Source organism: Symphalangus syndactylus, chromosome 9 (assembly GCF_028878055.3).
Source record: "Symphalangus syndactylus isolate Jambi chromosome 9, NHGRI_mSymSyn1-v2.1_pri, whole genome shotgun sequence".
Classification (NCBI taxonomy): domain Eukaryota; kingdom Metazoa; phylum Chordata; class Mammalia; order Primates; family Hylobatidae; genus Symphalangus; species Symphalangus syndactylus.
The window spans coordinates 19,825,030-19,897,118 of record NC_072431.2 but is presented as its reverse complement, the minus strand read 5'-3'; the positions used below and the strand labels follow the sequence as shown (position 1 = coordinate 19,897,118).

The window sequence follows — 72,089 nt, the reverse complement described above, 5'->3', positions numbered from 1 at the left end:
TGCTAGATGTTTGTTTGTTTGTTTGTTTGTCTGTTTGTCTGTCTTTAGAGATTTGGTAAGGAGGCGGGGGTCTCCCTATGTTACCCATGCTGGACTTGAACTCCTGGACTCAAAGAATTCTCCTGCCTCAGCCTCCCAAGTAGGTGGGACTACAGGTGAACACCACTATGCCTGGCTTTTTAGATTTTTTAAATCTAAGCACATGTGGTTTCATTTATTTTATTGTGATTTTTTTGAACTTGTATTTTAGGTTCAGGGGTACATGTGCAGGTTTGTTATATAGGTCAACTGCATGTCACCAGGGTTTGGTGTACAGATAATTTTGTCACCCAGGTAATAAGCATAGTAGCCGATAGGTATTTTATCTGGTCCTCTCCCCACTTCTACCCTCCACCCTCAAGTCAGCTGCAGTGTCTGTTGCTCCCCTCCTAGCGTCTATGCGTTCTTCTTGTTATAAGCTCCCACTTATAAGTGAGAATATGTGGTATTTGGTTTTCTGTTCCTGCATTAGGTTGCCTAGGATAATGGCCTCCAGCTCCATCCATGTTGCTGCAAAGGACATGATCGCATTTTTTATGGCTGCATAGTATTCCATGGTGTATATGCACCACATTTTCTTTATCCAGCCTACAGTTGATGGGCATTTAGGTTGATTCCATGTCTTTGCTATTGTGAGTAGTGCCATAATGAACATATGTGTGCATGTGTCTTTATGGTAGAACAATTTATATTCCTTTGGGTATATACCCAATAATGGGATTTTGGGGTTAAACAGTAAGTCTAGGTTTTGTTTTGTTTTGCTTTGTTTGAGACGGAGTCTTGCACTGTCGCCCAGGCTGGAGTGCAGTGGCGCAATCTCGGCTCACTGCAAGCTCCACCTCCCAGATTCATGCCATTCTCCTGCCTCAGCCTCCCAAGTAGCTGGGACTACAGGCACCCACCACCACGCCTGGCTAATTTTTTGTATTTTTAGTAGAGACGGGGTTTCACTGTGTTAGCCAGGATGGTCTCAATCTCCTGACCTCGTGATCTGCCTGCCTCAGCCTCCCAAAGTGCTGGGACTACAGGTGTGAGCCACTGTGCCTGGCCTTGTTTTGTTTTTTTGGGACAGAGTCTCGCTCTGTCACCCAGGATGGAGAGCGGTGGTGTAATCTTGGCTCACTGGGACCTCCACTTCCTGGGTTCAAGCAATTCTCATGCCTCAGCCTCCCAAGTAGCTGGGATTACAGGCATGTGCCACCACACCCACCTAAGTTTTTTGTATTTTTAGTAGAGGTTTCCCCATGTTGGCCAGGCTGGTCTTGAACTCCTGACCTCAAGTGATCCACCCAGCTTAGCCTCGCAAAGTCCTGGGATCACAGGCCTGAGCTACTGCACCTGGCCTGGGTAAGGCTGTTTTAAGTTCTTTGAGGAATTGCCAAACTGCTTTCCACATTGGCTGAACTAATTTACACTCTCACCAGCAGTGTATAAGCATTCCCTTTTCTTCACAACCTCACCAGCATCTGTTACTTTTTGACTTTTTAGTAATGGCCATCTGACTGGTGTGAGATGGTCTCTTATCATGATTTTGATTTGCATTTCTCTAGTGATTAGGTTAAAGATTTTTTCATATGCTTGTTGGCTGCATGTATGTCTTCTTTTTAAAAGGGTCTGTTCATGTCGTTTGCCCACTTTTTAATGGGGTTGTTATTTGCTAATAAATTTCTTTAAGTTCTTTTAGATTCTAGATAGTCGACCTTTGTTGGATGCATAGTTTGCAAATATTTTCTCCCATTCTGTAGGTTGTCTGTTGACTTGGTTGATAGTTTCTTTTGCTGTAAGCATATGTTATTTTAAAATTACATCACATCTGTACACTGAGTCATCTAAACAATGAAAGAAATGAAATGATCAATATACTAAAAAGCAATGCTGGATTAAACTAAATTCAAGGTCTCGTAATAAAATTTAGCTTATCCCACTTATTCTACATTTTTAACTACAACAAAACTCATCTTTTAAAAAAACTCATCTTTATAAAGTTTTCAAGTGCTTAACAGAGGCTTTTATTCATTATTCCTTACAACAGCCTTATGAAAAAAGTCAGCATGCTCCTAATTATATAACCAGAGAAACAAACAGAGAAGGCAAGATCATTGTCCAGACTTCCCAAACAAATAGGAAAATGGGGATTAAAACTGTCTGTTTAGGCCAGACCTGGTGGCTCATACCTGTAATCCCAGCATTCTGGGAGGCGGGGGTGGGTAGATCACTTGAGGCCAGGAGTTCAAGACCAGCCTGGGCATCATGGCAAAACCCTGTCTCTACAAAAAATACAAAAATTAGCAGGTATGGTGGCATGCACCTGTAATCCCAGCTACTTGGGAGGCTGAGACAGGAGAATTGCTTGAACCTGGGAGACAGAGATTACAGTGAGCTGACATCACACCATGGCACTCCAGCCTAGGACTCTGTCTCAAAACAAGAAAAAACTCTCTGTTAACACATTTATGGTCCATTTTCTCCAGCATATGTTTTTGTGAAGATGCTGTTATCAGGTCCCTGGCCTCCCCTGGGCTGCTCACATCAATCATTAACCCAATATTCCATCAATAAACTCCTGCTGCTCCCACCCTGAGCCTAGATTGCTTGTGGCGGAAGTGGCATTGTCAGAAATCAGCACTTGATATGGCTCTGGAAGATAGCTGCACCTCTCTTCAAAGGACACCCCTCCTCAGGAACCCCTAAAATAAATTTCCTTTACCTCGTAAGTCAGACAAGCCCAAATATCCTCTTCTAATCTGGTGAAAATCTATCCAGCTGTTTTCATCTGATGTAACAAAGAACAAGCAGAAACTTTGTTTTATCCAAATGGATGATATTGTCTTGGATTCTGGGACAAACTCTGTGAGAATCAGTAATACATGACCCAATACAGTAAAAGTTGCTTTTGTATGTGGTGCTATTTGGAGAGCTAGATTATTATTTCTCTGTTGATGACCTGTAGAACAAGGTGTTTGTTAAAATGCAGATCCCTAGGTCCCAACCCAGACCTACTGAATCAGACTTAAAAGTAGAGATGCATTCAAACCAGTGCCACAACCAACACCGCTGTGATTCTTATGCAACCTGAAGAAATCTCCAGGCTAGACCGGGACTTCTCAAACTAGATTGCATGCTTCTTGAGAGCATAAATCAGTTCCTACTTATCCTCACAGGCCCCAATACCCAGCTGAGGTGCTTCATAAGTGTTCATTGATCGAATGCATATTAATTGGTTGTTTATTGTGTTTGTATTATAAGTGCCCACAGTCTTTGATGTTAGAATTAGTTCATGTGTAATTAATTTCTTAGGAAGTAGTGTAAACACCTGTTATAAAGTGTAAACACGTATAAACTCTTTAAACTGATTTTTAGTTTTGTCCTATTCCCACTGCATGGAGGCAGAATTAAATCAACCAGAAGCATGACTACTCCCTGCACAACTCACTGTGTGCACCTGCTCCATCCCAGCCCTAGGCTCATAGATCCTCCAGGCTCTCAGATAATAAAAGCCCTTCGGTCAGTTTTAGACAAAAATTCTAGTATGGTCAAATAGCCAACCTCCAAACTCTTGATCCAATTAAAGCTTCTCTATTCCCCCAGGAGGGACCTACCAGCTGGGAAACCTGCTGTTTGGATGGGGGTTGTAGGGGGCATAGTCAATGCTTTCTATGCCTCTTCCCCATGCCCTGTGCTGCCCCTGGCTCCTCCCCAGGCTGAGGGTGTGGTAGGAGGGGGAAAATGCAGGGACATGGAGCTATGTCCTGGTGGAACTATCATTTCAGAATAGCCTTCAGTGCAGCAGATACACAATTACTGGGTCTTCCTCCTCCCAGGAGACCCTACTTCCCTGCCGTAGTTGCTAGTATAGGCAGGACCTCCTCCAGCTGGCCACCAGTGCCTTCCTTTCTGTTCTAGTTTCCTATTGTCTGGTTCAAGCAACTATTTTAATTAGACATGGGGTCTTGCTCTGTTGCCCAGGGTGGTGTGCAGTGGTGCAGTCATAGTTCACTGCTGCCTTGGACTCCTGGGCTCAAGCAATCTTCCTGCCTCAGCTACCCAAGTAGCTGGGACTACAGGCATGCACCACTGCACCCAGCCCAGCTCCGGCCACTTGATGCTGCGTTTACCTTGCCCCTCCAGAAGGTCCTCTTTTAAAAGATAACCTGAGTGTGCTGGGCACAGTGGCTCATGCCTGTAATCCCAGCACTTTGGGAGGCCAAAGTGGGCAGATCACCTGAAGTCAGGAGTTCAAGACCAGTCTGGCCAACATGGAGAAACCCCCATCTCTACTAAAAATAAAAAATTAGCCAGGTGTGGTGGCACATGCCTATAATCCCAGCTACATGGGAGGATGAGATAGGAGAATTGCTTGAACCCGGGAGGCAGAGGTTGCGGTGAGCCGAGCTTGGGCCACTGCACTCCAGCCTCGGCAACTAGAGTGAAACTCCGTCTCAAAAATAAATAAATAAATAAATAAAAATAAAGATAACCTGAGTGCTACTTCCTTCCATGGGTACTTACTGTTCACACCTTATCCCTCCACAAGTGGGAGTACAGTTCCTCCCCAATCACCTTTTCACCTCACTCTGGCAGCTCAAGTCAGAAGGAAACAGGTCACAGTCCCTACATCCCTGACACTGAAGGCTTCCTCACTTGCCTTATGACCTAGGGGCACACTCTGTCCCCTCCCCCAGGAAGGCACTCTGATAACTCTCCTGTCAAAGGATTCTCACTGCCCTTTCCCGTAATGGATTCTTTACCTCTTCTCCCTCACCTAGAGCACATGAGGAGAATGCTGGCAACGCCACTTCCATAATCCCTTAGCAAGTGTTCCGTAAGTGATCCAACATCTTATGAGATAGTAGAGACATTTGTCACCTGTCGTAGTGTTCTGGGGAGACAACTGGAAAGTCACATCTGACATCCTGTTACATTAATCAGACTCTCAGTTACAAGAGAAAAGCCTCACTCTTAATTAGTGACTTCATCTTAATTAGTGGAGGTCTGAGATAAGAATACTCACTGAAATAAGGAAAACTAAAATATTACGGCAGTTCTAAAATAAAATACTAGAGCAGCTATGCCTAGACCACACAATGACTACAAGGCAGTTCAGAGTGTAAAACAGATCTAAAGACCAGAAATTTATCACTGCCTCAGCAAAGGAGTTTCTGGACTCGCCTGACATGGGACTGAACTGTCTGTTTCTGGAGCCGTTCTTTTTTTGCTTCCACCCACAGATGCCAACCCCTACTCTAAACTCTGTTCCATGGAACACCTGTGTTATAAAAGATGTTAATAGGTGAGAGTCCTTTGTCCAACAAGACTGGGAAACACCGAGTCAATGTTAGACGAGCTTCTTACTGTAGGATTCTCCGTCTTTAATAAGCTAAGGCATTGTATGACTCTGCAGAAGGGAATATAGATGTGGTGTTTCCCAAATGTGATTACCTAGAAATCTGCATTTCAGGGACACCTGTTAACCACTGGCGAGACAGCCTAGGCTGCACTGCTGAGAAGTATACGTGCACTTTTTCTACCTCTTGACTTAAGCATACTTGTGGCATGGCATCTGCAGACTGCCCCCTCTCTGTATGTATTTTCAGCTCCTGCTCCCACAACCAACTAACTCTCTCTATATCTTGATTCTCTTAAAACAAAGAAATTACTTGTTCCAGTATGGTCACCATCATAATAATTTGGGCAGGTTCTTGGTATCAGGCCATCTTATAAGCCACCAACCAACCTATAGCCTGACTAACTTAAGACTGGATGCCCTCCCCTGACCAAGAGGGGGGAACAAAATATGACCCTTTCATCACTAGCAGGAGACTATGAAGTAAACGTAGTCTCTTAGCCCTTTGTGATGGCCAGCACACAGAATGAAAACAAGAAACAAAATGAAACAGGTACCAATCTCTATACCCCTGAAACTCTGAAAGCTCTCTCATGTGACTCACAATCCTGGGGGAGTAATTATACTCCCCCAGGAGTATAATTACAATTACAAATGATTACATTTGTAACTGCATGACAAATTACATAAATGTTTTTTCAAGTGATTTGACAGTCCCCCAAGCTAGTGAAATACACTGTGATCAAAATGAGACTAGGATCCAGATTAATCCTCTTCTCTTTCTTCACTAAATAGGTGAGTCACAATTTAAGTAGGAATAGCAGACACAGCGACTTCTTCCCTTAACCCACTGTGTATAATAACTCACATATCAAGGCTACATTATATTTCACTGCTTTTGATTGCTATTTATCCATATGCTTCAACTTGGTTTACTAATGATAAACCAATAGTAAATGTTTTTTAACTTAAACAATCCAAGGTAAAAGAATAAAGCCTAAAACGTTTTATGGACGTCTGTTTTTAAAAGTGCTTATTTGCAACACTGAATTATAAACAGGCATAGGTGTGCTTCGGTCTTCCTAGGAGGTGCTTATGCAGCCTTATTCCTGTGACCCAGTTCAGCCCTCCTCATCTTCACCTCAGCAGTGACATTCGGCCTCATGTGTGGGAAAGTACTGTTTCATTAACCTCATTCCACAAATGAATCAGAAAAATGCACCTTCAATATTATGAAAACATAAGTCAGCCAATGTGATTGAAGGTCAATTTAAAAAATCATGCTCTTCTGGACTGTGCCTGTTAGGGCCATTTCATGAATAATGGCAAGACAGGAGACTCTGCTAAGAGAAAAAACTTGGCATAATGTAAAGATGTTTTTAATGTAAATGAGTAATTGGCTTTTATCCACACACATTTTATAAGATTGATAAGTCATTGTTGCCTGGGGAGCCCCAGCTCCTGAATGTCTGGCAACCCTTAATGTGATTGTGCAGCCCAACCCCTAAATGCCAGCCCACTCTTCGTGTAATTAGTTGGCCAAGGCCATCTGCATAAGTTACTTCCTGAGTTTGGGCCCTACCGGCTGGCCTCACTTGAAGGAGTGCCCAATGGAACAGCCCCATGCAACAGGACATGCACCCGGCTGTTGCTCCAGTTTTGATCTGCTGTGACCTTTCAGACAGAGAAGGCAAAATAACTGTTTGGAGGAAACTCAGTGAAATTAAAGATAACACAGACAAGTAAGTTAGAATTCTGGCCGGGCATGGTGGCTCATGCCTGTAATCCCAGCACTTTAGGAGGCCGAGGCAGGTGGATCACGAGGTCAGGAGATCGAGACCATCCTGGCTAACATGGTTAAGAACATAAATGACCTGATGGAGCTGAAAAATACAGCACGAGAACTTCGTGAAGCATACACAAGTATCAATAGCTGAATTGATCAAGCAGAAGAAAGGATATCAGAGATTGAAGATCAACTTAATGAAATAAATGTGAAGACAAGATTAGAGAAAAAAGAATGAAAAGGAATGAACAAAACCTTCAAGAAATATGGGACTATGTGAAAAGACCAAACCTACATTTGATTGGTATACCTGAAAGTGACAGGGAGAATGGAACCAAGTTGGAAAACACTCTTCAGGATATTATCCAGGAGAACATCCCCAACCTAGCAAGACAGGCCAACATTCAAATTCAGGAAATACAGAGAACATCACAAAGATACTCCTCGAGAAGAGCAACCCCAAGACACATAATCATCAGATTCACCGAGGTTGAAATAAAGGAAAAAATGTTAAGGGCAGCCCGAGAGAAAGGTCGGATTACCCACAAAGGAAAGCTCATCAGACTAACAGTGGATCTCTCTGCAGAAACCCTACAAGCCAAAAGAGAGTAGGAGCCAATATTCAACATTCTTAAAGAAAAGAAGTTTCAACCCAGAATTTAATATCCAGTCAAACTAAGCTTCATAAGTGAAGGAAAAATAAAATCCTTTGCAGACAAGCAAATGCTGAGAGATTTTGTCACCACCAGGCCTGCCTTATGAGAGCTCCTAGAGGAAACACTAAGTATGAAAAGGAAAAACCAGTACCAGCCACTGCAAAAACATACCAAATTATAAAGACCAATGACACGATGAAGAAACTGCATCAACTAACTGGCAAAATAACCAGCTAGCATCATAATGACATGATCAAATTCACACATAACAATATTAACCTTAAATGTAAATGGGCTAAATGCCCCCGATTAAAAGACACAGACTGGCAAATTGGATAAAGAATCAAGACTCATCGGTTTGCTGTATTCAGGAGACCCATCTCACATGCAGAGACACACATAGGCTCAAAATAAAGGGATGGAGGAAGATCTACTAATCAAATGAAAAAAAAAAAAAAGCAGGGTTGCAATCCTAGTCTCTGATAAAACAGACTTTAAACCAACAAAGATCAAAAAAGATAAAGAACGGCATTACATAATGGTAAAGAGATCAATGCAACAAGAAGAGCTAACTATCCTAAATATATATGCACCCAATACAGGAGCACCCAGATTCATAGAACAAGCTCTTAGAGACCTACAAAGAGACACAGACCCTCACACAATAATAGTGGGAGACTTTAACACCCCACTGTCAATATTAGACAGATCAATGAGACAGAAAATTAACAAGGATATTCAGGACTTGAACTCAGCTCTGGACCAAGAAGACCTAATAGACATCTACAGAACTCTCCACCCCAAATCAACAGAATATACATTTTTCTCAGCACCATGTCACACTTATTCTAAAATTGACCACATAATTGGAACTCCTCAGCAAATGCAAAAGAACAGAAATCATAACAAACTATCTCTCAGACCACAGCACAATCAAATTAGAACTCGGGATTAAGAAACTCACTCAAAACCGCATAACCCCATGGAAACTGAAAAACCTGCTCCTGAATGACTACTGGGTAAATAATGAAATAATGGCAGAAATAAATAAGTTCTTTGAAACCAATCAGAACAAAGACACAATGTATCAGAATCTCTGGGACACAGCTAAAGCAGTGTTTAGAGGGAAATTTATAGCACTAAATGCCCACAGGAGAAGTGGAAAAGACCTAAAATCAACACCTTAACGTCACAATTAAAAGAACTAGAGAAGCAAGAGCAAACAAATTCAAAAGCTAGCAGAAGACAAGAAATAACTAAGCTCAGAGCAGAACTGATGGAGACAAAGACACAAAAAACCCTTCAAAAAATCAATGAATCCAGGTGCTGGTTTTTTGAAAAGATTAACAAAATAGATAGACCACTTGCCAGACTAATAAAGGAGAAAAGACAGAAGAATCAAATAGATACAATAAAAAATGATAAGGGGATATCACCACTGATCCCACAGAAATACAAACTACCATCAGAGAATACTATAAACACTTTCACTCAAATAAATTAGAAATCTAGAAGAAACAGATAAATTCCTAGACACATACACCCTCCCAAGACTAAACCAGGAAGAAGTCGAATCCCTGAATAGACCAATAACAAGTTTTGAAATTGAGGCAGTAATTAATAGCTTACCAACCGAAAAAAGCCCAGGACCAGATGGATTCACAGCGAATACTACCAGAGGTACAAAGAGGAGAAGGTACCATTCCTTCTGAAACTATTCCAAAAATAGAAAAAGAGGGAATCCTCCCTAACTCATTTTATGAGGCCAGTATCATCCTGATACCTAAACCTGGCAGAGACACAACAAAAAAAGAAAATTTGGGGCCAATATCCCTGATGAACATCGATGCAAAAATCCTCCATAAAATACTGGCAAACCGAATCCAGCAGCATATCAAAAAGCTTATCCACCACGATCAAGTGTGCTTCATCCCTGGGATGCAAGGCTGGTTCAACATATGCAAATCAATAAACGTAATCCATCATATAAACAGAACCAATGACAAAAAACACATGATTATCTCAATAAATGCAGAAAAGACCTTCAATAAAATTCAAACCAAGCTTCATGATAAAAACTCTCAACAAATTAAGTAATGATGGAACATATCTCAAAATATTAAGAGATATTTATGGCAAACACACAGCCAATATCATACTGAATGGGCAAAAACTGGAAGCATTCCCTTCGAAAACCGGCACAAGACAAGGATGCCCTCTCACCACTCCTATTCAACATAGTATTGGAAGTTCTGGCCAGGGCAATCAGGCAGGAGAAAGAAATAAAGGATATGCAAATAGGAAGAGAGGAAGTCAAATTGTCTCTGTTTGCAGATGACGTGATTGTATATTTAGAAAACTCCATTGTCTCAGCCCAAAATCTCCTTAAGCTGATAAGCAACTTCAGCAAAGTCTCAGGATACAAAATCAATGTGCAAAAATCACAAGTATTCTTATACACCAATAGTAGACAGAGAGCCAAATCATGAGTGAACTCCCATTCACAATTGCTTCAAAGAGAATAAAATATCTAGGAATACAACTTACAAGGGACATGAAGGACCTCTTTAAGGAGAACTACAAACCACTGCTCAAGGAAATAAGAGAGGACACAAACAAATGGAAGAACATTCCATGCTCATGGATAGGAAGAATCAGTATCATGAAAATGGCCATACTGCCCAAGGTAATTTATAGATTCAATGCTATGTCTATCAAACTACCATTGACTTTCTTCACAGAATTAGAAAAAACCTACTTTAAATTTCATATGGAACCAAAAAAGGGCCTGTATAGCCAAGACAATCCTAAGTAAAAAGAACAAAGCTGGGGGCATCATGCTACCTGACTTCAAACTATACTGCAAGGCTACAGTAACCAAAACAGCATGGTACTGGTACCAAAACAGATATATAGACCAATGGAACAGAAGACAGGCCTCAGAAATAATGTCACACAGCTACAACCATCTGATCTTTGACAAACCTGACAAAAACAAGCAATGGGGAAAGGATTCCCTATTTAATAAATGGTGTTGAGGAAACTGGCTAGCCATATGCAGAAAATTGAAACTGGACCCCTTCCTAACACCTTATACAAAAATTAACTCAAGATGGATTAAAGACTTAAATGTAAGACCTAAAATCATAAAAACCCTAGAAGAAATCCTAGGCAATACCGTTCAGGACATAGACATGAGCAAAGACTTCACGACTAAAACACCAAAAGCAATGGCAACAAAGGCCAAAGTTGACAAATGGGATCTAACTAAACTAAAGAGCTTCTGCACAGCAAAAGAAATTATCATCAGACTGAACAGGCAACCTACAGAATGGGAGAAAATTTTTGCAATCTATCCATCTGACAAAGGGCTAATATCCAGAATCTACAAGGAACTTAAACAAATTGACAAGAAAAAAACAACCCCATCCAAAAGTGCACAAAGGATATGAACAGACACTTCTCAAAAGAAGACATTTATGCGGCCAACAAACATATGAAGAAAGGCTCATCATCACTGGTCATTAGAGAAATGCAAACCAAAACCACAATGAGATAGCATCTCATGCCAGTTAGAATGGCGATCATTAAAAAGTCAGGAAATAACAGACGCTGGAGAGGATGTGGAGAAATAAGAATGTTTTACACTGTTGGTGGAAGTGTCAATTAGTTCAACCATTGTGGAAGACAGTGTGGCGATTCCTCAAGGAGCTAGAACCAGAAATACCATTTGAACCAGCAATCCCATTACTGGGTATATGCCCAAAGGATTGTAAATCATTCTACTATAAAGACACATGCACATGTATGTTTTTTTTATTGTTTGTAAATATTTAATGCTATATGCATCACAGGTACCAAGGTAGTTAGTAAATTTGAACAACTACGTAAGGAGTATTACAAAATATACAGGTATAACAACTATTAATTTCTGTTTATGTAAATTTACTGTATACAATTTTCAATGAAATATATACTGTAGTAATTTATCTTTTTTTTATTATTATACTTTGTTTTAGGGTACATGTGCACAATGTGCAGGTTTGTTACATATGTATCCATGTGCCATATTGGTGTGCTGCACCCATTAACTCGTCATTTAACATTAGGTATATCTCCTAATGCCGTCCCTCCCCCCTCCCCCCACCCCACAACAGTCCCCGGAGTATGATGTTCCCCTTCCTGTGCCCATGTGTTCTCATTGTTCAATTCCCACCTATGAGTGAGAACATGCGGTGTTTGGTTTTTTGTCCTTGTGATACTTTACTGAGAGCACATGTGTGTTTACTGCAGCACTATTCACAATAGCAAAGACTTGGCACCAACCCAAACGCCCATCAATGATAGACTGAATAAAGAAAATGTGGCACATATACACCATAGAATACTATGCAGCCATAAAAAAGGATGAGTTCATGTCCTTTGCAGGGACATGAATGAGGCTGGAAACCATCATTCTCAGCAAACTAACACAGGAACAGAAAACCAAACACCACATGTTCTCACTCATAAGTGGGAGCTGAACAATGAGAACACATGGACACAGGGAGGGGAACATCACACACCAGGGCCTGTCACGGGTGGGGGGCTAGAGGGAGGATAGCATTAGGAGAAATACTTAATGTAGATGATAGCTTGATGGATGCAGGAAACCACTATGGCACATGTATACCTATGTAACAAACCTGCACGTTCTCCACATGTACCCAGAACTTAAAGTATAATAATTAAAAAAAAAAAGAATAACAACAACAACAAATACAAAAATTAGTTGGGCATGGTTGGTGCGCCTGTAGTCCCAGCTACTTGGGATGCTGAGGCAGGAGAATCACTTGAACTTGTAAGGCGGAGGTTGCAGTAACCTGAGATCACACCACTGAACTCCAGCCTGGACAACAGAGCAAGACTTCATCTCAAAAAATAAAAATAAAAATAAATATATACACGTAACTGAAAATGAAGGGATAGAAAAAGATGTTCCATGCCAATGAAAACCAAAAAAGAGAAGGAATAGCTATATGTATATCAGATAAAATAGACTGCAAGAAAAAAAAACTATAAAGAGGCCAAAAATGTCACTATATAATTATAAAGTGGCCAATTTAGCACAGGATATAACAATTTTAAATATATATGCACCCAACACTGGAGCATTCAAATATATAAAGCAAATATTTTTAGAGTTGAAAAGAGAGATAAATCCCAATAAAATAATAGCTAGAGACTTCAAAACCCCACTTTCAGTATTTGGACAGATCATCCAGCTAGAAAATCAACAAAGAAACCTTGGACTTAACCTGCACTATAGACCGAATGGATGTAACATATCTACAGAACATTTCATCCAGTGGCTACAGAATACACGTTCTTCCCCTCAACATATAGATCATTCTCAAGGATAGACCATATGTTAGTCCACAAAACAAGCCTTTAAAAATTCAAAAAAATTGACATTATATCAAGTATCTTTTCTGACCACAATGGAATAAAACTAGAAATCAATAACCAAAGGAATTTTGGAAACTGCATAAACACATGGAATTTAAAGAATATGCCCCTGCATGACTAGTGGGCCATTAAAAAAATTAAGAAGGAAATTTAAAAATTTCTTGAAACAAATGATAATGGAAATACAACATACCAAAACCTATGGGATACAGTGAAAGCAGTACTAAGAGGAAAGTTTATAGCTACAAGCATCTACATCAAAAAAGTAGCAAAACTTCAAATAACCTAATGATGCATCTTCAAGAACTAGAGGAGTAAGAGCAAACAAAATCCAAAATTAGTAGAAGAAAATAAATTATATTGGCAAGGCACAGGGGCTCATGCCTGTAATCTCAGCATTTTGGGAGGCTGAGGCAGGAAGATCACTTAGGCCTGGGAGTTCAAGACCAACCTGGGCAACATGGAAAGACCACATCTCTACAAAAAAAAAAAAAAAATTAAATAGCCAGGCATGGTGGCACATGCCTGTGATCCCAGCTACTCAGGAGGCTTAGCTGGGAGAATCACTTGAGCCTGAGAGGTCAAGACTGCAGTAAGCCATGATCATGCCACTGCACTCCAAAAGAAATAACAAAGATCAGAGCAGAAATAAATAAAATTGAAACAAAGAAAATAATACAAAAGATCACTGAAAAGTTGTTTTTTTGAAAAAATAAACAAAATTGACAGGTTAACTAAGAAAAAGGGACAAGTGCCAAATAAATAAGATTAGAGATGAACAAGGAGACATTACAACAGATACTGCAGAAATTCAAAGGATCACTAGAGGTTACTATGATCAACTATATGCCAATAAATTGGAAAAAGTAGAAGAAATGTATAAATTCCTAGACACATACAACCTACCATGATTGAAAAATGAAGAAATCTAAAACCTTGAACAGACCAATAACAAGTAATGAGATCAACACAGTGAAACCCCATCTCTACTAAAAATACAAAAATTAGCCGGGTGTGGTGGTGGGCACCTGTAGTCCCAGCTACTCAGAAGGCTCAGGCATGAGAATCAATTGAACCTGGGAGATGAAGGTTACAGTGAGCTGAGATTGCACCACTGCACTCCAGCCTGGGCGACAGAGCAAGATTCTTGTCTCAAAAAAAAAAAAAGTAACATGTCTCCCAGCAAAGAAAAGTCCAGACCCAATGGCTTCAGTGCTGAATTTTACCAAACATTTAAAGAAGACCTAATATAAATCCTACCCAAACTATTCCAAAAAAAAAAATAGCAGTGGAGGAAATACTTCCAAACTCACTTTGAGAGGCAAGTATTACGCTGATATCAAAACCAGACAAAGACACATCAAAAAAAAAAAGAAATTCTGGGGCCAGGCACAGTGGCTCACACCTGTAATCCCAGCACTTTGGGAGGCCAAGGCCAGCAGATCACCTGAGGTCAGGAGTTTGAGACCAGCCTGACCAATATGGTGAAACCCCGTCTCTACCAAAAATACAAAAAAAAAAAAAAAAAAATTAGGTGGGTGTGGTGGTACATGCCTGTAATCCCAGCTACTCAGGAGACTGAGGCAGGAGAATCGCTTGAATCCAGGAGGTGGAAGTTTAAATGAGCCAAGATCATGCCACTGCATATCAGCCTGGGTGACAGAGCAAGACTCTGTCCAAAAAAAAAACACTAAAAGAGGAAACTATGGGGCCGGGTATGGTAGCTCACTCCTGTAATCTCAGCACTTTGGGAGGCTGAGGAGGGCAGATCACTTGAGGTCAGAAGTTCGTGACCAGCCTGGCCAACAGGTGAAACCCCGTCTCTACTAAAAATACAAAAATTAGCTGGGCATGGTGGTGGGTACCTGTAATCCCAGCTACCCAAGAGGCTGAGGCAGGAGAATTGCTTGAACCTGGAAGGTGGATTTTGCAGTGAGCCAAGATCACACCACTGCACTCCAGCCTTGGCAACAGAGTGAGACTCTGCCCCAAAAAGAAAAAAAAAGGATTAAAGACTTAAACCTAAGACCTCAAACTATAAAACTACTACAAGAAAACATCGGGGAAACTCTCCAGGACATGGACTAGGCAAAGGTACCTTGAGTAATACCCCGTAAGCACAAGCAACCAAACCAAAAAATGGACAAATGGGATCACATCAAGTTAAAAAGCTTCCGCACAGCAAAGGAGACAATCCACAAAATGAAGAGACAGCCCACAGAATAGGAGAAAATATTTGCAAACTCTCCATTTGACCAGGGATTAATAACCAGAATATATAAGGCACTCAAGTCCACAGAAAACAATCTAATCATCCAATTTAAAAAATGGGCAAAAGATCTGAGTAGATATTTCTCAAAAGAAGATATATAAATGGCAAACAGGCATATGAAAAGGTGTTCAACATCACTGATCATCAGAGAAATGCAAATCAAAACTACAATGAAATATCATCTCACCCCAGTTAAAATGGCTTGTATCCAAAAAACAGGAAATAACAAATGCTGAAGAGGATATGGAGAAAGAGGAGCCCTCATATACTATTGGTGGGAATGTAAATTAGCCAACCACTATGGAGAATAGTTTAGAGGTTCCTCAAAAAACTGAAAATAGGGCCGGGCACGGTGGCTCATGCCTGTAATCCCAGGACTTTGGGAGGCCGAGGCGGGCAGATCACGAGGTCAGGAAATTGAGACCATCCTGGCTAACACGGTGAAAACCCATCTCTACTAAAAATACAAAAAATTAGCTGGGCGTGGTGGCGGGCACCTGTAGTCCCAGCTACTCGGGAGGCTGAGGCAAGAGAATGGCACGAACCCAGGAAGTGGAGCTTGCAGTGAGCCGAGATTGAGCCACTGCACTCCAGCCTGGGTGACAGAGCGAGACTCCATCTCAAAAAAAAAAAAATAAAAATAGAATTGCCATAATGATCCAGAAATCCCACTGCTAGGTACACACCCAAATGAAAGGAAATCAGTATGTCGAAGAGATATCTGCATCACCATGCTTATTCTAGCAGTATTTGCAAAGCACAAGATTTGGAAGCAACCTAAGTTTCCAACAACAGATGAATGGATAAAGAAAACGTGGTACATATACACAATGGAGTACTATTTGGCCATTAAAAAAGAATCAGATCCTGTCATTTGCAACAACATGGATGAAACCAGAGGTCATTGTGTTAAGTGGAATAAGCTAGGCACAGAAAGACAAATTTTGCATGTTCTCACTTATTTGTGAGAGCTATTAGTGTAAAAGTTATCGCGGTTTTCACCATTACTTTTAATGGCAAAAAAGTAATGATTACTTCTGCACCAACCTAATAAAAATTAAAACAATTGAACTCATAAGAGATAGAATAGAATAATGGTTACCAGAGGCTGGGAAGGGTAGTCAGGGGCAGGGGGGTGTGGTTATTGGGTACAAAAATATAGTTAGATAGAATGAATAAGATATAGTATTTGAGAGCACAACAGGGTGACTACAGTCAACAATAATTTATTGCACTTTTTTTTTTTGAGACGGAGTCTCACTCTGTTGCCCAGGCTGGAGTGCAGTGGCACGATCTCGGCTCACTGCAATCTCTGCCTCCTGGGTTCAAACAATTCTCCTGTCTCAGCCTCCTGAGTAGCTGGGACTACAGGCACATGCCATCACATCTGGCTAATTTTTGTATTTTTAGTAGAGACAGGGTTTCACCATATTGGTCAGGCTGGTCTCGAACTCCTGACATCAGGTGATCCACCCACCTTGGCCCCTCAAAGTGCTGAGATTACAGGCATGAGCCACCGTGCCCAGCCTATTGTACATTTTTAAATAAGAGAGTATAATTGGATTGTTTGTAACACAAAGAAAAGGATAAATGCTTGACGTGATGGATACACCATTTACCCTGATGTGATGATTACATGTTGTTTACCTATACCAAATATTTTATGTACCCCATAAATATATACACCTACCACGTACCCAAAAAAATTAACAATTAAAAAAAATCTTCCGTTATTAGAGGCTGGGGTGATGCCAAGGAAAGTATTTAGATTTAGTGATTAAGATAGTGGGCTTTGGTCAGGCGCAGTGGCTCACGCCTGTAATCCCAATAATTTGGGAGGCCAAGGCGGGTGGATCACCTGAGGTTGGGAGTTCCCAACCAGCCTGACCAACATGGAGAAACCCCATCTCTACTGAAAATACAAAATTAGCCGGGTGTGGTGGTGCATGCCTGTTAGTCCCAGCTACTTGGGAGGCTGAGGCAGGAGAATCGCTTGAACCCAGGAAGTGGAGGTTGCGGTGAGCCGATATTGCGCCATTGAACTCCAACCTGGGCAACAAGAAAAATTCTGTCTCAAAAAAAAAAAAAAAAAAAGATAGTAGGCTTTGAGGTTAGACTTGCAGTGTTTGCTGGGTAACACTGAGCAAATTATTCAACCTCTTGAAGACTTCGTGTCCTCGTCTATAAAATAGAAATAATTACAGCATCTACTTTGTACAGATAAAATAATTTTGTTAGGCCAGATGCGGTGGTTCACGCCTGTAATCCCAGCACGTTGGGAGGCCGAGGTGGGAGGATCACGAGGTCAGGAGATCAAGACCATCCTGGCTAACACGGTGAAACCCCATCTCTACTAAAAAATACAAAAAAATTAGCCGGGCGTGGTGGCGGGCGCCTGTAGTCCCAGCTACTCTGGAGGCTGAGGCAGGAGAATGGCGTGAACCCGGGAGGCGGAGCTTGCAGTGAGCCGAGATCGCGCCGCTGCACTCCAGCCTGGGTGACAGAGCGAGACTCCATCTCAAAATAATAATAATAATTTTGTTAAAGGGCTTATAGAATAAGTCTTAATGGATAATTATAGGGCTTATCAAAATGCTAAGTACATAAGCAATAATTGTTGACTAACTAGACAGTTAATGCTCTTCATATCTAGGTCCTATGAAAACAGGTACCATAAAAAGGAAAGAGCGCTCCTGGTATGCTTGCACACACAGTGCTTTGTGAACCCTCTAGCTGAGTCCAACACCAAGCTCCAAGGTGCAAGGACATTCTTCCTCACCTCACAGATGCCACACAGCTCTGGCTCTGTGAAAACTCTGGGGCATCAGGGGCAATGTCAGGATGCAAGACTCAGACACAAAGCACTGGGACCAAACAAGACAGCAGGACCCAAAGAGGACTCTATGGAGGTGGCAAAACAGTAGCAATGGCAGCAACTGGAGATTGTTAATTGATGAGCACATGGTAGATGCCTCCTGGGACTCCCAGAAATATTTTACATGGTGAAGTCCGGCTGGAGTGGGTGAGATAAGACCCAGTGTCATTCGAGTCATTATGATTGCTGTGATTCCATTTCTACTAATAGTAAGGTATCCTGTATCATATGTAAGATGTTGCCTAAGAACGAATTACCATGTTGCAATCAACATCATCTTTGACAACAAAAGGCCACACATTTAGTAAGACAACCAAAACATGCTGCCTTTTTTAAATATAAGGAGTCTTCATTTTCCTGTACCCAAGAAATGTTTAATATAGTTTGATTTAGGCAATAAATCTATGCAAACGCAAATACAAATATGGGTTCAGATTGTAATATTTGACGTACTCCCAAGCAAAAAAGCCAGTGGGAAAAATATATAAATATGTATAATTGTGGCAGGGCTGAACATCAGGAAATAAGATCTTCTCTTCTTGCAGCAGCTGCTTTCACATATTAATATTAAATCCAGTATTATTCGTGATCCAATATTTTATATGCTAGTGGGCTCTCACTTCAGACAAGCCAGAAGCAAAAAGAGCTTGACTCTGAGGGTTCCATAAATTCATGACGATTCGTTTAAATGAGAGGGATCCAAACTATCCCATCCTCATTTCTACTACTGACTAAGGTATCCATCAACCCTGGGACATATAGAAAAATTAGCTTTCGTTTCTCCTAACATGGCTTGCCTAGAGGTTTGCTCAACTATGCTTGAAGAATGAGACAGTTTGAAGTATTCCAGAGGTCACCAATAACACGCATTTATGTTTCTCTCAAATTCATTAAAAGGGAGACCAAATGTCTTGGCTAAAGAAAGAGCTGACTCTCTACTAAATTTTTAGAAGAAAACTCCTTTTAGCCATTCCAGAGCTCTTTGAATCAAAAGGGAAGTACAAGGCCACTGCTTTTGTAGATAATAAATTCGTTCAGTAAAAGAAAGACTGCAGATCTGACAAGGAAAAAATGCCATGCTCAAAAGAAGATGAACTTTTACCATATTTCATTATAGAAGCCCACAGTGGAAGAAAAATGACCTCATCAATCCCACTCCAGGAGCTCTGGTGGGGCTAAGCAGAAAGGAGAAAGCCACTGGAACTGGCTCCTGTCATACGAGTTGCATCCATCAATCCACGGCAGCTTCAGAGAGATGCATGCAGTCACAGCTGACAGAGGATAAGTCAAAATTATCAAGAACTTATTAGCTATTGTTCTAGAATTTAAAAGGGTCATTTGCCTCTATAGGGTAGCAATCAATTGCTTTCTATGGGCTACAACTTATAAGGCCAAGGTCAAAATATGGTGATGGAAAATTGGGTTACATATCATAAATCCCTCAGCACCAATTCTTCTGATCTGAATGAAAGTGCTGTAGACTATTAATTGTGAAGACAGGTTTGTGGGAAATATAACAATCCAAAATCATAGTGAACTTTCTGATGGATAATACAGTATACCAGAACAACCTCGAAAAGACTGAAGTTTTTTCACTTGATAAGAAGAAAATTGAATTCACCCTGCCTTGATGCACATGGTTAATTCTTCAGACCAGCAAGTACTCATCAAAAAGGAGGAAAAGATACTTTATAGAAGAAAGATTCTCTCATTTTTCCTCCTCTTCTCTTGCTATGATCCATAAGAACCCGTGCCCTAAATGCATGGGAAAGGGTCACAAGTAGCAGATATCATGAGTTTGGCACTGACATGGTGTCTTTTTGTCTCTGTAACTAATTTCTGAACAAAAACAAAAACAAAAAAACTATGAAAAAAAAGAGAAACGAATTCTAATTCTGAACTTCCCAAATAAAAGATGTGTTGTAACTTTTTAGAATTATAAGAAAACATTAACAATTAGTAAATCTAGGTAACAACTATGTATGTGTTACTTGTACCATGTTTCAACTTTTCAGAATGACTGAAAATATTCCAATTAAAAGTTATTTTTTAAAATCTTCTCATGGCTAGTACTATAGTAAAAGTAGCTGTGATTTGATCCATGAATAATTTTGTGTACTCTGTGTATTTCCAGTTTTCTTATAGAATAGTTATGTGAATTTTTATTAGCATAATAAGTGGTTTCTATATTTATGTATACTGAAGTTTTTATACCTAGCATTGTACCAACAAGAATTTTTTTTTTTTTTGTTTTGAGACTGAGTCTCACTGTGTCACCCAGGATGGAGTGCAGTAGCATGATCTCAGCTCGTGCAACCTCTACCTCCCAGGTTCAAGTGATTCTCCTGCCTCAGCCTCCCAAGTAGATGGGATTACAGGCGCATGCCGCCACCATGCTTGCTAATTTTTTTGTATTTTTAGTAAAGACAGGGTTTCACCGTGTTGGCCAGGCTGGTCTTGAACTCTTGACCTCAAGTGATCCACCCACCTCAGCCTCCCAAAGTGCTGGGGTTACAGGCATAAACCTAGAAGCACATGGGCATGAAAACTTTCCAAGTTTCACATTTTACCACTTGGCAATCTCCCACTGCTTTTCCCCTCTACTGCTGGACACTATTGTCTACTAAAGTGATCCATTGAAAATGCTAGGTTTATCATTTTTCACTACATCTCAAAGTCTTACTAGCCTACATGTATTTCTAATTACTGAGTGACACTTTGTCTGCTGTGGTATTCTTTCAGTTGTTAAGCATAATTTTTTGCCAGAATATTGTGATGTATCACACCAACATGTCAAATTATAATATGGTGGATACTGGTGGCTTAGGGAGTAGGAGTGAGTGATGAGATGGTCAATGGATACAAAATTTCAATTCAATAGGAGAGATAAGTTCAAGAGATCTACTGTGCAACATGATGACTATAGTTAATAACAATTTATTGTATTTTGAAAAACATTATGAGAATAGATTTTAAGTGTTCTTATCATAAAATATGATAAGCGAGATAATGCATATGTTAAGTAGCTTGATTGAGCCATTCCACAATGTATACATTTTCAAAATGCCATGTTGTACACAACAAATACATGCAATTTTATTTGTCAATTAAAAATAAAATAAAAAAACTCTGGTTGCACTACTATTTGTCATAAGTTTTTAAAAATCACAATACTTTTATGTATCCTAGGCTTAATTACTTTTTTATATTTATGCTGACAAAATAATAGTAAAAATAGAGAAGACTCTTAAGGGGAAAAATGTTCTGGAAATATGGTTTCTTCTGCTAGCTAAACTTTATAGTAAATAATATAAGTGGGCTTTTACTTTCCAGGCTCCTAACTAAAAGATTATTTCAGGAAAACCTTTTTAAAAATTAGGATGAAGCCAAGCATGGTGGCTCACACCTGTAATCCCAGGGAGGCCGAGGTGGGCGGATCATTTGAGGCCAGGAGTTCAAGACCAGCCTGGCCAACATAACGAAACCCCATCTCTCTCTCTATATATATATATACATACACACACACACACACACACACACAGATTAGCCAGGCATGGCGGCACACACCTGTAATCTCAGCTACTCGGGAGGCTGAGGCAGGAAAATGGCTTGAACTCAGGAGGTGGAGGTTGCAATGAGCCAAGATCGCACCACTGCACTCTAGCCTGGATGACAGAGTGAGACTCCATCTCAAAATAAATAAATAAAAATAAAAATCAGGATGAAATGGCAGGAATTAACAGCAAAAGAGAGTCCTCAGCAACCCAAAAGGTGGGCAGCTGGTCTGTAGAACAAGGAGAGATATTCAATAGCTCCACAAGTTGATGGTGAGCTACGAAGCAAAAGAAGATTTATGGTAGCTCACCAGTACTAAGATACAGGTCCTGCTAAAGAAAAAATCCAGATCCCAACCACAAAACATTTAAGGCCTGTAGTAAACTAAAACTTCAAAATTTTGTATATCCAGCTCAACAACAGATCAAATTGACTCTCTCCCCACTGTAGGAGGGTAATATACAAAGGGTGTGCTGCTTTCTGAAGGTAAATATTCTTTACTTCAATCTCTACTATCTTTTATATTAAGTGCTCAGAATGCAATTAAAAATCACAAGACATATAAAAACAAGAAAATATGATGTATGGTCATAAAAAAATCAATAAAAACAAACAGAGATGTGGCAGATGTTGAAATTATCAGACTGAGATTTTAAGATAATTATAGTTAAAATATCTATTGGGGAAAATAGACAAAATGTTTGAAGAAATGGAGAATTTCAAGAGATATATAGAAACTATAAAAAGAAAACCCAAATGGAAATGCTAGAAAGGAAAATTATGGCATCATAAGTGAGGAGTTCATTAGATGTGTGTAAGAGCAGATTAAACAAAGCAGAGGATGGGATCATGGAGCCAGAAAACAGGTCAATATAAGCACCCAACTGAAGCACAAAGAGGAAAGAAAAGTGAGGAAAAAAAAAAAAAGAACAGATTTGTGGAATAATATCAAATGGTTCAACATACATGTAATTGGAGTTCCAGTGGCAGAGGCAGGAGAACATGAGGCATAAGAGATATTTAAAGAGATACTAGCAAAGAACTTTTCTAACTTGATAAAAGACAGCAATCCAAAGGTTCAAAATTTTTCATACATTCCAAGCAGAATAAATGTAAAGAACTCATGCAGACATAACAAAATGAAACTTCTGAAAATCCAAAGTATAAAGCAGATCTTTAAAAGTGCAGCCTGCTGGGCACAGTGGCTCACACCTGTAATCCCAGCACTTTGGGAGGCTGAGGCATGAGGAGCTGTTGAGCACAGGATTTCAAGACTTGCTGTGGGCAACACAGCAAGACCCCTTTTCTACAAAAATTTTAAAAAAAATTAGTTGGGCATGCATGGTGGCATGCACCTATAGTCCTAGCTTCTTTGGAGGTTGAAGTGAAAGGATGGCTTGAGCCCAGGGATTCAAGGCAGTAGTGAGCTATGAATGTACCACTGCACTCCAGCCTGGCTGACAGAGTGAGAACCTGTCTTTAAAAAAAAAAAAAAAAGGCCGGGATCACGAGGTCAGGAGATCGAGACCACGGTGAAACCCCGTCTCTACTAAAAATACAAAAAATTAGCCGGGCGTGGTGGCGGGCGCCTGTAGTCCCAGCCACTCGGAGAGGCTGAGGCAGGAGAATGGCGTGAACCCGGGAGGCGGAGCTTGCAGTGAGCCGAGATCGCGCCACTGCACTCCAGCCTGGGTGACAGAGCAAGACTCCGTCTCAAAAAAAAAAAAAAAAAAAAAAAGTCTAGCCAGAAAAAGGGGCTGGTAAATACATCATATACAGGTGGGAAAAGATACAAGCGAAGGTTGACTTTCCCTTAGACATAATGAAAGTCAGATGACACGGAGAAATATATTGAAAGTACTAAAAGAAAAAGAACCGTCAATCTAGAATTCTCTATTCAGTGAAAATACACTTCAAAAATGAAGAAAAAATAAAGACATCCTTAGAAAGATAAAATCTGAGAGAATTTGTCTCCATAGCTCTTCATTATAAGAAACGTGGAAGGCAGTTCTTCAGGCTGAATCTTCAGGCTGAAGGGAAATAAAATCTGGTAGAAATCCAGTACTGCCCCTTCCTCCCTTCCTCCCTTCCTCCCTTCCTCCCTTCCTTCTTTTCTTCCCTCTGTTGCCCGGGCTAGAGTATACTCGGCTCGCTGCAGACTCCCTGCCTCCGGCTCCCGTGATTCTCCTGCCTCGGCCTGCGGGATGCCTGGGATTGCGGGCGCGCGCCACCACCCTTGCCTGGTTTTTGTCCTTTGGCTGGAGGCGCGGTTTCGCCATGTCGCCCAGGCTGGTCTCCAGCTCCTGACCTCGAGTGGTCTGCCCCCCTCGGCCTCCCGAGGTACTGGAACTGCAGACGGAGTCTCGCTCACTCGGTGCTCGGTGTTGCCCGGGCTGCAGTGCGGTGGCCTGGTCTTGGCTCGCTGCAGCCTCCGCCTCCCAGCCGCCTGCCTTGGCCTCCCAGGGTGCTGGGATTGCAGCCTCTGCCCGGCCGCCCCGTCTGGGAGGTGGGGAGCGCCTCTGCCCGGCCGCCCATCGTCTGGTATGTGAGGAGCGCCTCTGCCCGGCCGCCCCGTCTGGGAGGTGAGGAGCGCCTCTGCCCGGCCGCCACCCCGTCTAGGAAGTGAGGAGCGCCTCTGCCCGGCCGCCCCGTCTGGGAAGTGAGGAGCGTCTCTGCTGGGCCGCCCCGTCTGGGATGTGGGGAGCGCCTCTGCCCGGCCGCCCGTCTGGGAAGTCTACCACGGAGGCCAGACGCAATGTGGGGGCTGGACGTGGTGGCTCAGGCCTGTAGTCCCAGCACTCTGTGAGCCCGAGGCGTGTTGATCACTTGAGGCTAGGAGTTCAAGACCAGCCTGGCCAACATGGTGAAACATATGAAAAATACAACAGACAAACCAACCAACCAACCCAGCGACAACAAAACAGGTCTACCCTGGAGTCATACTCTAAATTTTTCTATTTTCCTCCCTTTCTGATCCTTTATCCCACTTTCTTTTTCTTCCTCTTCCTTCTCCTTCTTCTTTGTCAAATAGAGGATTGAGTTATTATCATTGATCCATAAAAAAGAAAAAAAAAAAAAGAAATCCAGTACTGCAGAAAGAAATAAAGACCAAGAGGGTAAATTATCTGAGTAAATTTTTTTAAATGGTACTTTATCTTATATATTTTCTCCTTAAATTTATTTAAAGTGTCATCAATTTTTTCCAATTTTGTCATGTGGTAAAACACATAACATAAAATTTACTATCTTGATTTCTACAAGTGATATCAGCAAAACAATGGAATAGAAGTTTCCAGTGCTTTGAATGTGGCTTTAAAGATTAGAAAAAAAACAAAAGACATTTCCAGTGTTCATTCCCTCACAGAAACATCAATTTAGACAACCATCAACACACAAAAATAATTTCACAAGAGCTACAGAATCCAGGTGAGAGTTTACAGCACCTAAGTAAGATATATAAATAAGAAAAGATGCATTGAAGAGAGTCAGAAGGACAATTTTACATTACTCACTTCACTCCTACCTTAAGCCCACATAGTGCCGCATGGAGAGAGATAACCTCTGTGTGGAGAAGGAGAGTAAACTGAGCACTTAATTTTAATTTTACTGCAGACCCCAATGCCAGGGTTACCCCAGTGAACATAAGCACTAGACCGGCCCTCACGCACCCAGGCTTCAGACTGGCCTCTGCAGCCCCAAGTACCAGGCCAGTACCTGTGAAGCAAAGCTCTAGGCTGGCACCTTTGGGCCTAGGTTCTAGGGCCACACCAGTATCAAGCCAGCCTCCACGACCTCAGGCCCCAGGCTTGTCCCCTACAGACCCAAGATTCAGGCTTGCTCCTGCAAACTCAAGCTCCAAGCCAATTCCAGCACCAGGCCACCCTTGCAGACCCAGGCTCTAGATCTACACCAATAGACTCAAATTCCTGACCTACCCCAAGGCCCACCCCAGGCCAGCTCTTGTAGATCTGGGTACCAGGCCCATCTGCCCACTGACATAGGCATCTGGCCAGCTCACCCAGGGACTCAATCAGCAAACCTGTTCACAGACTCTGCCAGCCCAGAACCTCTGGACAGTTTAACTGGTGAAGGGCTTTCCCTGACAAAGCCAGTCTGTTAAGACTGGAGGAGGTATCTACTTCAGACACAGAGACACCAAGATAAGAACACAAAGATCATAAATAATCAAGGAAACATGACACCACCAAGAGAACAAAATACAGCACCATAAAACAAACCCAAAGAAATGGAGATCTACAACCTGCCTGATAAAGAATTCAAAACAATCACCTTTAATGAGTTCAGACCAGGCACAGTGGCTCACACCTGTAATCCCAGCACTTTGGGAGGCCAAGGCAGGTGGATCACTTGAGGCCAGGAGTTCGAGACCAGCCTGGCTAATGTGCCAAAACATTTCTACTAAAAATACAAAAATTAGCCGTGTATGGTGGCATGCACCTGTAATCCTAGCTACTTGGGAAGCTGAGGCACAAGGATCACTTGAACCCTGGAGGCAGAGGTTGCAGTGAGCTGAGATCATGCCACTGGACTCCAGCCTGAGCAACAGAGCAAGACTCTGTCTCAAAAAAATAAAAATAAAGAAGTTCAGTGAGCTACAAGAGAACACAGATAGGCAACTAAACAAAATTAGGAGGCCAGTTGTGGTGGCTCATGCCTGTAATCCTAAATGTTGGGAGGCCAAGACAGGCAGATTGCTTGAGTCCAGAAGTTTGAGACCAGCCTGGGCAACATGGTAAAATCCTGTCTGTACAAAAAATACAAAAACTTAGCCAGGCACAATGGCACATGCCTGTAGTCTCAGCTACTCAGGAGGCTGAGGCAGAAGAATCACCTGAGCCCAGGATGTCAAGACTGCAGTGAGTTGTGACCCTGCCACTGCACTCCAGCCTGGGTGACAGAGTGCTACTCTGTTAAAAAAAAAAAAAAAAAAAAAGGAAAACAATACATGAACAAAATTAGAAGTTCAACAAAGATACAGAAACCATAAAAAAGAGCCAAACAGATGGTCTGGAGCTAAAGAATATAATGATTAACTGAAAAATTCCATTGAGAGCTTCAATAGCAGACTCAATAAAGGAGAACAAAGAATAAGTGAGCATATAAACAGGTCATTTAAAATTACCCAGAAGAACAAAAGAAAAAATGATTTAAATAGAGTGAAGAAGGTCTACAGGACTTACCGGATACCATCAAGTAAATAAATATATAATTGTGGTAGGCCAAGAGGAGCAGAGAAAGGGGCAGAAAGCTTATTTAAAGAAACAATGGCAGAAACCTTCCCAAATCTGGAGAGGAAAATGAATATCCAGATCCATATAATAGTAATATGAGGCTAGGCTTGGTGGTTCACACCTGTAATCCGAGCACTTTGGGAGGCCAAGGCCAGGGGATTACCTGAGATCAGAAGTTTGAGACCAGCTGGCCAACATGGAGAAACCCTGTCTCTACTAAAAATACAAAATTTAGCTGGGCATGGTGGCAGGCTCCTGTAATCCCAGCAACTCAGGAGGCTAAGGCAGGAGAATCACTTGAACCCGGGGGCGGAGGTTGCAGTGAGCCAAGATCACATCATTGTAGTCCAGCCTGGACAATAAGAGCAAAATTCTGTCTCAAAAAAAAAAAAAAAGGAATACCAAGAACACCCAAGTACATTAAATATAAAAAGTTATTCACTGGCCAGGCGTGGTGGCTCACGCCTGTAATCCCAGCACTTTGGGAGGCCAAGGGGGGCAGATCACGAGGTCAGGAGACCAAGACCATCCTGGCTAACATGGTGAAATCCTGTCTCTACTAAAAATACAAAAAATTAGCCGGGCATGGTGGTGGGCGCCTGTAGTCCCAGCTACTCAGGAGGCTGAGGCAGGAGAATGGCATAAACCCAGGAAGCAGAGCTTGCAGTGAGCCGAGATCCGGCCACTGCACTCTAGCCTGGGTGACAGAGCGAGACTCCGTCTAAAAAAAAAAAAAAAAAAAAAAAAAGTTCCTTTCTGTAGGAGAATAAATAAAACAAAAATGTATGTATTTTCTTGTACATTTATCATTATAAACTTGAGGAAGGTGTAACTTCTAGATCAAATAATACAAACATTAAAACATTTAGTAATACTAAATTACCTTCCAAATGCTTGTTCTAGTTCTCATTCCCAGCCATAACAATGAATAACAACTCTCATTTCTCTCTATTTGTACTAACACTGGGTTTGATCAGTTTTAGGACATTTTTGGCAATTAAGTGTAAGAAGATATTTGGAGAGTAAGGATCATTCAATGAGTATCTCAAGAAATTACAAAATGGTTCATGTATTACATATTGCCCTGTTAGAAATGGATGCTCAGTGCTGGAAAGAAGAACCAGCACTCAAGCAAAAAGTTTTCTCAACAACGCAATTTACTTCTGCAGAAGGGTGCTACCTGCATCTGAGGTAATCACAGAGCACACCAAACAGAAGAGGGAAGCGGTTTTTAACCCTGACACAGCTCCTGTTTCTGTATCCTTCCCCTACTGGCTGGGGTTGGACCGCGCAATCTAAGCTGACCCGATTGGCTACTGCTGTAAATTGAATAGGGCTAATTAGGCAGGAAGGGAGAGGCTGTCCAGTTACCAATTAGGCAGGAAGGCATGTCTGGGCGGGAAGGCATGTCTGGGCGTGGCAAACGCAGGAGAGGTTGTTTACAGAACAAGAAAGAACAGGGAGCTTGAAGGGCAACTTACTGCTCCTCACAGTCCTTTAGCATACATAGACACTAATAATCAGGTGGTTGGTCCTTCTTATGCCTCTGAAATAGATGGGGCACCTGCATTCTTGGGCTGCCATTGCTCTGCACCAGCAACTCCACCCTGCATGTAGACAGTATGTCAACAGCCTTCCCTTGAAAATGCATACCCCAACCCTCATACTGACTAGCCTGCAATCCCTCACCTCAGAGCTGTTCACACTGCCAAATCTTAGTTTAAGCAGTGGTCAAATGCAAAGACCTCAAAGCTAAAGGTGACCCTAGTACCACAGAATGTAAATCTTTCCATGTGAGCACTAGTCCAAACCTGTCTTCTCTAACATATCATTGGAGTTCTGTTTCCTTTTATCTGACATTTTAAAGTGTTTAAAATATATGTTTGGGATGCCACTAATAAAACTGCCTTTAGAAATGGATTATCACCCACACAAGAAAAAAATGGGTTTCATTACTCTATTATTACAAAATATTCCTTCATTTGTCAATTTTTTCTCTCTCTCTCTCTTTCCCCTGTCTCCCCTTCTTTCTTTCTTTCTTCCTTCTTTTATTTCCTAACATTGCTTAACTTAGTTTTCACCTCTTCCTCTTTTCTCTTCAACTTGAGCCCACAGCTTGAGTATCCACAGCCTCTGCAACCAAGATGCCCAGGACCTTTAGAAGGTGGGCCACAGAGGAGCAAGGGATGCTGGAGACATATTGAGACCTTAACAACAGTCGGACTTGCCCAGAGCACTAGCAAGCAGATATGTGGAGGTAAGCTTACATGTTTAAGGCTGTTTGCTGGCAGAAGCAAAAACATGGGTACAAGCAACTTGGCACCCTAAGTGAAATCATCAAAAATGAAGTCAGGCCTGCTTGTACTCTTCTCTAAATTAAGAAAAGGAGGCTGATACTGTGGAACTACATACCTCACAGCATAATCAACCTGTGAGGGATTCCCAGGCCCCATCATAGATCTCCTGAATCAGAATTACCAAGGATGATCATTTTGTTTGGGAACCACTTACGAGGGGGAAGCACAGAGTTTTCTACCCTAACAGCTATACACATAAATCTGCCACCCACCTCATCACTTAGTATATGACCTTTGGAAAGTCTCAATGAGCCTTGCTTTCTTTATCTGTAAAGAAAGATGACACCTGGCCGGCTCACGCCTGTAATCCCATCACTTTGGGAGGCCGAGGTGGGCGGATCATGAGGTCAGGAGATCGAGATCATCCTGGCTAACACAGTGAAACCCCGTCTCTATTAAAAATACAAAAAATTAGTCAGGCGTGGTGGCGGGAGCCTGTAGTCCCAGCTACTCGGGAGGCTGAGGTGGGAGAATGGCGTGAACCCAGGAGGCGGAACTTGCAGTGAGCCGAGATCACACCACTGCACTCCAGCCTAGGCGACAGAGCAAGACTCTGTCTCAAAAAAAAAAAAAGAAAGATGACACCTACCACACAGGGCTACATTCTGTGTGTAAACCACTTGCACATAATAGTTCTTGACAATAAGTAGTTATTACAATATTAATATGATGATTTTAACAAAGTGTAATACGTACCATCCAATTTTTCTGAAATTTACTTTACAAAAAGCTCATATTATTTTAAAATTAAGAAAAATAAAGCTATTTATATTTTTGTTATGGAATGACAGCAAATAATAAATTAGGTACTAGATACCAAAAATAGGATATGTAATTTTTTTTTTGAGACAGGGTCTGGCTGTGTTGCCCAGGCTGGAGTGCAGTGGCATGATCTCAGCTCACTGCAGCCTCTGCTTCCTGGGCTCAAACCATCCTCCCACCTCAGCCTGGTTAATTTTGGTGGTTATTTTGTTTGTTTTTTTGGTAGAGATGGGTTTTCATCATTTTGCTCAGGTTGGTCTCAAACACCTGGGCTCAATCTATCTGCTCGCCTCAGCCTCCCAAAGTTCTGTAGCTAGAGTACTAGCATTTTCTTCTATGCTCCAAACCCCACAGCATAGCACAAAGAGGACATCTACACATGCAATGGGTTTCATTGCAGGAGAGGACCCCAAGCTTAAAGAACCCTAATCTTTTTAGACTAAACAGTAAGTATGCCTGCCATTTGTTTCAGAGGTAGACATTATATCTGTCTTCTAAGTCTCTAAGCAAACCTGCTCCTTGTTCTGGAAGGAGACACTATCTGTCTTCCAAGGCTGTTTCCTATACAAGCTTCCTTGAGGAGATAGTATGGAACAAAGACAGTCAGTGCCAATGTCACCGTTCACAAGACATGCAGACATGCAAAAGACTCAGAGAGAATTTCTTCCCAACAATAGCCATAAGACTGTATAGTTTCCATACAGTGGTGGCTCCTGGAACTTTTTCCCATATTATGCCACTCCATCAGCCACTCTAATTAATTTAACAGAGGTTGGGACCGAATCCATTTGTCTCACACAGCATTTAATTAAGGCTCTTATCAACAGCACTTTGTACAGCAAGATGAGGCCATCCTGCAGTATTAACCTCAGCCATGGCTCCCAGGGTCCTGGTCCCAATCAGCTTAACAAATCCCATACACCATCATGGTTTACTTAGAAAGCCAAATGGCTTTCTCTTTGTTTCTATATTGACCTTTTCACTTGGCCTAAGGCATTAATCCTGGCACAGCAAGATATAGCAGAGATTGCACAGACTTCACCTGAGAAGAAAGTCTGGGGCAATTATTTCATTCATAACAACCATGGCTAGTGAGCTGAGGCTGACCTGCTTTTCCTTTCAGGGTCCAGGCATGTCATTGAAAACTTCAGTGAAAATTTTACCACTTCACTTTTCTAATTGGATGACTACTGTTATAGGGATAACTGCCAGCAAAGTATACATAAATAACGAATCTGTTTGATTCTTTTTTTTTTCTTTTTTTTTGAGACCGAGTCTTACTCTGTTACCCAGGCTGAAGTGCAGTGGAACGATCTCGGCACAATGCAACCTCCACCTCCCAGGTTAAAGTGATTCTCCTGCCTCAGCCTCCCGAGTAGTTGGGATTACAGGCACACGCCACCATGGCCAGCTGGGTTTTGTATTTTTAGTAGAGACGGGTTTCACCATGTTGGCCAGTCTGGTCTCGAACTCCTGACCTCAAGTGATCTGCCCACCTCGGCCTCCCAAAGTGCTGAGATTACAGGCATGAGTCACCATGCCCAGCCTAAGAATCTGTTATCTTACTGCAGAGATCTCTCCATTACCTAAGAAAAGCCTCATTTTGGAGAGATCTCTGTGGTCATCTGAGGGCCACATGATTTGTCAGTGGTGCCTCCTTAAACACTTAAAGGGATCTTATGATTACCTCTAAGGTGTTTTTAGGGGAGACAAAATAACTCCTGGATTCCACACAGGAAATAAAGACCTGAGGGCACACAGAGTGCCCCTGGAAGGAAAGTGTTGTTGGTCTCCCTAAGTGGGACATACATCATTCAGAGGGCATAGTTTGACAATTCCTCCAACTTGGCCTCCTGGCAAGCTGGTAAGCCTTAGGGTTCCTGGTTCAGTATGAATAATTGAGGCTAGTCCCTGTTTTTGCAGAAATTACCTGAGGGCTGTCAGTTCAAACTGTCCTAATTATCTATGCCATCAGACAGGTGTTACTCATTCACCCCACAGAATGACTAAGCAATAGCTATGGGAAGGGAGGTGAGAAAGACATCCAGCGGTGTTAACCAATGTCTTGCATGGGAGATATAGAAAATGGGGCAATCTTCTGCTTTATCTGATAGATTCTTGCTAAGGTGAAGGGGAATGACAATCAAAATCATGGTCAGCACCATAGTGGGGGATGGCAGATTCAGCAGTTTCACCATTTAAAGTGTTTGCAACAGTTTGGGAGAGCTGCATCTGGGCATTTTTCTTCCTGAGGAAAGACCCAGGGGTGGCTCTGAAGGACATTATTAGAGATCCTTCTTCCCAATCCTGGCCTCTAAGGTATTCTCCCCTCATGTATTGGAGTTGCTTTCTCTCCATCACTATAAAATCAGCTTGTCCTATTCCAATAGTTATCATTCACCTTTTTCCAATCATCTCTACTCATACCCAGACCTTTCATCCAAAAGAGTCAGGTACAAAAGGGATAAGGCAATTTTATAAAACTTACAGAGACTCACGCCACCTACTTAGGCCTGCATGAGCCACTGGGTGATTCATGAAGCAAATGTACTCAACCAAGTGGTGATTAACCTCATGATACAGAGTCACAGCAACTCAACTAGAGAATCCAGGGGACTGAGCCAGAATTAAGTTGAAATCCCTAGGCCCCTTTCTGGCTGGGCTACCAACCCACTGTCCTGGGACTGCCATTAGTGAACAGAAAAGCAGCATGGTCAGGGAGTGTCGGATACAATGAGTTCCAAATTTCTCTTTAAAGAATCATTATGTCAGTATGTTCAGTTCTTTGTCCTCCATTTTAAAGTTTAACTTCCTCATAGTTTCAGTAAAAAACCTTTTCCACCAGTTTTAATCAGTAGTTCACATCTGTTCTCCTGGTCACCTGCTCCGTCCTGACTCATCCCAGTCACCTGCTTTGACCTGAGTCACCCCTGGTCACCTGCTCTGGCCTAAGTCACCTTTAGTTCCCCGTTCCTAACTGTCCTTCCTGCCAAACTACTCACCCCGCCACTCTGTCTCATACCCCTGCTCTCTTTAAAATAGCTGATCAGAATTAGCTTAGACTGTATAGTCCAACCCTAGCCAATAGTGGAATGACAGAGCAGTAGGGGCTACCTGCATCAAGAATATGAACCCCTTCCCCTCTCTTGCTCAGGTGTCCTCTCACCATTACTCCATTCGTGAGTCGCACCCTTCTATAGAAGTAAAAATTGCCTTGCTGAGAAAATTAATGTTCAAGTGCTATTTCTTTGTGGCACCAAGGAACAAGCATTTTGTTTCTAACAGGGAGGAATCCAAATTTTAAAATAGCAATAGGTCATCCTGATCATTAACCAGGAAGTGGCTGAGAGGTGATCTCTTTCTGAGCATAGCCACATTCAGTGACCAAACTGCCTAATTAAGGTACATGGCCCAGAAGGAGAAGAGAGAGCTAGAGTAAAATTCTATTTGAATTGATTTTTGAAGAGGCCATTCCAGTATTCAATATCAGATGCCTGTGAATGGTAGGGAGTATGGAATGTCCATCAAATACGTTGACTGTCAGCACTTTGTTGAGTAGCTTTTGTGGAAAAAAAAAACAAACCCTCTCCATTGTCAAGCTGCAAAGGCCCAGAAGGCCAAACACATGACACAGATTAGTTTCAAGGGCTACAATATTATAGCTGGAATCTGCTGATCAGGTTAAAACAGCAATATTGTGTTGAAAGGAAAGTGAAAGGCACGTTTCACATGGTGGCAGACAAGAGAAGAGAGCTTGTGCAGTGAAAATTCCCCTTGTGTGGTGAAAATTCCCCTTGTGTAACCATCACTGAAAAAGTACCAACAGCATTGCAGCACAATGGGTAGCCCTGAGAATAGATCGGAAGTCTAATGTAGTCAATCTGCCAAGAACAAGGTGTGGGGAGATGGAGATGATGGCTCATGCTATGTGACGCCCCCTCACTGCAACACTTTCACAAGTCTGCCTTTCAGGTAGCTTCTGCAGCAGAAACAGGGTCCCTTATTTTATGCCAAACCTACAGTGGTAGATAGGTCACCATGTCCAATACAATGATGGATCTAGTCAGAAATGGGAGCAATCTGGAAGTACAGTGTTGATCAGCAGCTTGATACCAGAGAACTGGTCCTTCCTCTAGACATCTACATGAGTGACCCAACAGCTTAACTGTGATTTATTACCACATTTTGCAGCCCCAGAGAGGGTGTCTTTAATCTACCAATCTGTAGTTTTCCAAGTGACAGACTAAACTCCCAGGCCTTTGGCTATAGCCCAGAGGTCAGTAAAAATATAATAAGCTTTATCAAAAGGAACACTGGCCAGAGATATGAGAATAGCCTTGAGTTCTACAAAGGGAATGGAGCAACCCCACCCATGTTTGGTTCTGCAGAGCTGGCACTGAGGCTGAACAGTGGCAGCAACTCAATGAGTACCATCAGTTTGAAGCTTAACCAAGTCTAGGGATTTAGTGCCCTGCATCCCAGCCACTCTAGCCATGGCTAAAAGGGACAAACGTAGAGCTCGGACCATGGCTTCAGAGGGTACAAGCCTCAAGCCTCAGCAGCTTCCACATGGTGTTGAGCCTGTGAGTGCACAGAAGCCAAGAATTAGGGTTTGGGAACCTCCACCTAGATTTCAGAGGCTGTATGGAAACTCCTGATGCCCAGGCAGGTTTGCTTCTGGGTCAGGGCCTTCATGGAGAACCTCTGCTAGGGCAGTGCAGAAGGGAAATGTGGGGTCGGAGCCCCCACACAGAGTCCCTACTGGGGCACTGCCTAGTGGAGCTGTGAGAAGAGGCCCACCATCCTTCGGACGCCAGAATGGTAGATCCACCAACAGCTTACACCGTGTGCCTGGAAAAGCTGCAGACACTCAACGCCAGCCCATGAAAGCAGCCAGGAGGGAGGCTGTACCCTGCAAAGCCACAGGGGTGGAGCTGCCCAAGACCATGGGAACTGACCTGGATGTGAGACATGGAGTCAAAGGAGCTCATTTTGGAGCTTTAAGATTTGACTGCCCTGCTGGATTTCAGACTGGCATGGGGCCTGTAGCCCCTTTGTTTTGGCCAATTTCTCCCATTTGAAATGACTGTATTTACCTAATGTCTGTACCTCCATTGTATCTAGGAAGTAACTAACTTCTTTTCATTTTACAGGCTCATAGGCAGAAGGGACTTGCCTTGTCTCAGATGAGACTTTGGACTGTGGACTTTTGAGTTAATGCTGAAATGAGTTAAATCTTTGGGGGACTGTTGGAAAGGCATGACTGGTTTTGAAATGTGAGGACATGAGATTTGGGAGAGGCCAGGGGCAGAATGATATGGTTTGGCTCTGTCCCTACCAAAATCTCATCTTCAATTCCCACATGTAGTGGGACGGACCCAGTGGGAGGTAATTGAATCATGGGGGCAGGTCTTTCCTGTGCTGTTCTCGTGATAGTGAATAAGTCTCATGAGATCTGATGATTATATAAGGGGGATTTTTCACTGCACAAGCTTTCTTCTCTTGTCTGCTGCCATGTGAAACGTGCCTTTCACCTTCCGCCATGATTGTGAGGCCTCCCCAGCCATGTGGAACTGTAAGTCCAATTAAATCTCTTTTGTAAATTTCCCAGCCTCAGGTATGTCTTTATCAGCAGCGTGAAAACAGACTAATACAGCATCTCTTCCCAATCAGTAGAATCACCTCTGGCACTTATAAGCATTCAAATTACAATCATGTAAAACATTGATACCAATTATAGATTCATCAGTGGAAGCTACAACAGTACACTAAACAGACCCAAAGGGCCGCTTGCAGCAGGGTCACTTAATTTCTCTTCACTGCAAAAATTGCCCAAATCCCATCAGTTGAATTAAGGTGCTGCTTCTTCCCAAGCAGCTGCAAAGACTAACGCCTTGAGTAGTTATATGCAACAGCACCATAAAGTTTGAATTTTTTTCCTCCACAGTTCCCCAGCATATTCAAGCAAGTGTGTAAGTGCCTATTGGATCTCTTTTTTTTTTTTTTTTTTTTTTTTTTTTTTGAGACAGGGTCTTGCTTTGTCACCCCGGCTGGAGTGCAGCAGTGCAAAGACTGCTCACTGCAACCTCAACCTCCTGGGCTCAAGCAATCCTCCCACCTTAGCCTCCCAAGTAGCTGGTACTACATGTGTGCACCACCATGCTTGGCTAATTTTTGTATTTTTTGTAGAGACAGGATTTCACCACATTGTTCATACTGGTCTTTCACTCCTGAACTCAAGTGATCCGCCCGCCTCCGCCTCCCTAAGTGCAGGGATTATAAGCATGAGCTATTGCACCTGGCCAGGTCTCACTCTTAATTATCTTTCTCCTTAATAAAGCTGAAGTCTGGGTAGGAGGCAAAGAAAAGGTCAAGGGCACAGAAGAAGAGCAGCTTTCTTTGAGAAAATTGAGGCTTTGCATTCAATTTCAAGTGGCCCTCACTCACAGCTCATCTGAATGAGCTTCTGAGGTTTTTGGACCACCCAAAGGTCTGTATTGAATAGCACCTCCTCACTGCTTATATTATTTATTTCCACTTTGGGGATTCTTTAGCTTAGTAGCCATAGCTACCATTGCCCCTAGTCCAAGACCATGGCACCTGTTGTCCCATTGTCATAAGATTCCTTTTTCTATCTGCCCAGAAGAGAGTAACAACTGAGGCACCATTTAGGCTGCTGTTTTCATCCTACTTCTCACTGTACAGCCCCTAACTATTAATTAACAAGTAGGATATTAAGGATCCTTATGCTCTTAACTCACCCAATAATTAGGCAAATGCATTTACCTCTTGATCCAAGTTGTCTCATCCTCAAACCTAGTTTGTGGGTCCATTATCCCTACTCTTCCAGAAGACCACATCTGCCAGCATCCCATCCTCATCACCTAAACTGTCAAAAACTATGAAGAGGCTGAGATTCTATCTACTTGCAAGCTAGTCTGACAGCTTTGTAGATGCTGGCAGAAGACATGAGATTCAGAGTTAGAGACAAAGAACTTTATTACTCACAGAAATAGTCAAAATATCAACATTTTCTTGTTCTGGTTCCCAAGCCCCAGTACCCACAGGGCAATGCAAAGACCAGGTGATATCTGTACATGCAGATGGTTGCATTACAGGAAAGGAACCCTGAGCATAGGGAACCTAAAGCTTTTATAATGCCCTTTGGTCCAGAAAGAGACACTTTCTATCTTCCAAGGCTCTAAATATACCTGCCCTTCATTTTGGAGGGAGATACTGTCTCTATCTTCTCTATCATATAAACATCCTTGAAAAATTATGCAGTCAGTACATCTGCTTATAAGATATACAGAAACACTAGTGGTCCATGGAGAATTATCTAATGAGCCATACCTCATTTTATTGCACATCACTTTGTTGTGCTTCCGACATTGCATTTTTTACATGATGAAGGTTCGTAGCAATGCTCTCAATCGACCCTGCAAGTCTATGGCACCATTTTTCCAGCCTCGAGTGCTCATTTCATATCTCTGTGTCACATTTTGGTAATTCCTTTAACATTTCAAACTTTTCCATTATTATTATATGCGTTATGGTGATCTGTGATGTTATTGTTTTGGGGTGCCACAAACCATCCCTATTTAACAGGTGAACTTAATTGATAAATGTTGTGTATGTTCTGCCTGCTCCACTGACCAGCAGTTCTTCTGTCTCTCTCCCTGTCCTCAGGCCTCCTCATTCCCTGAGACATAACACTATTGAAATTAGACCAGTTAATAACCCTACAATGGCCTCTAAATGTTCACGTGAAAATAAGAGTCACACATCTCTCTATTTATTATTTTTTGAGACGGGGGTCTCGCTCTGTCACCCAGACTGGAGTGCACTGGTGCGATCATGGCTGACTGCAGCCTTGACCTCCCAGGCTCAGGCGATCCTCCCACCTCAGCCTCCCAACTTGCTGTGACTGCAGGTGTGCACTACCATGCCTAGTTAATTTTTTTTTTTTTTTAGTTTTTGTAGAGATGGGGTCGTGCCATGTTGCCCAGGCTTCTCTCTAACTCCTGGGCTCAAGCAATCCTCCCGCCTCAGCCTCCCAAAATGCTGAGATTACAGACACGAGCCACTGTGCCTGGCCACATTTCTCACTTTAAATCAAAAGCCAGAAATGTTCCAGGCTGCTGAAAGATAGGGAAAAATAGTAATAAATTGTTTTAAAGCTAGAAACGCTACTCCTGTGAACACACGAATGGCAAGAAAGTATTACAGACTTATTGCTGAAAATAAATAAAGTTTTAGTGGTCTGGATAAAACATCAAACCAGCCATAATATTCCCTTAAGCTAAAGCCTAATCCAGAGCAAGGCCTTAACTCTCTTCAATTCTACAAAGGCTGAGAGAGGTGAGGTAGCTGCAGAAGAAAAGTTTGAAGCTAGTGTAAGTTGGTTTGTGAGGTTTAAGGAAGAAGCCGTCTTTGTAAGATAAAAGTGCAAGGTGAAGCAGCAAATGCGGATTTGGAAGATGTGGCAAATAATGCAGCTACGGCTAAGATCATTGATGAAGATGGCTATACTAAATAAGATCTTCACTGTAGACAAAACAGCCTTATATTGGAAGACACCCTCTAGAATTTACATAGCTAGAGAGGAGAAGTCAATGCCTGGCTTCAAAACTTCAAAGGCTGACTCTTGTTAGGGGTTAATGCAGCTGGTAACTTTAAGTTGAAACTAATGTTTATTTACCATTCCAAAAATCCTAGGGCCCTTAAGAATTATACTAAATCAGGCCGGGCATGGTGGCTCAGGCCTGTAATCCCAGCACTTTGGGAGGCCGAAGTGGACGGATCACGAGGTCAAGAGATTGAGACCATCCTGGCCAACATGGTGAACCCCATCTCTACTAAAAATACAAAAATTAGCTAGGTGCAGTGGTGCGCGGCTGTAGTCCCAGCTACTTGGGAGGCTGAGGCAGGAGAGTTGCCTGAACCCGGGAGGCGGCGGTTGCAGTGAAATGAGATCACACCACTGCACTCCAGCCTGGTGACAGAGACTCCATATCAAAAAAAAAAAAAAAAAAAAAAAACAGAATTATGCTAAATCTACTCTGCCTGTGCTCTATTAATGGAACAATAAAGACTGGTGACAGCACATCTGTTTACAACATGGTTTACTAAATATTTTAAGCCCACTGTTGAGACCTACTACTATTTTGAAGATTCTCTTCAAAATATTACTGCTCATTAACAATGCATCTAGTCACCCAAGAGCTCTGATAGAGATGTACAAGTAGATTAATATCATTTCCATGCCTGCCAACATAGCATCCATTCTGTGGCCCATGGATCAAGGATTTACTTTGACTTTGAGGTCTTTATTATTTAAGAAATACATTTTGTAAGGCTATAGCTGCCATAGGTAGTAATTACTCTGATGGACCTAGGCAGTCAATTGAAAACCTTTCAGAAATGATTCACCATTCTAGATGCCATTATAATAGAAGATTTATGATTCATGGGAGGAGGTCAAAATATCAACAGTAACAGGAGTTGCAAAGAAGTTGATTCCAACTCTTATGGATGACTTGGAGGGGTTCAAAATTTCAGTGGAGGAAGTTAACTGTAGATGTGCTAAAAATAGCAAGAGAACTATATATGGAGCCTGACGATGTGAGTGAATTACTGCAATCTCATGATAAAACTTGAACAGACAAGGTTTTGCCTTTTATGGATGAGCAAAGAAAGTGGTTTCTTGAGATGGCATCTACTCCTGGTGAAGATGCTATGAACATTGTTGAAATTACAACGAAGGATTTAGGATATTTTATAAACTCAGTTGATAAAGCAGCAGCAGGGTTTGAAAGGATTGCTTCCAATTTTGGAGGAAGTTCTATTGTGGGTAAAAGGCTATCAAATAGCTTACATGCTACAGAGAAATCTTTCATGAATGAAGAGTCGATCAATGCAGCAAACTTTATTGTTGTCTTATTTTTAAAAATTGCCATAGCCACCCCAACCTTCCGCAACCATGACCCAGATCAGTCAGCAGCCATCAACATCAAGGCAAGACCCTCCTCCACCAACAGAAAATTATGATTTGTTGAAGGCTCAAATAATCATTAGCTTTTTTCAGCATTAAATAGTTTTTTAATTAAGATAGGTACATTGGGATTTTTTTTTTTTTTTTTTTTTTTTAGCCATAATGCTATTGCACACTTAATAGACTACAGGATGGTGTAAATGTAACTTTTATATGCAGGGGAAAATCAAAAAACTTCATGTGACTCACTTTATTGAGATATTCACTTTATTGCAGTGGTCTGAAACTGAACCCACAATAACTACAAGGTATGCTTGTAAATACCTTATTTTAAACAAAAAGTGAAAATGATTTCCCTGTTTGTTATTTACTAACAAATAGACCAGACATTTGCATCAGACAGTGAGCATAAACTTCTCTGATCACCTCTCAAGAAACATGCTCCCATTTCTCTTTTGACTCTCCTCAAGATTTCCTGTAAGACTAAACTTTATCTTCCATATGTCTCACAGGTCAGTGTTCATAATAACCATCAGTTATACAACAGCAATTTAATGAATTTCAGCAAAGAGTGAAGACACATTGCAGGTTTCTGAGTAGAGGGCCAGGATAGGTCACCTGGATACCCATTGAAACTAATGATTTTCAACTTCTCCTGCCTTCAACTCACCAGAGGAATATTAGACATCCACTTGTTAGTGGTTCTCTATGGGGGATAGTAGAGGAAAGCCAAATTTGGGCATTAATAGAACAAATCTTATGTTAAATCCTCATATTATTTTTCTTGAGATAATATGACTACAGCTCAGATATAACCATATCCAATTTTTAACTACTTCAAACCAAGTAATTCCATATTATTCTCACTACTCCTATCTAATTGTGATATCAATTGACTCTAAAAATATTAAACACGTATATATTACTTGAGACCTCTAGACTATAAAATACTTCAAAATCTAGTCCTTAAAATGTAGGGCAAAAAATACTTCAATTTTGGCCGGGCGCGGTGGCTCACGCCTGTAAACCCAGCACTTTGGGAGGCTGAGGCAGGCGGATCAGGTCAGGAGTTTGAGACCATCCTGGCCAACATAGTGAAACCCCGTCTCTACTACAGATACAAAAAATTAGCCAGGCATGGTGGCAGGTGCCTGTAATCCCAGCTACTCAGGAGGCTGAGGCAGGAGAATCACTTGAACCCAGGAGATGGAGGTTGCAGTGAGCCGAGATCATGCTATTGCACTCCATCCTGGGTGACAGGGCAAGACTCCGTCTCAAAAAAAAAAAAAAAAAAAAAAACCAGCAACACACATAATGCCTAATTTTTTTTAATTAGCAATATTTTTATGTTGCAAAACATATAGGATAAGACATACTTACTGCTTATCTGGTCCTCCACAGAAAATAACTCAGCAATATAAATAACTAGATCAATATTTAACCATCAAGGAAAAGATATACTGCTACATCAGCTGATTTTTTTTCTCTTTGAATTTAATGTATTTACATCAAAAAATTAGGTAGTCATTTTACATTTAAGGAATAAAAACCTTAAAAAAAACAATACAAAGAGTGAAAGGATTTTAACCAAGTTTACATTTCTTTTTGCTATAATTTTTAACAACAATTCGTCTCATCATAACTTAATGCAATGTGCAAAGGCAGCACCCATTACAATCATTAAACTAAATTTAAGGAAGTACATTGTTAATGATGACCCTTGGAGGAAATGGATTTCTCTTCTATTAAAAACTCTATGGTATATAAGCATTACATAATAATGCTACTTAACCACCTTTTGTCTCAAGAATTATCACCAAAGTTTTCTGGAAATAAGTCCACATAAGAATTAAACATTTAAAAGGTGAAATGTTCCTTATTTTAACTTTAGCAAGATCTTTTCTTTTTCATTAAGAAACACTTTAATAATTTTAAAGCAAAACCTGTTAGAGTCTAGATAGCTAAAACTGTACTCCTGAGTTCAAGCTTACAGATAAATCTTTTGTAAGTAGTTCTCAATAAAATATCTTCCCTCCCCATACCCCTACCCGAAATCTTATATTGTTCTTACAAAACTTTGGTCAAGAGTAGAAATATATCCAGGCAGATGTATATGCCATACAATAGCAAGAACAGTAAAGCCCAACTAATGATTTTGAGTTTTAAAAATAGAAGGCAATTAAAATGTACTCAAAGTTACATTAAGAAAACCTTTCACGGGGGTAATATTGAAACAGTCACAAAGGTTAAGAAAATACTGATATCAAAGTACAAATGACTACAATGTTAAAATAGACAAAAACTGCTATACAAGGGCCTCTTTGAAAATTAAAAATAAAGAACACAACACATGAGTCAGGATGATTTTCCTGTTCTACTCATGAATTTTAGTCTTTATAAGGTTGGTTATGTTGACATCTAGAAGAGTTTCTTATCACATCTGATGGTCTCATTCCAACTTCGTAGGGTGGGTCTTCCCCCAAGGAACCTCTGATCCTGGTCGCATCTTGGTCATTGTACGATTTCAAAGTAGTGCAATATTGCCATGATGTGCTGGGGCATGAAGACGTATCCTGTGTATAGTGCCATCCCCACAATGGAAACCAGCATGGAATCTGAGTTGTAGTTAAGGAAACTTATTATTATTAATTTATTCAAAACTAAATCTCCACGTTTTCAACAACTCTTTTATGTTGAAGTATCCATTCACTTAGTGCTTTCTCATTTATATCAAGCACTGATAAAAAAAATAACAAGAATGATAATACTAGCCACTAACAACCATGCCTGGCACCATCCTAAGCTGGTGTTGTTTTGTTTTGTTTTGTTTTTAGCTCATTCTATCTTTACTATCACCATATAAAGTAAGTACTGTTATTCTCCCTGTGTAGTTGAAAACATCAGACTGCTTAAAATGTTTTTTTTCTGTTTCTCTCTCTCTTTTTTTTTTTTTTTTTTTTTTGAGACAGAGTTTTGCTCTTGTTACCTAAGGCTGGAGTGCAATGGCACGATTTCGGCTCACTGCAACCTCTGCCTCCTGGGTTCAAGCGATTCTCCTGTCTTAGCCTCCTGAGTAGCTGGGATTACAGGCGCCCGCCACGACACCCAGCTAATTTTTGTATTTTTAGTAGAGACAGGGTTTCACCATGTTGGCCAGGCTGGTCTCGAACTCCTGACCTCAGGTGATCCATCCGCCTCGGCCTCCCAAAGTGCTGGGATTACAGGCGTGAGCCACTGCGCCTGGCAGGACTGCTTAAAGCGAAGCATAGAATGTGATATTGTTCTACCTAAGAAATAAATATACAAGAACAAAATTCTATTTAATGACTATAAAAGGTCTACCAACTTAACGAATAAGAATGTATGATCAAAGAATTTTAGAATTAGACTAGAATGTGGCTAGAAGTATTTTTAGAGTCAGACAAAGTTAAAATCAATCATACACTAGCTTAGGGATATATAAAATGAGAGCAACTGCTACTGCTATTATCACTATTAAACATTATTATCACTATTGCTACTATTTGCAACAACTTCAAATAAAGGTAATCTTGATAACCTAAACAATAACCTTTCTGTACTGTGTTCCTTTCTTTTTATTACAAAAGGAACTGAAACTGTATATATATGGAAGTCAACAAGAGGCCTCCCTCTGGGGCCACACAAAATACTGCTAGCAAAAAATTATGTCAAATCTAAGGGCTTTTGGCTTTGCACAGTTACATAGGATGCTAAGAGGAATAACTGTTTTTGAACTGGGGTCAGGCTTTATTAATTCATTCATATTCTCATTATTCTCTCTCTCCTCTTTCACTTGCCTTTCCCCTTTTCTCAACTCTACATGCCTTTCAGCTATACATACTATTATTTCTAAAATAACTTACATTCTTTTATGAGAAGATAGGGTTTAAATAAACAATGTGCTTACTACCAACTAATATTTGTATAACAGGTTCGTTGACAGACCTCTTCCACAATTACATTATCTTACTTAACCCTTACAGCTTTCCTATGAAATGTTTATTATGTTCATCACTAATCAGAAGCTGAGAAAACTGAGTAGCTCGTTCAGGGCCATATAGGAAGCTGTCTTTAGACCCAGAGGTCAAACCAAGACTGCCTGACTCAAGCCATAAACTCATTCTCTTCATCCAGCAAACAAGGGCAGAAAGTCTTTCACAAACTTTTTTTACAATTTACTTTTTAACCTCCCTTAATCCAGTTATTCCTTAAACTGCCACCTTCTATTTACTAATTCCTTTAAAAAAAAAAAAAAGAGAGAAAGAAAAATATATACATTTGCTGCTTCTATATCATTGGCATATATTTGTTCATCATCAGCACACCATCTGATTCTTACTCCTCCAGACTGTAGGCATTGTTCTAAGGTCACTGGTGGTCTCCACCAAATCCAAAGGCTGTTTGAATTGACACTGTTTTAGTCCTTCTTCTTCAAAACCCTTTCCATTTATGCCTGTAGTGCCAGCTACTCTGGAGGCTGATGTGAGATAAAATTACTTGAGCCCAGGAGTTCCGGGCTACAGTGAGCCAGAAGGGCACCACTGCACTCCAGCCTGAGCAACAGAGCCAGACCCTGTCTCAAAAAACAAACAGAAAACAAAACAAAACAACCCTTTCCACTCTTCAAAACTCTACTCTGGGCTGAGGTATTTTCTAAGGCCCTCTTTTAATCTCTCTTACCATTTCCCTGTTTTTCACTGGCTCTTTCCTTTATGATGGATGATAGATAAGAGTGAACTTTGTGCTTTCCTTGCAAACATCCACTCTACCTCTCCTCCTAGTATAGCAGCCATGCCCTTTTGGTTGGACTAACCCATCTTCATGGATAACCCCTGACTGGTCTTAACCAATTAGAGGGATCTCTTTTTCTTGGTAACAATGTCCTACGTCAAAACTGATTAATCAGCTCAAAGCTTAGGAATTCTGCCAGGAATTCAGGAACATAGATGCTCTCTCCTAGAATATGCAGCTTGCTGATGGAATCTTGCAATCACTGGAGTCACTTTACCTCCATGAGGAAAGCAAGATTCAGAACAAAGCTGACTCAAGAAGGTGGCAGGACAAAAATAATCACAGAAAAATGGAGTCACAATCCGCATCAAAAAACCCTGAATCCCACCCTACCACTGGATTTTTACATACTAAACTAATAAATCCCCTTTACTTTTTTTGAGTCAAGGTCTCACTCTGTTGTCCAGGCTAGAGTGCAGTGACACAATCATAGGTCACCACAGCCTCGACCTCCCAGGCTTAGGCAATCCTCCCACCACAGCCTTCCAAGTAGCTGGGACAACAAACACACACCACCATGCCAGCTGATTTCTTCATTATTTTTGTAGAGATGGGGTCTCCCTATGTTGCTCATGCTGGTCTTGAACTCCTGGGGACAAGCAATCCTCCCACCTCAGCCTCCCAAAGTGCTGAGATTACAGGTGTGAGCCACCACGCCTGGCTGGCCAATCCCCTTTACTCTTAAAGCAGCTGGTTCAGTTTTGTTACTTGCGGCTGAAAATGTTCCAGATGATAAAATGGAATTCCAATCGTTTTGTCTTGGGCCCCACATTCCCTCATAACTTAAACAACTACAGGTTGAGTATCCCTTATCCTAAATGCTTGAGATGAGAAGTATTTCAAATTTCAGATTTTTTTTAAAAATTTAGAATATTTGCATTATACTTATCAGATGAGCATACCTAATCCAGTATCAAAAATGCTCCAATGGGCATTTCCTTTGACTGTCATGTTGTTGCTCAAAAGTTTTGGATTTTGGAGCATTTCAGACTTTTTATTTTCAGATTAGGGATGTCCAATCTGTACCTTCATGTTGTCAACCTGACCTCACCTTCCATACTGCAGACAGATATTTCTACCTATTTACTGTACATTTCCATCTATGACATTCAACAAGGTAACTTAAATTCAAACTGAACTCATTAACCTTCTCCAAAACTACCTCTTCCTACAAGTCCTATTTTGTCGACTGACACAACTATTTGCCAAGTCATCCAGTCTAGGTTTTTTATTCCTTCTCCCCACATTCAAATTATCTATGACTTCTCAGTTCTTCCCCAACCCCTACAAATGACTCTTATATCTCACCTCCCCTAACCTTAATCAATGATAAATGATTAAGGCATCTATCATCCTTTACTTAGATGATGGAAAGTTCCCATCTTAGGCTTCTAGCCACTTTCCATGTCCCTCTTTACTAGAATGATCCTTTTAAAATGTATTAGGTTTCCAATGCCTGTAAGACAGCACTTATAGGATTCTAAGGCAAGTATTCGAGGACTTTCTGATCTAGCCCCAAGTCTTAGGATCCACAGAAGTAGATAGGGACTGTAGGATCGAGACAGGGATTCTTGTGCAAGCTATTTATTGAGGGAATTTTATCAGAAGGGGAGTGAGTACAGTGGAATAGAGCAGGGGAAATAAGCTAGGTAGGGACAGAGTCTCAGCTCCCACAGGGCACTCTGGAGCATAAATTATACCATATAGTTGGCATTGCTTTGACACAAAGGGCCTGACCTTTTGTATCTCCTTATCTGTCAATCACTGGTTATAGGGTGGGATACGGAAAATCCACCTAAGCAAGAAAGCTGCTTGGCAGAGGACAATACTCTAGAGAAAGGGGGAGCTATAAGTCATTAGCAGCCAACACTCAACGGAGGCTGGGGGGGTACATCAGCTATTAAAGGGGACTTAAGCTAGGTGCAGTGGCTCATGCCTGTAATTCTAGCACTTTGGGAGGCCAAGGTGGGAGGATTACTTGAACTCAGGAGTTCGAGATTAGTCTGGGCAACATAGTAAGACAATGTCTCTACCAAGAACAAAAATAAACTTAAAAACAAAAAAAGAAAGGAGACCTAGGGGAGGACCAACCACAACTACCATGCTACTTTTCCACTGTACTTCCCAACAGTCCAAACCATTCCCTAATATACACGTATCCTACTTGCAGTCATATTACAAAAGTCTCAGAAAACAACATTATGTATTTCCATGCTGCTCTGGCTTTGCTTATTGTTTATTAATAATATAAGTAAGAATAACAGTGGCAGCAGCAGCTTTCACTTTGTGAATGTCTAGTGTGTGTCTGGTACTAGTTAAGCACTTCATCAAGTTCCAGTAACCTCCCCAACAAACTACGGAGGCCAGTTCCAAACCAAATCAGTCCAAGTATCTGTGTTCTTAACCACTGCACTATATACTTTCCTACATATGAAAAGCCCTATTCCCCCTAGTAAAACCTAATAATTCTAGGAGCTCAGTAGTTATCTCCTCTTGTATTAGGCCTTAGGCCTTCCCTATTTACTTAGGCCTTCTCTACCTATTTACTGTACATTTCCATCTATGACATTCAACAAGGTAACTTAAATTCAAACTGAACTCATTAACCTTCTCCAAAACTACCTCTTCCTACAAGTCCTATTTTGTCGACTGACACAACTATTTGCCAAGTCATTCATAATTTTTCCCATTCTTCCCCCAACCCCTTGGCAGAACTAATTATTCCTTAATGCTCATAAAGCTCCTTTAATACTTTGTATGAAAGTGAGTAACACAGCACTTACCACCTGACATTACCTATTTGTAGATGTACTTATCTCACTCAAATTATCAACTCCTTAAACAGAGAAATAATATTATTTTCGTATCTCCAGCATCTAACAAAAAAATATACTAAATAGACATTTGATGAATAGAGATGTTCATGTGACTAGATTCATTATGATGCTTTCTACATATTCCTCACATTATTGTGGCTCTCAAACTTGATAATGACTACAGAAAAGACAAAAACTGTTTCCAGGCAATACTGTACTTAAGAACAAATTTTGCTTTTTTACAGCTTTTATATAAACCTTATAAATATATATACCAAACAAATGAAAATGGTATAGTAATAATCTTAAGGTCATTAGCTCAATTTCAACTCCAGCAGGATTACTATAAATCAGCTATCTGAATATGTATGTTACAGTCTTTATGGTACTAATTCTTCAATTTAGAATGGAGAATATATCACTTAAATAACATGCGTATATTAGCCTAACAGGGATTATTCCACTATAAATCAAGAATCTGAAACTTGGCCGGACACGGTGGCTTACACCTGTAATCCCAGCACTTTGGGAGGCCGAGGCGGGTAGATCACCTGAGCGGGAGTTTGAGACCAGCCTGGCCAACATGGTGAAACCCCGTCTACTAAAAATACAAAATTAGACGGGTGTGGTGGCGCATGCCTGTAATCCCAGCTACTTGGGAGACTGAGGCAGGAGAATCGCTTGAAGCCAGGAGGCGGAGGTTGCGGTGAGCCGAGATGGCGCCACCGCACTCAAGCCCAACAAGAACAAAACTCCGTCTCCAAAAATAAAAATAAAAAAAAAGAATCTGAAACTTAAGGTCGATTTTGTGAACATTAAATTGTCAAGCTTTTAAATGTTTTACATGCCTATAATAAAAGCACAATTTTTTAATTCTAAGTGAAACAATAACTTATCAAAACTTGAAGTTTTGTTTTTGTTTTTTTTTTGAGACGGAGTCTCTGTCACCCAGGCTGGAGTGCAGTGGCGCGATCTCACTGCAGGCTGCTCACTGCAGGCTCCGCCCCCCGGGGTTCACGCCATTCTCCTGCCTCAGCCTCCCGAGTAGCTGGGACTACAGGCACCCGCCACCTCGCCCGGCTAATTTTTTGTATTTTTAGTAGAGACGGGGTTTCACCGTGTTAACCAGGATGGTCTCGATCTCCTGACCTCGTGATCCACCCGCCTCGGCCTCCCAAAGTGCTGAGATTACAGGCGTGAGCCACCGTGCCCGGCCTAAAACTTGAAGAAGTTTTTTGCCTTGTTAAAATACAAGATACTAGAGTTCAAGACTGTACACACACTCCAGCATGGGTAACAGATTGAGACCCTGTCTCCCAGAAAAAAAAAAAAAAAAAAAAAAAAAGGTTGCCAGGCAAGGCAGTTGATGCCTGTAATCCCAACACTTTGGGAACTCAAAGCAGGTGGATCACTTGAGACCAGTGAGGCAGGAAAATAGGGTCTGGAGGCAGGGAACATAAGGCCGATTCACACTTCAGTTATGACAGGAAACAGCCTCCCCATAGGGTGTAGGCCAAGTAAACACTTTGTAACTTTACTTCATCCTCTCCATCTACATAGGGCTTACCCCAAGGAACCAATGGAATCCTCTAGAGGGTATTTAAACTCTAAAATATTCTGTAACAGGGCCTTTAAGCCCCTATGCTCAAGCCCACTCCTAAACTGTGTACTTTCATTTTCAATAAAACCCTTCATTCCTTCCTTGCTTTGTTTGTGCATTTTGACCAATTCTTTGTTCATAACGCCAAGAACCTGGACACCCTCCACAGTTAACATATTTTGGCAAGCCAGCCAGGAGGAAGAGGTAAGCCCAAAGTTTGGGATTTTTTTTTCTCCTTTCTCCTTTTCTTTTCTGCTCCATACGGGGGAATCTCTTTCTCTCTCTTTTCATTTCCCACCCAGGACCCATGTGGGTAGCACCTAAACATGGAAGCAACTGCAGGTTTCTGGCCATGGCCAGTGAAACTAAGGGGTTTCCATGTGGAGAAGCCTAACTACCACCACCCAGTTCACTTAAGAAACCTGGGTCTTTTTCCTTTTTTTTTTTTCCTTTCTTTCTTTTCCAGTCCTTCAGCGGCTTTTTTGTTTTTTGTTTTTGGAGACAGTCTTACTCTGTCGCCCAGGCTGGACTGCAGTGGCACAATCTCAGCTCACTGCAACCTCCGCCTCCCAGGTTCAAGCATTCTCCTGCCTCAGCCTCCAAAGTAGCTGGGATTACAGGCGCCCGCCACCATGCCCGGCTAATTTTTGTATTTTTAGTAGAGACGCAGCTTCACCATGTTGGCCAGACTAGTCTCAAACTCCTGACCTCAGGCAATCCCCCCGCCTTGGCCTCCCAAAGTGCTGGGATTACAGGTGTGAGCCACCTCGTGAGGCCCCAGCACCTGTTTATAGTTGCCCCGGACTATTTATCTTTTCCGCACATGGTCCCTGATCCCTACATGTGGCGCAGCTTGGAGCAAACTCACCCATTTTTCAGGGGACTTAAATCTTTTCTTACACTAAATTTTTCCTTTATCATACTCAACTGGCTAAGGAAAAGGCCCACCCAGCACCCAGTTCTCATTACAGTTTATGGCTATTCTTCTAAAGCTCATAGTAGGCTGTGGAGGGTAAAATCTGCATGTGGCACCGGTGCCCACCTAAGGTCAGAGACATCTGGCACTCCAAGATTGGACCCCACAGGAGGCTGCTCCAGGGGTCCTGCAGACCTCAACCTGCCCAAAGGGGATGCTCTTGGCAGAGGTTCTGAGGTGTAATACTAGGCCCTCCTTAGAATTTACTCTCGCAGTTGCAATGAATGCTGTTTGGCCCCAACATTGTTTGGAATCTGGAGTTTACTGTTGAATGGGAGAGTGGAATGGTGTTACATGTATCCAGGCCTTTGTGCTGCAGTTCTAAGCAGAGGGTCTGGTTAACAGGTGACACACTCCTTTGCTACTGTTTGGCCCCAGTGCTCCTTGGAGTCTGGGGAGGTTTGGCCTTTAAAACTCAAACTGCCATGGAGACTGCTTTACCTGAAATTTTGGTTCACAGCCTTCCTTGGATTATCTCTTGGGGCAAAGTAAAACCGCCAAGCTTGTATTGCTATCTCATAGCTAAGGTTCCAAGCTATTGGATCTTTCTTTGTGTGTATACATGTCTAGATGTGTGTGGTTTTTTTTTTTTTTTTTGAGATGGAGTTTTGCTCTTGTTACCCAGCTGGAGTGCAATGGCACAGTCTTGGCTCACTGCAACCTCTGCCTCCCAGGTTCAAGGGATTCTCCTGCTTCAGCCCCCCAAGTAGCTGGGATTACAGGTGCCCACTACCACGCCCGGGTAATTTTTGTATTTTTAGCAGAGATGGGGTTTCACATGTTGGTCAGGCTAGTCTCCAACTCCTGACCTCAGGTGATCCACCTGCCTCGGCCTCTCAAAGTGCTGGGATTACAGACATGAGCCACCGTGCCCAGCTGAGTATACTTTTTTTTTTTTTTTTTTTTTTTGAGACAGAGTCTCGCTGTCACCCAGGCTGGAGTACAGTGGCGCGATCTCGGCTCACTGCAGGCTCCGCCCCCCCGGGGTTCACGCCGTTCTCCTGCCTCAGCCTCCCAAGTAGCCGGGACTACAGGCACCCGCCACCTCGCCCGGCTAATTTTTTGTATTTTTAGTAGAGACAGGGTTTGACTGTGTTAGCCAGGATGGTCTCGATCTCCTGACCTCGTGGTCCACCCGCCTCAGCCTCCCAAAGTGCTGGGATTACAGGCGTGAGCCACCGTGCCTGGCCCCAGCCGAGTATACTTTCATAAATAGAATTTGAGTCATATTTTTCTCTCTCGCTGCCTAATTTCTCCACAATTGGCAAACTACTTGTGAATATTCTTAATTCATGGTAATGTGTTTGTTTGCATACAGTCAAACAGGATTGATAGCCGGGTTGCTATCTGTGCAGCTGCTGGCACCTGTGGCCTATCGAGAAATACATAGAATGCAGGTTATAAAAATTCAGTTGTAGGGGATTAATGAAAAGACCACTTAGTCAGCTAGGCGCAGTGGCTCATGCCTGTAATCACAGCACTTTGAGAGGCTGAGGCAGGTGGATTACCTGAGGTCAGGAGTTCGAGACCAGCCTGGCCAACATAGTGAAACCTCATCTCTACTAAAAATACAAAAATTAGCCAGCCATGGTGGCAGGCACCTGTAATCCCAGGTACTCGGGAGGCTGAGGCAGGAGAATCGCTTACATCTGTGAGGTGGAGGTTTCAGTGAGCCAAGATTGTGCCATGGCACTCCAGCCTGGGTGACAGAGTGAGCCTCCATCTCTTAAAAAAAAAAAGAAAAAAGAAAAAAGAAAAAAAAAGACCATTTGGTCAAGCAAGTAGACTCTTCATCCAGCTCATTCTTTAATCTACATAATTTTAGGTGGTTTGGTATGGGGACCCGGGTAAGGAGCATACTCCGAACCCTTGCTATTATCCTCCCAACAGTCTTAATAATCATCTCCCTGGAGTGCTGTATTCTCTCAAAGGTTTTCAATGCTTGCATGCAGCCATCTCTAGAATGTCGTCTGATCTCTCTTCAACTGGAATGACAAGAGCTGAAGGAAATGTGCAACCATGAGGACTTAACCTATAAATGATGTGCTGAGACTGGAAATGAAAATGATGGTAACTGAGAGTGGTGCTACGGCCCCAAGTTTTGGTCATACTCTCACCTAAGTGAGAACCTGAACAAAAAGGCGGAATTTTTTCAACAAAATTCTGAGAAGCCATTGTTTTGGACTAAGTTCATGCACTGGGCCCCAACAGACCAAACCAAACCAAAACAGGGTTGTTTGTGCTAAGACTTTAACGAAAGATATGGGTTCTAGAACAGACAAGGTTTTGTTTTTTCTCCTGCAAATCTCTGTAACAAACATTTCTGACAGCATAGGTATCCACCTCTGAAGTTCCCATTAAATCTTTTAACCAAATTCATTCCCTCTCACCTAGAGACCATCAAGCTTCAGATGATCATGCAGCAAAGGTTCCAGCCAATTCCAGGTGAAGACACCACTCCTGGCCATCAAGAAGCTACCCTGCTGGCAGGGCATGGTGGCTCAGGCCTGTAATCCTAGCAGTTTGGGAGGCTGAGGTGGGCAGATCACTTGAGGTCAGGAGTTCAAGACCAGCCTGGTCAACATGGTGAAACACCATCTCTACTAAAAATACAAAAATTACCTGGGCATGGTGGTGGGTTACCTGTAATCCCAGCTACTTGGGAGGCTGAAGCAGGAGAATCGCTTGAACTCGGGAGGTGGAGGTTGCGGTGAGCCAAGACCATGCCATTGTAGTCCAGCTTGGGCAACAAGAGCGAAAACTCCATCTCAAAAAAAAAAGCTACCCTACCTTCACTAGATAGAGCAGGGCGAGAGTTCCGTGGTCCCCAATAGGTAGGGACTAGGCCTCAAGGCAGCATGAAGTAGTTACAGAAAAAGAACATTGGTCCCTCTGCCTCCCATAAAGATTTATGGGGATCACATCTCTCAGTGGGGAGATGAGGCAGGAAAATAGGGTCTGGAGACAGAGAACATAAGGCCAATTCACACTTCAGCTATGACAAGAAATAACCTCTCCATAGGGTGTAGGCCAAGTAAATGACTTTGCAACTTTACTTCATCCTCTCCATTTACACAGGGCATACCCCAAGTAACCAATGGAATCCTCTAGAGGGTATTTAAACTCGCCAAAATTCTGTAACCGGGCCTTTGAGCCCCTATGTTCAGGCCCACTCCCACACTATGGAGTGTACTTTCAATAAAACCCTTCATTCCTTCCTTGCTTTGTTTGTGCGTTTTGACCAATTCTTTGTTCAAGATGCCAAGAACTGGGATACCCTCCACCATTAACACCAAGAATATGAGACCAGCCTGGGCAACATGGCAAAACCTCATCTCTTTTACAAAAAAATAAAAAAATTAGCTGGGCATGGTGGCATGCACCTGTAGTCCCAGCTACTCTGGAGACGGAGGTGGGAGAATCACCTGAGCCTGGGAGGTTGAGGCTACAGTGAGCTGAGATCACACGGCTGTACTCCAGCCTGGATGACAGAGTGAGACTCTATCTAAAAAGATAAAAAGTTTTTTTAAAAAATAATAAATGAGCTATACAGGGACGCAGTAAGTGAACAAGCAGGTAACAGGACAGTGAGGAACTTCTAATAATCAAAAAATGCAGGCCGGGTGTGGTGGTTCACACCTGTAATCCCAGCATTTTGGGGGGCCAAGGTGGGAGGATCACTTGAGGCCAAGGGTTCAAGACCAGCCTGGGCAACAATAGCGAAACCCTGTCTCTACAAAAAAAAAAAAAAAAAACAATTAGCCAGGCATGGTGATGTATGCTTGTAGTCCCAGATACTCGGGAGGATGAGGCAGGAATATCACTTAAGCCCAGAAAGCAGAGGTTGCTGTGAGTTGAGATCACACTACTGCACTCTAACCTGGATGACTGAGTGACACCCTATATCGAAAAAAAAACAAAAATTTTAATTTCTCGATCACCTGACCTCGTGACCCACCCGCCTCGGCCTCCCAAAGAGTTGGGATTACAGGCGTGAGCCACCACACTCGGCCTCCGTTTTTGTTTTGTTTTGTTTTGTTTTGTTTTTTTTGAGACAGTGTCTTGCTCTGTATCCAGGCCGGAGTGCAATGACGTGATCTTGGCTCACTGCAACCTCCACCTCCCATGTTCAAGTGATTCTTCTGCCTCAGCCTCCCGAGTAGCTGGAATTACAGGCACGTGCCACCACGCCCAGCTAATTTTTGTATTTTTAGTAGAGACGGGGTTTCACCATGTTGGCCAGGCTGGTCTCGAACTCCTGGCCTCAGGTGATCCGCCCACCTCAGTCTCCCAAAGTGCTGGGATTATAGGCATGAGCCACCACACCCGACCTAGGCATTGGTTTTATTGTGACACTTGGAAGTGCTCTCACAAAGCTAAACATATACATAACAGAGTATACCGGCTATAATTTGCTATCTGGTATAGATTTCTCAATCCATCTCATTCTGTAACAAGCCTCTCAAAATTTAAAGTATCCTTGACACACTGTGAGTTTTAAGAAATGGCTAGGAGAAACAGTACAGCACTGGAGGAGACCCAGGTTTGAGTCATAACTCTGCCATCCCTGTTTGTGTCAAAAGCTCTCTGAACACTAGTCTCCTTATCAATAAAATGTGGACACACATCACCTATCTTTCAGGGTTGTGAGAATTCAGAATCGAACCTATTCTGCAAGAGAAGGCAATGTAATCCTCATTAAAACTGTTATTTGAGGGTTTGCGCATTTAACATCATGACTCAGACCTATGTTTGCCCAAGTTCATCCTGCTACTAATTTGTTATTAATTTACAGTGTAATCCTGGGATGACACAACCTCTCTGGACCTGAGTTTCTTCATAAAATGAGGTCCTTTCTTTCATTAACATTTTAGGATCCCACTTGTTTGAAGAGGACATTTAGGTACCACCTGTCAATCGTCCATAAAGCAATCTTCTGTTTCACATGTACACAAAGAAAAAATGTAAAAATTAATCAGTTTTATGCAATACACATATATTGGAAGGTAATATACAAAGCAATAGAGTAATCTTTCTATTTACCGAACTCTTCTTGTTGTTTGCATAAGTGCCAGCAGCTATATACAAATTAATCAGGTCTATATTCTAGAGGGGGTTCCATGACTCAAGCAATAGAAAACAAAGTGCAATCCAGAATACAACCTCAAAAACTAAAAAATGGGCTTTTCTGTTTTGTGTTTATGACTTGTCTCTAAACACTGACTTTTAAGTGTTTGACAGAGCACCTCTACTGAGCCTTTGCTTCCAGCCATAGTACATTGCTTGGTAAAGCAGTTGCTTCATGAACCATCCCAGAACTGAGCAAATAATGTGACAGGATACTGTGCAGGTGCTGAAGATAAATGTTTGTTCAAGGGCTGAATGAACAACCAGAGGTTATTCAAAACCTGGGCATAACATAAATATTTTATGGGTTCCATGGACATAAAAGCAAATTGATGTGAAGCCATATATAGAATCTGTATGTTGTTTTCTCTTTCTTTAAGAGGAATCTCCCAAACATAAGCTAAGTTTCCAGCAAGCTAGGAAAGAAATAAAGAATTTTTTTTTTTGGCGCATAAAAAGGCCATTATCAGCAACTTAAAAAAAGTCCTGTAATAAAGAGAGGAAATGCTTTACATATAAATACAGTACATTAGAAACAAAACCATAGGAACTAGCATTTCCTGTTCCAATCAGTAACTCTAAACTATCATCACCCACTTTAGTAATCTAATCACAAGACTCTGGAAAAATTAAAGGTAGTTTCTTATTGGGAAAAGGTCATAGACCTTTCTTCCAGTGGGTATGACTTATGCATCTTTACTACTCTAAATAATTTCAGTGATTTAAGTCACATTAGATCACATTAAATGTGACTAAATGATTTAGTCACATTAAAAAGCAAAGCTAAAACAACATTTAAAGCAATCCAATCCTATATTAATCAAATTTCTTTTGTAAAATCAATTCTAGGCCGGGCACGGTGGCTCACACCTGTAATCCCAGCACTTTGGGAGGCCAAGGCGGGCAGATCACGAGGTCAGGAGATCAAGACCATCCTGGCTAACACGGTGAAACCCCGTCTCTACTAAAAATACAAAAAAATTAGCCGGCCATGGTGGCAGGTGCCTGTAGTCCCAGCTACTCGGGAGGCTGAGGCAGGAGAATGGCGTGAACCCAGGAGGCGGAGCTTGCAGTGAGATCGCACCACTGCGCTCTAGCCTGGGCGACAGAACGAGACTCCGTTTCCAAAAAAAAAAAAAAATCAATTCTAAAATGCTATTTAACCTTAGAAATACTCGAGTTGTGATAAATCTAAGAAATCATCTTAATGAAAAAAGAAAACAAAGCATTTGACGAAGTATTATCATATGCTGTTTACTGAAAAGCAATCAAAGCCCTAAGTGAAAGCAGCTGCAGGCTACTGAATGAAGCCCCAAACAGGAAAGCTTCCTTATTACTGTAGTTTTCTTTTCCTTTGACCTCAAAAAACTGCAGATCATCACCAACAGAAATGTAAAGAAAGTGCATAGCATGGTGGCTCATGCCTGTAATCCCATGCCAGCACTTTGGGAGGCCGGGGCGGGCATATCACCTGAGGTCAGACCAAAAAAAAATATAAAAATTGGCCAGACGCAGTGGTGCACACCTGTAATCCCAGCTACTCGGGAAGCTAAGGCATGAGAATCACTTGAACCCGGGAGGCAGAGGTTGCAGTGAGCCGAAATCGCGCCACTGCACTCCAGCCTGAGCAATAGAGTGAGACTCCATCTCAAAAAAAAAAAAAAAAAGAAAGTTAATTTTTCCTAGATATATCGACTATCTCTTGATACTTTTCCAGTTTTCTTACATTGAAGCAAGTGGAAAATACTATACTTTCACAATATTATACTGTCACAGTCCTCTGTATGTCAACCAATTTGATATTCAAGGGTCATGTTAAAGGATAGCACATCACCATCAGAAGTTAGTGTTTAGCAAGGGAAATCCATTCTCTAAGCTTTTTATAGTGTGCTAATTATACAAACCTAAGTATGAAAATTGTTTTTAGAAACTACAACTTGATGACAAGCTCTTTTAAAACTAAACAAACAACAAAGCATGCTGCTGAAATGACTAATGATCACGAACTGAAAATTTTTCGCTGTGGACTGAAATGTTGGAAATGGTTTGTAGCTCTAATCCCAGCGACATTAAGGTTATGGTGTCTCCGGCACACCTTTATTAATTTGAGCTTCTATTACCCTCAGGAAGATTTGAAGTCCCAGTGTTACGGGGGAAAAATTTCCCAGTCTGCTCTGAAATATAATCTGTTCTGCTACAGTACATGTTTCTGTAACATCAGATAACTCACATATGACTAGTACAGTATAGGAGCTGTATTCCTTCATATGGGATATTTCATCATTTAGGGGAGCAGATTAGTGGGAAAATAATTAGGTGACCCTTGAAAACATGGGTTTGAACTGTGCAGGTCTACTTATACATGGATTTTCTTCTGCCTCTGCCACCCCTGAAACAGCAAGACCAACCCCTCCTCCTCCTCCTCATGATTTTCTTTCCTCTAGCTTACGTTACTGTAAGAATACAGTATATAATACATATAACATACAAAATATGTGTTAATCGACTGTTAATGTTATCAGTAAGGCTCCAGTCAAAAGTAGACTATTAGTAAAGTTTCTGGGGAGTCAAAAGTTGTACACAGATTTTCAACTGTCTGCAGGGTAAGGATGAGGGCCTGGGGGCAGTACTCCTAATCCCCAAGTGGATCAAGGGTCAACTGTATCACCTTCAGCAGGAAACATCTCTCAACTCAGCTGCTATACAAGCAGAAGTCCTTTTAACTCTATTTTAAGAAAATTAGAAATTCGCATTTGCACCCAGTCTCCCTCTTCAGAGAAAGGCACCTCCAGGGTAGCACAGCTCTCAGCTAGTGTGGCAGGTGGCACTGCCCCTACACTGCCTCAATGGCAGCCCACACTGTCTGTATTACATCGGCACCTACTGCTGACATTTCCATTCAACTTTGTCCATGCTTTGTTCATGTCCCCTCGGGCAGCTTCCAGTGAAGCTGAGCTGCCTGCCTGTCTGGGACATCCAAGTTATTCCCTCAAGATGCCAAGTATTGTGTTTGTTAGTGCCTGCTTACTAAATTGCATACATTTTGAGTGGTCTGACTCAACACTATTTTCCCATAAACCCTATTATTTTGCAATTTTTCAGAAACATATATAATATATGCTGACCAAAACCCCTGTATTAGTAAAACTTCTATTTCTCATAACTATTGATCATAACTACTATTTTTTCAACATTCCAATTTATAAAAAGTATATATCCTCTATCAAGTACATCTTCTAGAACACATAGCTTAAATTACTAAATTTGAGCATTTGGGGTTTGTTCTTTAAAAAAAAAAAAAAAAAGAGGCCAGGTCCGATGGTTCACACCTGTAATCCCAGCACTTTGGAAAGCTGAGGCAGGAGGACTGCTTGAGGCCAGGAGTTCAAGACCAACCTAGGCAACATAGTGAGACCCTGTCTCTACTAAAAATTTAAAAATTAGTCAGGCATGGTGGTGTGTGCCTGTAGTCCCCACTACTTGGGAAGCTGAGGCGGGAAGATCACTTAAGCCCAGGAGTTCAAGGGTACAGTGAACTAAAGATCATGCCAGCCACTGAACTCCAGCCTGGGCAACAGAGCAAGACCCTGTTTTAGGGGGAAAAAAAATCTATCTTAGCTCCTATGTGCCATAAATGTTACAACACTCATAGTCTGGAGGAATCATAAAGTCTTTAAGAAAATGGAGACAGGACCTATAGTGATCACTACTCACAAATCACTAGAATCACATGCTGAAACACTGCTGCAGAATATCACTGTGTGGTCTGTTGCCACTGCAATTAACCCAACCACGACTTTCTCTGCCTGTCTGGTATAGACCATTTAGTTCTTGTTAAGCACAGTTTTCATTATTTTCAACCTTTACCAACCAAAAACTACTAATGAAAAGGTTAATATTCTAAGGAGTACAGTTAAGAGATATCCTAACATTCTCACTGAATCAGCCAAATATAAAGGCTAATATGTAAAACAGGCTAGAGCAGTTTTCTTCAAACTAAAGCAGTGGGGCCCTGGAGGTAACAAGACAACTTTCCAGGAGGTTAGGATAGTTTAAGGAGAATCCAGTTAAAGGTGGTCTGCTTCCACTGTACTCCCAGAGCTTGATCTGTCTGAGAATTCTTGTGGTTTGCTGGTTGTCCTTCCCATCCTCCCTTATAAATGTATTCACTTCTCCCACATTACTTCCTAATCTTACAATTGTACATTTCCCAGCCAGGTGCAGTGGCTCATGCCTGTAATCCCAGAACTTTGGGAGGCCAAGGTGGGTAGGTCATTTGAGGTCAGGAGTTCCAGACCAGGCTGGCCAACATAGTAAAACCCCTCCTCTACTAAAAATACAAAAATTAGCTGGGTGTGGTGGCAGGCACCTGTAATCCCAGCTACTCGGGAGGCTGAGGCAGGAGAATTGCTTGAACCCAGGAGGCAGAGGCTACAGTGAGCCAAGATTGCGCCACTGCACTACAGCCTAGGTGACAGATCAAGACTCCATCTTGAGAAAAAAAAAAAAATAGAAGCCAGGCGCGGTGGCTCACACCTGTAATCCCAGCACTTTGGGAGGCTGAGGCGGGTGGATCACGAGGTCGGGAGTTTGAGACCAGCCTGGCTAACATGGTGAAACCCCATCTCTACTAAAAAATACAAAAAATCAGCTGGGTATGGTGGCGGGCGCCTGTAATCCCAGCTACTGGAGAGGCTGATGCAATAGAATCGCTTGAAACTGGAAGGCGGAGGTTGCAAGGAGCCAAGATCGCGCCAGTGCACTCTAGCCTGAGCAAAAGAGCGAAACTCTGTCTCAAAAAAAGAAAAAAAAAAAAAGGAGTATATTTTTTATATATTCACAGAATATCTCAGGAGAGATGCATAGGAAACTGCTGACACTAGTTGTCCTAGGGTGGCCCAGGCAGGGGTGGAAGGCTGTGTCACCAACTACCTTTTTGTATCTTTTGTGTTTCAACCATAAAGATGTATAATCTATTTTATTTACAACTTAAAATTCATATTTTCTAAACTCCCAAATACTTTAATTACTCTAGTATATTGAGATGCAAAAAAAGTCCTTTTCGGCCAGGCACAGTGGCTCACACCTGTAATCCCAGCACTCTGGGAAGCTGAGGGGAGAGGATCACGTGAGGTCAGGAGTTCAAGAACAGCTTGGCCAACATGGTGAAACCCTGTCTCTACTAAAAATACAAAAATTACCCGGGCATGGTGGCGTGCAACTGTAATCCTAGCTATTCGGGAGGCTGAGGAATGAGGATTGCTTGAACCCAGGAGGCAGAGGTTGCAGTGAGCTAAGATCATGCCACTGTACTCCAGCCTGGGCAACAGAGCAAGACTCCATCTCAAAAAAAAAAGTGCTTTTTAATTCTAAGTTGTAAGCATCTGAGGATACAGTAAAAATCTAAGAAAATAATTTAGTTGCTACTGAAAATAACATACAGCTTAAAATTTGTGGTCGGGTGCGGTGGCTCACACCTGTACTCCCAGCACTTTGGGAGGCGGAGGCAGGCGGATCACAAGGTCAGGAGATCGAGACCATCCTGGCTAACATGGTGAAACCCCGTCTCTACTAAAAATACAAAAAATTAGCCGGGCGTGGTGACGCATGCCTGTTATCCCAGCTACTTGGGAGGCTGAGGCAGGAGTATCACTTGAACCCGGGAGGCAGAGATTGCAGTGAGCCAAGATCGCACCATTGCACTCCAGCCTGGGCAACAAGTGCAAAACCCTGCCTCAAAAAAATAATAAATAAATAAAATAAAATAACAAATTAATATATAAACAACTGTTTTTTAGCATTATTTGTGTGCCCAGCACTGTGGTTTAAAAGTTGGAAAAAAATGTTTTCAAGATACATGAACTGTCTTTCGGGGGAATCTAATTCCTAACATAAACCAAAAAACTGCCCACATTTTGCTGAAAATAAAATGCCATGGAAACATCAGCAGCAGCAGAGAGATGGGCAAATATAGCCCAGTGATTATAGACTAATATGACTTTATTTTTTAATTAATAAAACAAGATTAGGCTGGGAGCAATAGCTCATGCCTGTAATCCCAGCACTTTGGGAGGCCAAGGCAGGCAGATCACCTGAGGACAGGAGTTCAAGACCAGCCTGGCCAACATGGTGAAATCTTGTCTCTACTAAAAAACACAAAAATTAGCCGGGCATGGTGGCACACACCTGTAGTCCCAGCTACTCAGGAGGGCAAGGCGGGGCAATCGCTTGAACCCAGGAGGCAGAGGTTGCAGTGAGCCAAGATCGCGCCACTGCACTTCAGCCTGGGCAACACGGTGGGACTCCATCTCAAAAAAAATAAATAAATAAAATTAAAAAAGATTAAAATAGCACGCTTCTGATTCAAATTATTATTATTATTATTATTATTATTATTATTATTATTATGAGACGGAGTATTTGCTCTCTTGCCCAGGCTGGAGTACAATGGCACAATCTTGGCTCACTGCAACCTCCGCTTCCTAGGTTCAAGCAATTCTCCTGCCTCAGCCTCCCATGTAGCTGGGAGTACAGGCGCCAGCCACCATGCCCCACTGATTTTTGTATTTTTAGTAGAGACAAGAATTCCCCATGTTGGCCAAGCTGGCCTTGAACTCTTGACCTCAGGTGATCCACCCACCTCAGCCTCCCAAAGTTGATTCAAATTATTTTAACAAACTATTTTTAATTTTTTCAGCTCTCAACAGGAATGGTTACAATGTTATCCAGTGAGGTACTTCAGGGCGTGTCTTACTGTTACAAAAGCCTATCTTGGTTACAAAACCTGGTCTTTTCTTTCCCACCTTGGGATGCCAGTAGGGAAAGGAAACTTTTGAAAGGTATGTTAAAAATGTCTCTTCCTGAGATGAGGTCAGTGTTTCCAGTCTATGGTAGGTCTCCTTTTGCAGTATATACTGTAATACTAATTGGCACTTACCAGATTCTTTTTTAGTGTTACCTTTTGTCTTAATGCAGATGTCATGTCCCATTTCTCTGTAAGACAGAAACATGTCTGCACATGGAAAAAGTTCAAATATTCCTTGACAAACCAAAAGCTAATGTATCACTTCAAATGTCTCATCAGAAGACAGATGGTAGCCCAGGCATCTTGGCTCATGCTTGTAATCAATCCCAGCACTTTGGGAAGCTGAAGTGGGTGGATCACTTGAGGTCAGGAGTTCAAGACCAGCCTGGCTAACATGGTGAAACCCCACCTCAACTAAAAATACAAAAATTTAGCCGGGCATGGTGGCACGGCCTGTAGTCCCAGCTACTCGGGAGGTTGAGGCAGGAGAATCGCCTGAATCCCAGAGGCAGAGGTTGCAGTGAACCGAGATCGCACCACTGCACTCCAGCCTGGGTGACAGAGCAAGACTGTCTCGAAAAAAAAAAAATACAAAGAAAGAATAGAAAAGACAGATGGTAAAAGAAAACTTAGCATATAGGCCCTAGTGAGGAAGAATTTACAAAACTTACTTATAAATCTTACTGTTTCAAGAACTATACAATGTGTCTGACTTGACCCAATAGACGCTTTTCCTTAAAAACACATCTTAAGATCTTTTTTATAAATCGCAATTTCCTTACATAGGTAAGTTCAAAAATACTTATATTCAATTGAGATTTTTATTTTTCTTTTGAACAGGCTGTCACCTAGGGTGGAGTGCAGTGGCGCCATCTCAGCTCACTGCAACCTCCGCCTCCTGGGTTCAAGAGATTCTGGTGCCTTAGCCACCAAAGTAGCTGGCATACACTATTACACCCGGCTAATATTTGCATTTTTAGTAGAGACAAGAGTTTCGCCATGTTTTCTAGGCTGGTCTCATATTCCTGGACTCCAGCTATCTGCCCACCTTGGCCTCCCAGAGTGCTGGGATTACAGGTGTGAGCTACCGCACCAGGCCTGAGATTGACTTTCTTTTTTTTTTTTTTCTTTGAGATGGAGTCTTGCTCTGTGGCCCAGGCTGGAGTGCAGTGGTACAATCTCAGCTCACTGTAACCTTTGCTTCTTGGGTTCAAGCGATTCTCCTGCCTCAGCTTCCCGAGTAGCTGGGACTACAGGCGTGCGCCACCACACCCAGCTAATTTTTTTTTTTTTTTTTTTTTTTTTTTTTGTAGAGATGGGGTTTCACCATGTCGGCCAAACTGGTGAACCGCCACTGCACCCGGCCAAGATTGACTTTCAATTTACAACAGCTTTTAACTAACTTCTAGCTATTTGATTTGGGAAGTCGAGAAGCAAATAATTTCTAAACATTCATTCAGATGCTCAAGGATGCCCCTAAAAAGTATAGTGATAGTACGTTATCAATTTCCCCTGAAATTACAACTTCATCTTTTTTTTTTTTTTTTTTTTTTTGAGACAGAGTCTCGCTCTGTCACTGAGGCTGGAGTGCAGTGGCGTGATCTTGGCTCACTGCAACCTCCGCCTCCCGGGTTCAAGCGATTCTCCTGCCTCAGCCTCCCGAGTAGTTGGGATTTCAGGCGCCCACCACCACACTCGGCCCACAACTTCAAATTTTTTAAAATGCATTATATAGCAAGGAAATGTAAACTAATGCATCTATCCTCTTTAAGAAATTAATCTGGGCCAGGCGCAGTGGCTCACACCTGTAATCCCAGCACTTTTGGGAGGCCAAGGCAGGCAGATCACTTGAGATCAGGAGTTTGAGACCAGACTGGCCAACATGGTAAAACCACCCCCCCACCCCACCCCCAACCCCGACTCTATTAAAAATACAAAAATTAGCTGGGCATGGTGGTGGGCACCTGTAATCCCAGCTACCTCAGGAGGCTGAGGCAGGAGAATCGCTTGAATCCGGGATGCAAAGGTTGCAGTGAGCCAAGACTGCGCCACCACACTCCAGCCTCAGCAACAGAGAGAGACACCGTCTCAAAAAAAAAAAAAAAAGAAAAAGAAAAAGAAAAAACAGAAAATTACTCTGGCCAGGTGTGGTAGCTCATGCCTGTAATCCCAGCACTTTGGGAGGCTGCAGCAGGCAGATCACTTGAGGTCAGGAGTTCGAGACCAGCCTGGCCAACATGGTGAAGCCCCATCTCTACTAAAAATAGAAAAATTAGCAGGCGCCTGTAATCCCGGCTATTCTGGAGGCTGAGGCAGGAGAATCGCTTGAACTTGGGAGGCGGAGGTTGCAATGAGCCAAGATCGTGACATTACACTCCAGCCTGGGCAACAAGAGCAAAACTCTGTCACACACACACACACACATACACACACAGACACACACACACACACAAAGAAAAGAAAATCAATCTAAAGTCTTCCTCTGTTCAGGACTTCTAACTCAGAGACAAATTTTCAGACAGGCAGAGGCAAATTTCTCTAAATTTTAGGTTTCTAGGATTGATGATTAAGTTGAATGTAACGTTTAAGCTGTAGAAAGTATGCCTCTTTCCAAAACCATGTAGCTGGCCACAAATTAGTTCTGGGTGAAGCTTACTAATCATTAATGGATTTATGAAATTCAAACTACTTCAGAGTAAGCCTCCTGACAAGTAGGGGAAAAAAATCCAGTTTTCTCATTCAATTCTTTCCACCAAGCTAAAATGAGGATTCAATCTCAAATTGATGTTCCAAACTATCAGATAAATAGTTTTAAATGATTCTAGAAGTTGAAGTGGAAAAATATAAATACAACAGTTGATAGTAATTCAAGACTGGCTTATGTCAAACGATTGCATTTCTAACCTGAGTTAATTCAATAACGTGAAATTTGAAATAAGATTTTTTGTATCCTAAGTTTAAAATCATAAGGTTCTATAATACTGGATGTCAGTTGGTTGCAGTTCTCACCTATTTGAAAAAAAAATCGAAACTACTTGTCGCTAATCCAATGGTAACTCAAAAACATTAAAGGCAAATATCTACTAAGGCACTATATTTCATTTCATAATTTATTTCTCCATCCCCCAAAAAAGCCATCACCTAGTTATTTATAGGACACTATCACTATTGCAACATAACAGAAAAATCTTAACATCATTGATAACTGTAGCATTTTAGTGTGTAAAATCTATATTAGATTTTAGGTGTAAAAGCTTTTAGGTGTAAAATCTATACTAGATTCTAATAGTGCACTCTACATTCAACCTCTGATTTAAAGCGTTTCAATTTAACCCAGCATGTTTAAATTAATTTTAGGATGTGTTATGTCAGTCAAGATATACTTGCTTCTACTGAGAGACTTCTATTAAATATGCATTTGAGTACATATTTTACAAGGCATGACCCTGCGAGCCCTAAAGAGACCAAACTGCAGCTACAAATAAATGGTGCAGGAAATCAAAGCAAACTATATTCAGAGTCTAAATCCAAAATATGCATTCTGGTTCTTAAATTCCAGGTTTGGAAAGAAATGCCAACAGTAATAAATAAATAAACTGCTTTGAAAGCATCTCAAATTCCTCAAAAGTGCTTAAACAAAAGACTCAGCTTTGAGTACAACCTTAAGCTATTTCAAAACAAACACACTTGATAAGGCTTGGAATGAAATTACCTCAGTCACTCTCTGGAATGCAACAATGCATTCGCAAAGTTATTCTGAAGTAAGCTACTCCAACTAAACCACACTGAAAAGGAGAGAACGTGGATACACTAAACATGTTTTGTGAAATACCTGTTTTGTATTGGCCTGAGTTTTTTAAAAATTACATCTCATTCATTATCAGTATTTAATCTGCAAGAATATCATCAAACGATGTCAATATGGACAAGTAGAGACAAGAAACATCAGAGTTTCAGGGAACCTATCTTCACAACCCTGAGTTATTAATTGAAGTTCTCAAAGTTAGATGAGTTAAGATACAGACAACGTGCTTTGCACAAATGCTTTGCTTATAGTAACCACTCAACAGTCATTAACAAGAATTTATTAACTATCCACCAAAACACAGTTTCAAACCCTACCGACAACTAACCACAAATTGCACCACTATTCGGGCAGACTTCTACGGACGGTGCAAAGAAGCAATAAATACACTTTTAAAACTCCCCACCTTGAAGACCAGAAAGATACAATAACTTAAACTGCTTTCAAAAACTACTGGAGTGTCATGCCTACAAATTCAGAACCTGGCTTAAAAGCTGGTTAACTGATTAGAATTCTTGGTAGACCCAAAGCCAACTAAATCAGGAACACTTAAAGGTCAAAGGCGTCCAAGCCGGGAGCGCTGTGCTCCACTGTTACATGATCCCCGCCTCCTACAGGAACAGGGGACTGAACCAAAGGCAGTTGCGGCCGAAGTGCAGGCGACACACCGGGTTACACATCACCCCCGGAGATTTCCTCCAGGAATCAAGACGCTTCCCCCTTGGGTCCAGCGACTCACAGGTGACCCCGGATCTCAAGAGTTCTCATCTCCCCCACCCCCCACTTAACCCCGCGAGCGCCGCCCTCGGCCCTCAGACCTCCCCCTGCCCCCCGGCTTCCGCGCACAAGACCAGCGGGACCGCCGCTCCAACCTCCACCCCAGGCCCGGGGCCTGGGAAATGCAGCCCCGCGGCCCGCGCCCCCAGCCCGGCCCCCGCGCCCGCGGCCGGGACAGGATACTGAACACCGTCCGCTCCCAGGGCTCCAGCATGTAGAGCGCCGTGACCAGCAGGTACTGGTAGTAGAACCAGGACATCTGCTTCCAGGCCCGCGCCAGCGCCATCCCCGCCATGCGCCTCCCGCGATGCAGCTCACACGTCAGTCTGTCCGGCCGGCCGCCCGCTCACGTCCTAAAGCCCCCGGCCGCCAGGCCCGCCCGCCCGCCACCCAGCGCCCATTGGCCCGCCCGGCCCCGCCGTCACCCGCGGCACGCCCAGCCCCGCGCGCGCCCCGGCCGCCGGCCCCGAGCCCCGCCCGACCCGCGCTCATTGGCCAGGCCGCTACCTCGCGTCGCGTCGTCCCCTCCCGTTTCCCCGCCCGGGCATCGCCCACGCTAGCCGGAGAACGGTCCCCGCGAGAGCGCCCGGCCGCGCCCCACCCCGCCCGGGCCGGCTGGTGGTGGGTGGGGCGTCAGTGCCGGCCGGGGTCCCGGGGCCCCCGCAGCCCAGCGGGCGCTGGGTCCATCCAGACTGGCCCAGAGCGCTTGCGGAAGAAATATTTCTGGAACACTTGTTATGCCTCAGGCATCCTTCTGAGAAGGGGGATTGCCAGGGAGAACCGGAATGCTTTCGGTTCCTTACCTTGTGCAGCTGGCGGCCTAGCTGGGAGACAAGCATTAATCAAGTCGTGATCCGTGTAAGAGGAGAATAAGGGGCTGAGAGAGGGTGAGGAGGAGAACGCCACCTAATAAGGAGGTCTGGAAAGGCGTCCTTGTAGAAGGGATGCACATTCGGCCTCCTTCTTCCCTTCCCCCACCCGTGCACACACACGCAAACACACCCACCTAGACGGACATAACCCATGCACTCCCTAACCCAGAGACCACTTACCAAAAATCTCTATCTGCCCACCTCTTAGTGGCTGTAGGTAACCCCCAAGTGGGTCAAGGCCAGAAGCGCGCTGATCTAGTGGGTTCTGCAGATGACAGGCAGCTTGAGATTGGTGTGAGGGCTGGTGATACTTCCTAGAGATGCACTCCTGGATGCCCAGATTTTCCCACTGCCAGATGGGCCAGCAACATTGCACTGGCCACCAGGAGCTCCATACACTGGTGTGGCATGTGAACTGCCACAATTAAATGGCCTGCTGTTTAAATGTTAAAAGTCTTCCAGGTTAAACAGCCTACTGCTTAAACTTTAAAAGTTTCATGGTAAATAACTATTCATTAAAAGTATCAAGTGCCAGCCAAGCGCCGTGGCTCATGCCTGTAATCCAAGCACTTTGGGAGGCTGAGGCTGGCGGATCGCTTGAGTCCAGAAGGTCGAGACCAGCCTGAGCAACATGGTGAAACCCCGTCTCTACAAAAAAAATAAAAATAAAAAATAACAAAAAGTTAGCCAGGGGTGGTGGCGTGCACCTGTAGTCCCAGCTACTCAGGAGGTTGAGGCGGGAGGATGCTCGAGCATGGGAGGTCGAGGGTGCAGTGAGCCAGGATGGTGCCACTGCACTCCACCTTAGGTGGCAGAGGAAAAGAAAGGAAAGAAGGGAGAGAGAGAGAGAGAGAGAGGAGAAAAGAGAAGAAAGAAAACAGTAAGTAATATCAAGTGCCAGACATTGGGATAGCAAGCCAGATAGACTGAGACCTGCCTTCATAAAGTACCCAGTCTACTGGGGAAGAGGGGTAAGTTAATGGATTACAGTGAGGTGTGGTAAATGATATTTTTGTGGATCCTATCCTTTAGGATACCAAGATAGCCCAGACAAAATCAGATTGGGCTTGTGAAAGGCTTCTGGGAAATGGTGCTTGAACTGAGTGTTGAAGGACAAGCAGAAATGGAAGAATGAATGAGCTTGGGGAAGAGAGGTTGAGACAGACATTCTAAGGATGAAGTTGTGACGTTTTTAGAAGACTGGAAGAACTTCCATGTGGCTGGAGCAAAAAGAATGTGTATGCAGTAGCAAGAGATGGGCCTGGATAGCAAACAGGGACCATATTCTGGGGGACCTTGTTTGAGAAACTAAGAAATTTTTAACTTGATGTCCAAAAGTTACTAGAGCCAACAACTTCAATAAGATTTTCTTTCGGGGCTGGGCGCAGTGGCTCACGCCTATAATCCCAGCACTTTGGGAGTCCAAGGCAGGTGGATCACACGAGGTCAGGAGTTGCAGACCAGCCTGGCCAACATGGTAAGACCCCGTCTCTACTAAAAATACAAAAAATTAGCCGGGCATGGTGGTGGGTGCCTGTAATCCCAACTATTTGGGAGGCTGAGGCAGGAGAATTGCTTGAACCCAGGAGGCGGAGGTTGTAGTGAGCCGAGATTGCACCATTGCACTCCAGCCTGGGCAACAAGAGCAAGACTCCATTTAAAAAAAAAAATTGCTTTCGGAACAAGACTTGGGTGTGGGTAGTAGCCTGGAGGCTACCGAGGAAAAAAACAGGTTGGGAAGACATCACAAAGGTAGAACCCACAAACACTTGAAACCTCCTTACCCCTCAGAGATGCAGGTACACGTGCCCTCCTACTTTCAAACTTAACTGTTTTGGACTTCTTTCTGTCCCTGTTCCTGTTCAGGCATAGGCAAGCTCTGTTCCTTTTTCCTCGAGAACTCCACCTACCCTCAGCATCTGGTGATGCTATGTAAAATTTACCCAGGATTGGAAGCATCACCCATAGCCACCCTTCCTTTACTGGGCCCTCTCCCTAGCACCATTTCTGCCAGGTGGTTGTCCTCACTGTTAGTAGCTCCCAATCCACTGCGTGTCTCTTGGAGACCAGCCCTACCACCTCATCTCACTAAAGTTGGTGACTGACTAGAAATGAGGAAAAGAGGCTGAGATCCCGGATGATGACAATACAAAGAATCCGAGGGAAGACGTTTGGCTGAAAAGATACTGATTTTGTTAGGATGAAGCTATGTCTGAGGTACCTGAGGGACATTTAAGTGGAGGTGTCCGGGGGACAATTGAGCACATGGTTTGGAACTCAGAAGTGAAGCCTGAACGGAACTAGAGGCATATGAATTTTCAGTATGTCTGCGGTCATTGAAGCCAGAAGAGCAGATGAGGTCACCCAAGGAAAGCACATAGAACGGGAAGAGCAGGGTACAGAATAAACCCAGAGATTCTGGCATTTGGCCAATGAGAGTCCAAAGGAAGCCAATACAGGAAAGGAGCTACCTGAGATTTGACAGCAATGAGGAGAGACATACAGGAGAAGCTAACGGAGGAAGGGACAGCCAGCAGAACAAATGGCTCAGGGAGGATAAGCAAAATAAGGAAAGGAGGCACCAACTTGTTTTGTCCACATGGGGCTAGATTGATGACTCAGCATTTCATTGTGGAATGATGATAGGACAGAAGCCAGATTATAGAAGGCTGAGGAGAGAACCGGAAGTAAAACAATGAAGACAGTTAATTCAGGCTTAGTTTTGCAGGAAGCTTGCCTGTGAAGGGAAGGAGATAGAATGGTGGCAAGGGTTTCGGTTCGGTTTCATTTTCAGATGGGAAAGGGGTAAGCAAGTTTACGGGCTTAGAGTAAATATATGGATAAAGATGGTGGACTGGGGGACCAGATCCAAAGCCTTAATAAACAGGAACTGGTAGCTCTTTCCCCAAGAGAAGGAAGATGGAAAGATGGGAGCCAGATGGACATAAACACAGACAAGTAAGTTAAGGAACTCCCTACCTTATAACGTCAGTTTTCTTAGTGAAAAAATAAAGGCCTCTTGCTGAGAGTGAGCAAGACGTTGAAGTGTGGAGGGTATGAAAAAGAAAAAGGGAGACAGGAGAAGGTTCCTAAAGCTGCCTAAGGATTGTCAGGCAGAAAAACCACACAGTTTTTACCAACAATACACAAGTACTGAGTATATATAGAACTAGAGAAGTTGAATCAGGAGACTTCCTCCAAGGCAGGGTTTGCTGGATGGATACAATGGAGAAACAAGCAAGAAGGTTGATGGAGAGAGAATAATTGAAATAATGACTAGGAGAATTAGGTCACAGAGGGAAGTAAATGATAGAAAGATAAAATGGAATAGTCCAGAGCTGTGTGAGGTTGGAAACTGTAGGAGTAGGTGCATGGGAGAGAGTCTATGTTGGAGGAGGAGGGCCACGGCTGTGCTTCTGAAGCTTAGGAGTACAGAAATAGGCCAGTCTTAGACAGTGACCAGGCACAGGTTGTGACCATGGGATAGGCAGCTAAAGTGGAGTGGAGGGGATAGTAAAGACCACAGGAAAGATAAAGTCGTCCAGGATGATGGCAGGACTAAGTGTCGAGAGGAAAAGTCTTTAAGCAAATGTCAAAGTCTTCAGTGGGCAAAGAGAAAAACTCAGGAGACAGGTGGATGAAGGGGGCACAGCCTAGTGGCACATGGTTTTGGTTAGGAGGCAGTACTGGAGAGCAAGAAGAAAGCCAATCCCACCCCACCCCCAGTCCCACCCCCAGCTCTGTGGCAGGAGGACTTAGTTCAGGGGAAAAGGAAGAGATAGAGTGTTCCCAAAGAGGGTGACAGAGGAGTCTTTGTTTATACAGGAAAGTGAAGTCGGGGGCAAGAGAGAGAGGGTTGGCAAGAAGGGTTCAGTTGCAGGGATGTGCCTGGAAGAGGGAAATACCAGGGCAGAATGGGAAGGCAGAACATTGGTACCTTAGCAACGTAGTGCTGATGGCAAAGGGGCCAGGCTGACCTCAACATCTGACTTACAGCAGCATCAGGACAGACACCAGCAGGCCCCAAGTGGTTTCCAGAACTATGGGGCAACCACTGATTGCTGTCTAATCAGTAAACCAGGACCTTGACTCACTTTCAGTCTTTCAAATACATGTTAGTAAGAAGTCATTTTGTGCGTTTGCAAAGCTCAGCCCTGAG

The 72,089-nt window shown here is 42.5% G+C and overlaps 1 protein-coding gene across 1 annotated transcript; it reads right to left on the bottom strand.

Annotated features, from left to right (window-relative positions):
• Positions 1 to 40,589: 40,589 nt before the first annotated feature.
• Positions 40,590 to 67,430, bottom strand: SPTSSA (serine palmitoyltransferase small subunit A). The gene is made up of 2 exons (XM_055291552.2): positions 67,242 to 67,430; positions 40,590 to 42,955 (listed from the first exon to the last, which is right to left on the bottom strand). Exons 1-2 carry the CDS (start codon positions 67,351 to 67,353, stop codon positions 42,852 to 42,854), a joined length of 216 nt encoding a protein of 71 aa, XP_055147527.1. The 5' UTR covers positions 67,354 to 67,430; the 3' UTR covers positions 40,590 to 42,851.
• Between the last annotated feature and the right edge of the window lie 4,659 nt (positions 67,431 to 72,089).

Coding starts and splice junctions, on each gene's coding strand:
- SPTSSA (XM_055291552.2), bottom strand. CDS start 67,353: ATGGCGGGGATGGCGCTGGCGCGGGCCTGGAAGCAGATGTCCTGGTTC. Junction 42,956..67,241: donor CTGGGAGCGGACGGTGTTCA/GTATCCTGTCCC, acceptor ACTACAACTCAG/ATTCCATGCTGGTTTCCATT.